The sequence below is a fragment of the Cannabis sativa genome, chromosome 4 (genome assembly GCF_029168945.1).
Source record: "Cannabis sativa cultivar Pink pepper isolate KNU-18-1 chromosome 4, ASM2916894v1, whole genome shotgun sequence".
Taxonomy (NCBI): domain Eukaryota; kingdom Viridiplantae; phylum Streptophyta; class Magnoliopsida; order Rosales; family Cannabaceae; genus Cannabis; species Cannabis sativa.
This window is the reverse complement of record NC_083604.1, coordinates 4250033-4316794: the sequence shown is the minus strand read 5'-3', so window position 1 is coordinate 4316794 and position 66762 is coordinate 4250033. Positions and strand designations below refer to the sequence as shown.

The 66762-nt window shown below is 36.5% G+C and overlaps 4 protein-coding genes across 6 annotated transcripts; 1 reads left to right on the top strand and 3 right to left on the bottom strand.

Moving 5' to 3' along the window:
- Positions 1-12331: 12331 nt before the first annotated feature.
- On the bottom strand, positions 12332-15926 carry LOC115712747 (ATP-citrate synthase alpha chain protein 1). 2 transcript variants are annotated; one of them, XM_030641099.2, is made up of 13 exons: positions 15783-15925; positions 15520-15626; positions 14963-15139; positions 14683-14844; positions 14460-14540; positions 14207-14258; positions 13945-14059; positions 13783-13864; positions 13386-13481; positions 13191-13292; positions 12944-13060; positions 12731-12847; positions 12332-12625 (listed from the first exon to the last, which is right to left on the bottom strand). In XM_030641099.2, exons 2-13 carry the CDS (start codon positions 15616-15618, stop codon positions 12554-12556), a joined length of 1272 nt encoding a protein of 423 aa, XP_030496959.2. In that variant the 5' UTR covers positions 15619-15626; positions 15783-15925; the 3' UTR covers positions 12332-12553. The 2 variants fall into 2 exon arrangements, with proteins under 2 accessions (XP_030496959.2, XP_060969163.1); XM_061113180.1 differs by having other exon boundaries at positions 12332-12847; positions 15783-15926.
- A 15029-nt stretch (positions 15927-30955) lies between these two features.
- On the top strand, positions 30956-33522 carry LOC115714621 (uncharacterized). The gene is made up of 6 exons (XM_030643367.2): positions 30956-31307; positions 31414-31496; positions 31927-32013; positions 32287-32435; positions 32554-32685; positions 33064-33522. Exons 1-6 carry the CDS (start codon positions 31145-31147, stop codon positions 33251-33253), a joined length of 804 nt encoding a protein of 267 aa, XP_030499227.1. The 5' UTR covers positions 30956-31144; the 3' UTR covers positions 33254-33522.
- A 1135-nt stretch (positions 33523-34657) lies between these two features.
- On the bottom strand, positions 34658-37934 carry LOC115714392 (uncharacterized). Of its 2 annotated transcripts, none has more exons than XM_061113178.1 (9): positions 37722-37934; positions 36793-37135; positions 36370-36403; positions 36014-36232; positions 35764-35853; positions 35547-35612; positions 35373-35464; positions 35233-35280; positions 34658-35096 (listed from the first exon to the last, which is right to left on the bottom strand). In XM_061113178.1, the coding sequence occupies exons 2-9, from the start codon at positions 37113-37115 to the stop codon at positions 34979-34981; spliced, it is 990 nt and encodes a 329-aa protein (XP_060969161.1). In that variant the 5' UTR covers positions 37116-37135; positions 37722-37934; the 3' UTR covers positions 34658-34978. The 2 variants fall into 2 exon arrangements, with proteins under 2 accessions (XP_060969161.1, XP_060969162.1); XM_061113179.1 differs by having other exon boundaries at positions 36793-37144; positions 37722-37800.
- A 14689-nt stretch (positions 37935-52623) lies between these two features.
- LOC115714924 (CRS2-associated factor 2, chloroplastic) lies at positions 52624-56127 on the bottom strand. Its single transcript, XM_030643682.2, has 6 exons — positions 55300-56127; positions 54622-54749; positions 54279-54504; positions 53958-54085; positions 53581-53722; positions 52624-53214 (listed from the first exon to the last, which is right to left on the bottom strand). Exons 1-6 carry the CDS (start codon positions 55985-55987, stop codon positions 52775-52777), a joined length of 1752 nt encoding a protein of 583 aa, XP_030499542.2. The 5' UTR covers positions 55988-56127; the 3' UTR covers positions 52624-52774.
- Positions 56128-66762: the final 10635 nt, after the last annotated feature.

Below are 66762 nucleotides of genomic sequence, written 5' to 3'. Positions count from 1 at the left end.
GCTTAATAAATAATGTTTTTCAACATGTAGAGAAGCAATTCATTAAGCTACACAAAATACATTATAACTCAACTTTAGCTTATTTAATAGAAGAGTTTTTTTTACTTATAATAGCTCAAATTTAATGAGGGCTCGTTTTCAATTTTGGAAGCGGTTGGTGAGAGGTGACTGGAACACTAATTAGTAATTAGTCTATTGATTGATGTTGTTGTGGATAAGTTGCCTATTTATTACTATGTTTATCTTTTTCTTTTTCTTTTTCTTTTTTTTTTAATTTCAAAAGAAAAAAAAAAATCAATTGAATTATGGTAACCACAAAAGTCACCTTTCATAATGAAATATTAATGTAGGGTACACATTATATTAGGCATGCAGAACATATGCCTATTTTGCCAAGTATGAGCTGAAGAAATATTGAGCAACAATAACACAACCTATGTTTGGTAGGGTAAAAAAAATGAAAGAAGAGAAAACTTAAAGAGAAAATTGAGGAGAGAAGGAGAAAATAAAAAATGAGTGTGATTGGTGTGAAAGAAAAATGGGTAGAAGAGAAATAGGAATGAGACCCACCCACCAAAATTAATATCTAAAAGTGGAGAAAATATAAAAGTGAACAAAAGTATCTATCTAAATTACTCAATTATCTTCACTAATAATTATTAAAATTAATATTATATAAACAAATAGTAATTTCTTTTTTTTTTAACAAAAGTGATAGAAATTATTAACTCCATTTTTAGCCAACGACAATAAGTCAATTAAAGCAATTAAAAATAATTAAATAATAATAATAATAAAGATAAAGCAAAGAGAACACCAAGGTTGTTATAGAGGTTCGGCCCCGTGATAATGACAATAGTCTACTCTTTTTTTTACTTGTATTGACTTGTGAGAAGAGATTCAAGAAGTTCTTGATCTCTCTCGAAAGCTCTTACAATAAATTCTGAGTATTTCTCTCTTTCTAATTTTGTGTCTCTAAATAGTGAAATGGTTCAACTATTTATAGGGAAGAATTACATCGAATTAATTTTCCAAAAATAATAAGAATTAAAATAAGAAACTTGTGTACTTTCCTTAAATAAATAAAATTAAATGGGAAACCAGACAATGTTTACTCTTATTTCTTGTCAATGTGAATCTATTCCCCAAAATTAGGGATATAATCGTGGCTTGCAAGTTTGAGGATTCATGAAACATATCTGTGAAGATATTTAACTCGCATTCTCTGGTCAAATGTATGCGAGCTGACTGCACAATGGATGCTGGTCGGATGTTGTAGCATACTCTGCCTAGGCATTCTTAGCTCCTTCTGTAGATTGATTACTTACTAGTGATAAATCACCTTGGACGACACATCATAAGAGGAATTGCCCGTCTAGGCCATTGAATCTCACCTTATGAAATTTGAACATCAACAACCAAAGGATCATTGTGTGGACAGATAACATGGTCAGATTCTTCCTCACTAAAGGATATGACTGGCTCTGATATGCGCAGTTGTTTAGGCTTTCTTTCTTCCACAACTATCACTTTATCTTTTTATTCATGTTGTAGGGTCCAAGCATACCTCTCTCTAGCTTCGTTCAAGTCTCTAACGACGTGAGGGCCTCCAATAATCACTCGTAAGTGTCTGTCCACAGGTGTAGGCATTAATCAATTGTGATTGTTGGTTAGGCGGCCCTCTGATCTTGATCGTTCTTGACATACTTTTACAAGTGCGAGTTATTTTTCCTGATGAGATATTCAATTTCTCATTTCAGATTATTGCACTTGCTAGTGTCATGACTGTAGTTCGCATGAAAATAATAGAATTTGGTGGTATCCCTTTTGCTCATGTCTTACTTCATGGGAGGAGGTTTTGTATGGCACCATGGACTGGGTCGTTGTGAAAATAGTTTCTATATCTTTGGTAAGAAGAGTGAAAGTAGTAAACTTTGAGGAATTCTCTCGAGGATGTTGTTCGATGTTATTATTGAACCTGCTTTTCTTCCTATTACCTTGCTGGTTACCATTGTTCGACCTTTTACCAATTTGACTCGAACTACTGTGATTTTGTGAGGTTTGATTTTGTGGGATGGACGTATTGGCGGCAACGATTTACGTATGGCTTTTCTTCTGACCAACTTTATCCACACGTCGAACTGCTTCTTCAAGCTTTATAAATCCATCAGCTCGGTCTAAGAATTTTGCTATTGACCCTACAGTGAGTTGTTTAATGTCTTTCCATAATTCTCCCAAAGGTTCGATTCCTTTGAGGATGGCAGCCAATCTCCCTTCTTCATTTAGTCCTTTCACCTTTGTGGCCTAGGTCATAAACCTATTATTGTAAGGCCTTAAAGGCTCTCCTGGCACTTGTTTTACCTAAACCAGGTCTTCCAAATGAGATGGGAATTTCCTAAAGGAGGAGCACTGTGCGTGAAACTCTGCCATGAAAGAATTCCATGAGCTGGATTTTCTCAGAGCTAACTTAAGGTACCACTATTGGGCGGCCTCCGCCAAGGTAGTTGGGAAAATTCTGCACCGGACATCACCTTTTACCGCTTGTAAGTCCATTTGCATCTCAAAGTATTTGATGTGAGATAGAGGATCTTTTTTGCCCGTGTACATTTCCATGTTAGCATTTTGAACTTGGGTGGTAGATCAAGAGCATTGATTTTTGGTGAAAAAGGTGATCCCCTTGTCCCGTCAAGTTCTAAGTTCGCGAGTTTTGGGTCAGTCAGGCTTTGTACAAGGTTCTTAAGTTGATCTATTTAGGCTTGCAGCAATGGATCAACTTGACCTACCAGTGGACTGACTTGTGTCACTTAGAACATTATCGGGCACATAATTGTTTAAATTGGTCGGTTGAACATTGGGAGGGATGTATTGTTCGTTGCTCCCCTTCTGCGATTAAGGTCATCCCTTAAATCATGTACGAGACCAAATCGATTAAAGACTGATTCACTTGGGGGCCTTCTTGTCTAGTTGTTATCAACAATTGGTTGGTTTAGTATATCTGATTGAGGACAGATGTTAAACTGATCATTCCATCCCAAGTAATGAATTGGCAAAACTTTCTCGTCTATCGTGTGGCCCATAGTTTGACTCTGTGACCTTGGATTATACTACTTGTTTCCTTAAGTTTGCTGAGTGTTTTCAGCTGGATGTTCTTCTGGCCCATACTGTGATCTAGTGGGGATGTAGACGTTTATCCTTTGGCTCGGATCTTGTGTAATCAGAGTATTTGTCACTGATTGCTTCTTGGTTATTTGATAGGTTCTCCTAATCAGTACGATAGCATGCCTGGAATGTTTGTCAATTGTCTCTTGCTGGGCTCTCATAATTTCCATCTATTGATCCATCCATTCTTGGAATTAGCATTTCTGCTCCTCGAAAGCCAAATTTACAACTGCTCGATCTTGCTAATCGTGGTGAAGAGTGTTGGTATGCTCTTGCATTTTCTCTAGAGTGACTCGCAAATTCTACAGTTTGGTGTCATCACCAAATGTCCTTTGTGATTTCCAATAGATGGATTTTCAATACTAGGAGCAGTTTGCTCGGCATGAGTATTGGTGTTCCCAGTTTCTTACACGCCTGGAGTGAACCAAGCCAGAGGGGTTGTTACTCCTAGCCCTATTGATTGAGGACCTGTTGGAGGTCGTGGGATAGTAGGGTCGGGATCCGTCCTGACTGTATCTCTTTAATATACAGGAGTTTGCACATTAGCATCTGTGACCATCAAATCAGTCGTATCGTTTTGATTTCCTCTCGTCGTAGTTACAACCATTTTCGTGTGTTCTGAAAAGACTCAAAGAAAGATTGTGTCTCTCTACTCTCAATGAAAGTACCAAAATATTAATCTCACTTTTAGCCAACGACAATGAGTCAATTAAAGTTATTAGAAATAATTAAATCACAATAATGATAATAATGATAAAGATAAAGCAAAGAGAACATCAAGATTGTTATAGATGTTCGGCCCCGTGATGATGGTAATATCTCTCTCGAAAGCTCTTACAATGATTTTTGAGTATTTCAGTCAAGCAATTTAGAGGGAAAATGGAGTACGACTTTCAGAGACCAAAGTCAATACTGGAGGCATTCAATAGAGGGTTTTCAGTATTATTTTATTCTCTATCTTCTTCTCTTTCTTAAAGTTAATATGTGTGATTTTGCTTCCATGAACATGTGTAGCTAAACACTTGATTAGGGTTAGATGGATGTTGTTTGATATTGCTTTATGGTTTTAATATGATTTATTTTCTCCCTAATTTCTATATATTCTATTTCATTCGTGCTTAATTACTTTTAATTGTCTGGCCATCAATTAACTGTTTTATGATTTCGATGCGAGATCTGAGAAGTGAGTGTCGATTATGCTATAGTGAAAATAGAACTGAATTTTAATATAGGACGAGAGTACCTGTATGGTTTAGATAGCTTATAAGATTTCTGTGTTTAATGCCTATTGCGTGTTAAATTTATCACGAGAGTAGAAAGTTTACATGTGATTGAGGTTTATATATCTGAGAAGACTATAAATTACATTAGTAAACCTGCTATTGCATAGAAATTGATAATAGGAAGATAATCATATTAAGCCATATTCAATAGATACAATTAAAATCAAAGTCCTAATTTTTATTAACTGTCAATTTCTTTATTAGTTTAATTGCTTATTATTTCATTGTTTTTATTTTCTCGTTTTAATCTTCTCTTAATTTTCATTCAACCAAATAGAATTAGAAGTTTAATTTTAAAATACTAAACTACAATCCTTGTGGGATCGACCTCACTCTTGGTGAGTTTACTACTTGTCACGATACGTGCACTTGCGCGTTGAAATTACCACAACACAAATAAGACACAATAAATGATGTTTGAAAGTGGTTGTCACATCTGATAATTTTTTTAATAAAAATTAAAATTTTTAAAAAAGTGATAAATAAAACTCCTTTAACGTTATTATTGTTCCATTCTTCTTCTTCATCTTTTTTTTTTTCTTCCATTTTTGTTCTAGTTTCTTCTTCTTCTTACTTTTTTTTCTCTTGCTTTTGTTAGTAAATTAAAAAAGGGTAAGAAATATTTTTTTAAAAAAATCTAATAGCCCTACATCTTTTATAGTTTCGAACCAAAAGGAAATCAATTATTCACTTTGAAAAAGAGAAAATCAAAACGTTTCAAACTGATCATTGAAGGTTCAGATTCTGATTTTGAACTTGATGATGAAGATTTTTGAGATACCCAAAGTGCTGAAGGTATTTATGTTGTTTTTCAGTTGTTTTAGCATTTTTTTTCTTTTTTCTTGTATATGTTCTCGGTTTTTTTTTTCTCATATCTATGTCTTCTGCTCATTATAATTTATTTGGTGTTGTTGTGGTAGTTCTGTCCGTGGGTGTGGAAGATGAGGGTTATAAATTCATTTTTTCTTCGTTCTCTTTGGCTATTTTTATAGTTTTTTTTTTCTGGTTCTCCTATAAATACATTTGACGAGCTCATTGACAAAAGAGTTTTGAGGTGTGTTGTTCTTTTATGTTTTTCTAAGCGGTTATGTCTGCTTCATTTGTTTTATATTTGTTTTTGTGTTGTTTTAGGTTTGTTTTAGTAGTTTTTTTTATTCTGAGTTTTTAGGAATGAACTTGCAAATATAGTTGATTTTGCATCTAGTGAAGCTGTGCAGCAGATTGTTTGTTTTTTTTAATCATTTTTTTCTTTTGTTTTGTTTGATTTGTTTTAGTGTTGTTTTACAGTTGTTTTGCCATGATTATTTATTTGACGTCAATTTAACTGCTTTTGCTCAATCTTGTCGAAATTAATGATTGTTTTCCGGCTGTTCTGGTGTTGATGTGGTGGTTCTGTCTAGGATGTGGAAGATGGAGGCCTCATACTTTTTTTTTTGGGAAATTTACATCTCAACACGTTTACGTTAAATTAATGTCAATATTAATGTCAATTTTTAAATTATTGATATTAATGTATTGTATTACCCTTTTTTTATATATAATTAATATATTGGCACATGCTTAACATAATCAATTTTCACATGTCTAACATGTTTTGGGATGCGTGCACCCTTTTTTCAATTTTTTTGTCTTTTTGGTTTGAATCCTAAATAGAATAAGAGAGTTTATTTGTACACTTTCTATTTTTTTTTTTTTATGTAAAAACCAATTAGAATAGGTAGTATTCATTTTTTTCTATTTTCTTCACTATGTGAATTGGTTATTTATGGTGAACATATATTTTTTTTTCCTTATTTCAAAAATAAAATAAACTATTGAGGTACGTATGATACCAATTATATACTGATTGGTTACCGTTAAATTATATTAAAATTTTAAAGAAAACTTAATTTGTAATTAGTTTCTACCCTTTCTACAATACAATAAACTTAGAGGTTACTCAAATGTATTTTAAATAATAGGATATTATAATATAACATAAAAATAAATAATTTATTATTAAGATGTATACAATTAAATTTTGAAAGAAACCAAAAAATGTATCTCAAATTATATACTGATTAGTTACCATTCTGCAACTTTTATTTAGTTAACAAATCAAATTTATTTTTAAAAATAAAATGCTTATACTAAATAAAACTATTTCATATGTATACTTACTTGTGTTAGAGATTTTATAACAATGGAAGAAAATCAAGATTTATTACAACTCTATTGTAAAATAATACAAGGACTAAAATAAGAGATTGATTAAATATATACTAGCTACAATACATATATATATACACTATATATTATATATATATATGAAAGGTAGAAGAGAAGATTACAACACATGTAATATAATATATGTATATATATAACAAGAGAATAATATATATAAACACTCACTCACAACCTTGAGTGGAGATTAGTGGGGATCACCATGACTTGAACAAGGTATTACACCTTTGTGCAAAAGCTTGTTTCCCCCTATCTCTAAGCACTAAGGGAACTCTCTAGGAAATAGCTTTGGGAATTATCAAGCCTTAGGGTTTTCTAGCAAAGTACTTTTTTTTAATAGAAAACTTCTTATCTCTTACAAATGAGCACATTAGACTCCTTTATATAGTGTTTAGGTGATCACACTTAGAATTTAAACTCACCATCTCATTTCTCTCATATAATGAGCATTAATATAGTTTGTAACAACTATATTTTAAACCATTTGAATCCTATCATCAAATTGTGTAACATCTCTTTTATTACACAATATTATGATCAACCAAAAAAAGTTACAAAAGCAATTAACTTTGTAACTCCTCTCCATGTTATAAAGTGTAGGTTACAATTTTAAGTTAAATAAATCATATTTTACACAATTTATTTACCAAACACTCAATATATATTATTCACATAATAACATATATTACCACATTTTAATTTACATATTATTATATTAAATAATATAACAATCCCCCACTAGATTAAAATGTGTGACACACATGTAACATTTATTTAATCAATCAAAATATAACATTCCCCCACTTTGATTGAATAAATACACACTTTCAAAGAAGTCTTGCTTAGGTGCATTAGGTAAAATGTCTTTCGACTTGAATTTTACCTTAGTGTAGTTACCACAAAGTTTGATGAAATTTTGGTTGCCGTAGCATTGAACCACTATTCCTTTAGTACAAACCGGTGATAACACACACACCCTTGCTAATGCTCACTTGAGACCGTATGTCTCGCTCTTGCACCGTTAATGGCCATGTGCAAAATTCCAATTCATGGACTCTCTAGAGAATAACTCCCAATTCTCATAAGAGGCGGCACCACCTCTAGTCCATATAGGTGGAGTTTTAGTGTCTCACCACTCTTTAGACACTTCTTAAGCTTAAGTGAGTTTTCTTAAGCTTAAGGTCCATTAAAAAACCTTTCGATTTTAACCCTCAATTTTCAGAACATGTACTCATTCATAGATGGGACAATTGAGTACCACATTCACTCTATTGACTTGTTATTACCTATTGAAATTAAGACTAGATTTTTACTAGTGTTAAGATAGGTTACCATCAATGAGCAAAACACTAAGTGAGTTTAGGTCCCATCTCTCGAAAAGTCATGCTTTAATCTTGTACGGAGATTAAGCGATTTGTTATAACCTCTCACTATTGATTCCATGTGAATCATGCATGCCAAAATATAGTGTTCACTTTGTGACCACTTTTCTCCTTAAGTACTTAAGCTTGGAAAATTTAATCATAAATGATAAATTTTCACACAACTCAAATTCTCAATAATTTTGATACCAAGCATATCAAAATTAAACATTAATTTAGACACTAAATATGTCTAAATTTTCTCATATTAGAGTATCCACCCCCACACTTTCACATTTCATTATCAAGACAATATATTGATTTTAAAATATAGAAGACCACTTTGTCTCTATAATTTTTCTTAATTTAATTTCCTTCTTGAAATTATTTTTACCAAAAATTTGACACAAAATATGTCAATATTTTCACTTATGCACATAGCCAAACTTGATTTAGAATTTGAATTCAAAATCAAATAAATTAATCAACAATGTCTCAACACATTTTAATTAAATTTGTGGCTCACCCCCACATTTCTAGCATAAAGTGTATATAAAATATCACTTTTGTGTATTTTCCTCTTCAAATGACTCTTTAAGGCCACTTTAAAAATACCATTTGACAATTTTTAGTTTTCTCAACAAAACTAAAATATCAAACTCACATTACTACTCATAAAATAATGTGATTATTTTTACTCATAATTTTAAGGTTATCTCCTTATTGAGATTAGCCCAAAATTATACCAAAGTTAACAAAATTCTCATCAATTTTGTTCACAACTTCGATCATTTAAGATTCAAAATTGCTTCTCCAATTTTGTTATCTTTTCACTATTTTTGAATCCACATTGATTCATTTACTTTTGAGTCCAAAATTACTCTTCCAATTTATGGCTCATTTCACAAATTTGGATCCACTTTTAATTCATTTGTTCTTGCTATGACAAGACAATTCTCATAAGTGTAACTCTCATATAGTTCACTTTTCTTATCTCATAATATGAGATGATTATCTCTTATAATCCAATAAAAGATGCAACTTCTCAAAAGCCATCTTTTATTATCTCATAAAGTGAGATGTTCACCACCAAATTGAAAAAGAATTTAAAATATTCTTTATTCACAAAATAGATGATAATAATTCTCACAATAATAATAAACACTATTTTATTACTATCAACATTATTATCATGCTATGTAACTCATATATTAATATAATATGTATGTTACTAATCAACATCTCATATGTAACATACACATAATATCAATATTAAATTCACAATATATATGTTACATATCTCATATATATATAACATATATACTATAATATACATATATATCATATACACATAATATATACATTAATTACACAACTATATATGTTACATACATCACACATATATAACATATATATACATTAATATACATGATATATATTATATACACATATATAACATATATTATATATGCATGTCTCATATAAATACATAAAATAATTATTTCTACATATTTAATCTCACTAATATATTATATCACATGCTCTAGATATATATAATATATATTACTCATATATACATATAATAACATGATATAAAATTCAAATATCATATATATAATATGATATAAACACATGATCACATATCTATAACTCATATATATCATATATATTACTATCATATAAAATAGTAAATCACATAATATACACCACCATGCTCACCCATGAATGGTTTTCACATAAAATCTCTTATCCTTATATTCTCACAGTCTTAATTTATCTCCTCTTCCATTGAAAAGGGATAAGCTTTTGATTGTTAGAGATTTTATAACAATGGAAGAAAATCAAGATTTATTACAACTCTATTGTAAAATAATACAAGGACTAAAATAAGAGATTGATTAAATATATGCTAGCTACAATACATATATATACACTATATATATTATATATATATATGAAAGGTAGAAGAGAAGATTACAACACATGTAATATAATATATGTATATATATAACAAGAGAATAATATATATATAAACACTCACTCACAACCTTGAGTGTAGATTAGTGGGGATCACCATGACTTGAACAAGGTATTACACCTTTGTCCAAAAGCTTATTTCCCCCTATCTCTAAGCACTAAGGGAACTCTCTAGGAAATAGCTTTGGGAATTATCAAGCCTTAGGGTTTTCTAGCAAAGTACTTTTTTTTAATAGAAAACTTCCTATCTCTTACAAATGAGCACATTAGACTCCTTTATATAGTGTTTAGGTGATCACACTTAAAATTCAAACTCACCATCTCATTTCTCTCATATAATGAGCATTAATATAGTTTGTAACAACTATATTTTAAACCATTTGAATCCTATCATCAAATTGTGTAACATCTCTTTTATTACACAATATTATGATCAACCAAAAGAAGTTACAAAAGCAATTAACTTTGTAACTCCTCTCCATGTTATAAAGTGTAGGTTACAATTTTAAGTTAAATAAATCATATTTTACACAATTTATTTACCAAACACTCAATATATATTATTCACATAATAACATATATTACCACATTTTAATTTATATATTATTATATTAAATAATATAACAATCCCCCACTAGATTAAAATGTGTGACACACATGTAACATTTATTTAATCAATCAAAATATAACAACTTGTTATATTATATGAAATCTAATTAGTTTCTACGATAAACTTAAAAGGTAATTAAAAATGTAATTTCAAACGATTTAGCAATTTAAATATTTAAATATTTTACTAGTATTTTTTTTTTTTTGAAAAGATTTTACTAGTAAGTTATGTGAGTTTTTTTTTTTTTTTCTACTTTATTGTGACTTATTAGTTTATTAAATAGACTTGAATGTAACATAAATATTGTTATAAAAGAAAAATAAAAAAAGTAATGTAAAAGTATTTAAACAACAAATCAATGTAATATAATCTAAAAATAAACACACAGATTTCAAAGTAACAAAAATGTATATAAAGTAAATGGTAGCTTATTATATTACATGATAACTCATTAGTTTCAAAAATAAATTTTAAGGTTACTCAAATGTATTTTACATAATAATATACCATAATACAACTTAAAATAAATATTTGATTATTAAGATGTTTACAAATAAGTTTTAGAGGTAACTAAATTGTATCTCAAACTATATGATATAAAAATAAAGTTTTTTTTTTTTTTTAAAATGTAAAAGTAACTAATTAGTTTCTTATCGGCATTATAGGTAACCAAAAGGTTACTTTTGAAAACACAGGAAAATTAAAAAAAAAAAAACGGAATTTGAAATTATTTTTCGTTTCAGGCATATTAGTTTGGAATTGAGGTATTTTTTGATGATGTGTCAAGGTATTATTGTAATTGAGATTTATTAAGGGATTTTCGTGATTAATTTGTATTTTAAGTATATAATTGAAAAAATCCCTTTTTTTTTTTGGTGTTTACAGTATAAAAGAAAAAAAAAAGACAGTATTAATTTAATTTCTACCGTATGGCAGGAAAATTAAAAAATATTACCCCAAATCTAGTATTTTTGTAAAAACCCTTAAATAAAAGGGATAATTTCACAAATGCACAAAAACAACAAAAATACGGTTTCACAAAATTTTAAACATTTTTACGATTTTTTTGATTTTATTTACATAAAATACGGTCTTTTTATGTTGAAATTTTGTTCATTTGTTGTACATTTTTTGTTATCTGTATGTTATTTTTTGTTGTTTTTTTTGTTTTTATTTTCATGTTACTTTTATGTTGTTTTCTTGTTGATTTTATGTTGTTTTCGTGTTATTTTTTGGAAAACCGTAAAAATGTAAAAAAACATTCTTTAAACGTAAAATGTAAATATTTTACATAAAATCAACAAGAAAACAACATAAAAGTAACATGAAAATAACATCAAAATAACAACAAAAAATAACATACAGATAACAAAAAATTAACAACAAATGAACAAAATTTTAACATAAAAAGATCGTATTTTATGTAAATAAAATTAAAAAAATCGTAAAAATGTTTAAAATTCTGTGAAACCGTATTTTTGTTATTTTTTTGTTGTTTTTGTGTATTTGTGAAATTATCCCACCTAAATAAAAAGGTATATGGGCCTTTGTATTAAGGGTTGGGTTAGTGAGGGATACTAAAGAGAATTGAAGGGTATAGAAGAGTTAAGAGGCTTTAGTATCAATACATACACAAGTTCCCTCTATTTTCTTGCTATTGTTCTTGTTTTAGCTACTGGTATTGTACCAGCTTAATCAAGACTTATCAGAACAGTCAATAACATTAACCAATTCCCACTTAAAAATCTTTATTATCGTGAAACAGATACATCGATTCCAGGGGTCTCCATTAATGGTGACTCATGGATATAATAAAAACTACATTTTGATTCTTCTGAGGTTTTCAGTACAACGAAAGTTAAAACGACACAAAAATTTAAGAAATAAAAAACGTAGTGGAAAGAATACAGAGGGAAGAAGACATCCTAAGAATTAGAAGCTTATGCAGCAGCAGTGATGCACTGAATTGCTTCTTTGCATATGCCAGTCATCGTTGCTTCGGGCCCGTAAACCTATAACACAACACAAAAAGAATAACAAATTTCAGAGTTCTTGTGCATGTTCACTTTATAAAATGTTTCAGAATGCAGATTAGATAGTAATAATATAAGTAGTACCTCAATAGGAATGCCAATTTCGTCTCCGAGTGCCCGCATTTTCGCAAGACCTCTCTGGTAGTTGGGGCCTCCTCTTCTCACATAAATGTGCATTCTTGCTGCTTTAAGTTTTGATTCCTAAGTAATTGCAGCAGCAACAATACCACATTAATCAAAATTACAAATTGAGGAAATGAGGAGACTGAATTTAAGATTGAACACGAATAAGCTCACCTTCTCTTTGAAGGCTCTGATTATGCCATTAAATGTGGCAGCAACATCAGTAAAGTTAGCTATTCCACCTCCAACGACCAGGGCTCTCTTGCGGCCATCAGGGTCAGCAGTGGCACACTGTGGACAAGGAATTGAATCATTAGTAAGACAATGTGTGTGCAAGAGTCTTACAAGGGTAGTATTGAAGAAACTTGGTTATTCTGGTTAAGTACATAATGAGAATGACAATGAGGGAGAAAGATCTTACATCAATGACAACCCTTGCGTACTGCAGTACCTCCTCCTCGTTGGGTGCACCGCTGTATTCAGCATAGTTTCCGAGTTCATTAGCATAGCCAAGATCTCCAACCTGAACAAAGAATGATAATTAATTCATCACATGGTAATGGGAGGGAGCCATGCTAATTTAATTAGGTAAACTTCTTAGACCCAGAAGTGATACCGTGTCTGCATATATGACACTTGCACCTCCTCCAGCTACCATAGTCCAGATTCTTCCCTTAGGATTCAGAACTGTGAATTTCAATGATGCGCTAGTCTGAAATTCAAAGTAAAAGAAAAACTTAATAATTCGTCCCTTGCTGGTTGGTTAGCTAGAGAATTAAGGACTAGAGCGAGTTTATATCATTAACGCCAGATCTTACTACAATTTCGAATTTCTGTTTGTTGGAGCACTTGAATTTTTGAGCCAGATATCAAAGATAGATTTGGAAAAGCAATATTATATAGGTTTCTTCCTTGAGAGTAAACCAAATGAAAATTGAAATCTAACAGCTAAATTCTCTTGTAATAGGTCCTTATTCAATAGAATCGTAATCAGATTAAGGCATCCGGCTGACCTTTTCATCTAACCCATGAATAAAGCTTTCAGTAGGACTCATGACTCTTCCAAATGGCATCGGAAATTCAATGTTGCCCCACCTGCAATAATGGAATCGTTTCAGGTAGACTGCATTGAATCATTTTATTTAAGCACAACATAATAAAGAAATGAGGTGTACTTCTTGAAATTCTTGAAAGCAGCAGTGTCATCCAGCTCGCCTCTCATATCCAAAGGATATGGCTTTCCATCAACAAGTGCAAAAGGATTCATCTCTAGGAAAGTGAAGTCCAAATCTGGCAGATGAGAATAAAAGAAGTCAACCTCAAATTTAAAAAAGTTGATTGATTTGTATCGAGTAGTAACTAACCACTAGTCTAATGCACCAATGAATTCTCAATGGAATTTTCTTAATTGGAGGATTGTGAAAGACATTTACAAACCTTGAAATAGAGCGAAAACAGATTTAATGAACTCCTCAATTTCTGCTTTGATCTGGATTTAAATAAAAACTCTATGTCAACAAATTTATGAAAAGGAATAGATTACTCCATATAATAATAGTTTTGTAACACATTGGCTAAAATAAGAAGGATGCCTGAACTCTGAAGCTCACATAAAGTTAAATATTTGATTTTCAAAAATCATATATGAAAGAAAAACAGTCTATTACATAATCATGTGTGAAGGAATTACCTCCAATGGAAGGGTTGCAACTAGTGGAGCACATACTTCTGACGTAAAAGTTGCTCCAGTTGGAACAAATATAGTTTTGACCTGTTTATACAAAAGAGCTTGTAAACTTGAAGTTCCAAAGGAACAATAGCTTAAGAAGACCTAAGCAAATGCATCTCATAACAAACTGTATAGGAAAAGCTTCTTCATAAAAACAAGTAAAAAAATTCATTCCCAAACTTACCTTATCCCAGTTCTCCTCAATATCAATTCCTCCACACTCGGAAAAGCTAAGGCTAGATCCAAGTCTTTCGGAGACAATATTAAGGTAAAACTCCTCATTGTGAGGGATGAAAGGTTCAACAATGAATGTCGTAATGGGTCCTTTGCATCCACCCATCTCGACCTGCAACAAGAAAACGGAACAAGCAATTAAAAAAATTAGGCAGCTGAATGGATCCAAAACTTTGTAGTACAAAGGAAGCTTATCTACCAGTGAAGCGAAATAGAAGAAAAATATTTACCTCTTTGCCAAGTCTCTCCTTGACAAAAGTAGCAACTTGAGCATAATCGAGATTCAAAGCAACCAAACCACTTTTCCCACGCTTTCCAAATAACATGTCAGGCTTTACAACCAGTTTGGAAGATGAAAGCCAAGTCTCCTTGTTTGCTAACTCATTGAAGTCAGTTGATTCATTAATCTGTACCATTACACAAAACAAACTAACCTTTTATTGACCTGGAAATATATCTTGCCTAACCAAGAGCAGCCTATATCCTAATCACAGAAGCTAGCTAGCTATGCATGAAAGATCAATCCGAAATATTCTCATTTTCACAATTTAAAACAACTAAATCGTAAATTTACACTCTAATATTGTCATGGCAGAGCAAGTTAATCTCAAATCACAACAAAGGATCACATGATAATGATAAGCTCAAATTCTACTATCAAAACATAGATCAGAAACCATCTAAATTGCACTAAAAAGAAAAGGTGCGTTTAGCAGTGTCTTAATGTTGAAGATCTGGAGCAAAATTGTGGAACAATTCATAAGAAAACGAGAGATAAAATACAAACCTGAGCTGATTTGATCGGCAAATCACGGCCAGAGATCCTCTTGAAATGTTCTTTCAACAATCTCTTGGAATCGTACTCTCTGATCTTCTTGCGAGCCATTTATAAACCTGAAAACAATCACACCAAACCGAAAATATAAATCTCATTTCAGATCCAAACCATTACTAATATCAACAATAAGAAACTCAAACCAGCCGAAATCTAATCCAGAAAAATACGTAAACGAAAACAAAACAAAATTACAGATTGAAAATGTAATTTACCAGATGGAGAGAGAGAGAGAAATTCTCCGAAGATTTGGTTTAGTTTTCTTGAGAGGAGGTAGATAGACAAAAACACCACAACTGAATCTCTGAAACCGTTGTTTGTTCACTCTGTATTTATAGGAAAAAATAATTTTTTTTTAAATAATTACTAATTTGAATTTTTGCACTTGTATTAAATTATATTTTTAAATTTTTGAGAAATTACTTCATATATTAATTTTTTTAATTTTTTTTTTAAATTTACGGTTTGGGTTATTTTGGTAGTTTCTATGTGAGTTGCTATACAAATTTTAATTGCGATTTAGATTGCTCCATTAGTTGCTATAGAAGTTTCTGTGTAAAATTTCGTAAAAATACAAAAGTAAAACTATTTTGAAGTATAAAAAATAAAATAATTTCTAAATTTTAAAAAAAAAATTAAAAATTAATATATGAAGTAATTCCCTTAAATGTTTTTGGTCATCAAAATTTTTCCCAAACTATTAAGGTTGTTAGATTTAAGAGCTTTTGTCAAATTTTACTAAAAAAAATATGATGTAAATGAAAATTTAAAGAACATAATTTGATGCATGTTAAAATTCAAGGAGATAATATTGTAAATATCAAAATTTAAGGTCACGATTTAGTATATAAACAATCGTCATATTAATACAATTGAATGAAATTAGACAAAAAAAAAAATTAAATCCAACTATCTAAATAATTTTCGAAGAATTGAGCAAAAATCTTAACTATTCTAAAATAAAACTATAAAAATAATTTTATAATTTGTGTGGGAAAAATGGACAAGTATGAAATATATTGTTAAACGGGACATAAATGCATTTAGCTGACTGGACACATGCGGTAGTACCTACCTAACCACCACCATCTTGGACCAAACGCTTCAACTACAACGCTTTCTTTTCTTTAGCTAAGCTTGTTTGGTGTGATCGATTCTCTACTTCGCGCTCTATACTATTTCCGTGCGCCAGCGGTTCCGTCACCATTTATCTGTCTTACTTTGACTTTGATCTTAAACTTTTATTTTTCTTTTATTGTAGTTTAGTTCTTGTTGCTTGTCTTACAAAATTGAATGAAAATTAATAACATATTTGTTAAGAATTTTTTTATTTGGTGTTGGTGGTGTGTCTAAGTATTGAGAACTGTCAGATTTGGGGTTTAAAAAAGAAATGAGATGCAATTTTTTGATTGGAGTGAGTTTTAGGATTTAGGTGAAGTTGTTATATGGCCTAACTTTTTTGTTGACTAATTATGTTTTATACGGTCATAACAAAACTTTCTATACAATAAATCAAATTAAATTACTTGTCTTACTATTCAAGAATAACAAATTCACCCATGGGGTTAAATATTGTAAAATAACTTGTGATACAACTTTAATTTAAATTTGACTTTCTTTACTAACTAATTTGGTCGTTCAAAAATATAAATATTGTAAGGAAAAAAAATACTAATGCAAAAGTTATTTATATTAACATTGTAAAATAGAAGAATTTCTTTTTCACAAAATCACTCGACAGTTATAAATATAGTGTATTGTTATTTTTTAAAATATTTTATTAAAATTTAACTTCAAAGTATTTATTATACTACATTTAATATTTGTAGGTCTATATACATTTGATTTAATTATATATTGAAGAAGGTAATGACCATGAAGAGTGGTAAAGACCAGTGAGAGAGAAAAGCTATGAGCTGTAAAAAGAGAGAGCCAGTAGAATGAAAAATATCTGTAATGGCTTACCCGAAAACAGGGCACCAATGTTTTATTTATAGACCAATGAAACAGTACAAAAAAGGGAAAAAGTTGTTACACAGTAAAACAAACTTTACAACCAATTAACAGAAAATACAAGAAACTAATTAACAGAAAAAGACAACTGCTAAGAAATTATTAATTGGTTAACATCCCCCCTCAAACGAAAAGGAGTGTCACACATCTTGAGTTTGGACCGAAGATAGAGAAACCGATCTGTTGACAGTGGCTTTGTTAAGGCATCTGCAACTTGGTCTATAGCTGGGACATACCGAACGGATAGCTGTTTAGAGAGTATGAGGTCTCTAACAAAGTGTAAGTCTATCTCAATGTGTTTGGAACGTGCATGGAAAACAGGATTTGCTACAATAGCGGCTGCACTCTGGTTGTCAACCCATAATATCAGACATTGAGAAGAAGTAATGTGTAACTCTGAAAGAAGTGAAACTAACCACTTGATTTCAGCAGCGGCATTGGCTAAAGCTCTAAACTCACTTTCACTACTGGACCGAGCCACAACCTGTTGTTTCTTGGCAGACCAAGACACAAGATTACCCCCAAAAAACATCACATAACCCTCAGTACTTCTTCTGTCATCAATACATGATGCCCAATCAGCATCCGAATATCCTTCCAGAGTTAAGGAGGGGGCTGGTGTGAGATGCAGACCATGATGAATGGTGCCTTTGAGATATCGCATAAGCCGCTTGCAGGCTTCCCAATGGAGAGTTGTAAGAGCATGAATAAACTGGCTAAGTTTATTAATGATGAATGCTACATCAGGTCTTGTGAGAGTGAGGTATTGTAAGGCACCCAATGTACTTCTGTAAAGTGTATGATCACTAAAAGGTTCTCCTTCAGTAAGAGAGAGCTTTAGAGATGAACTTGTAGGGTTAGAGCAAGGTTTAGCTCCTTCCATGTTGAGACGAACAAGTAAATCCGTGATGTACTTTGTTTGTGACAAATACATTCCTGGATGGTCTCGATGAATCTCTACACCAAGGAAATAATGAACCGGTCCTAAGTCCTTTAAAGAGAAGGACTTGTTGAGATCAGAAATTAGCTTGGAGATGAGAGAAACATTAGGGCCAGTCACTAAAAAGTCATCAACATAGACAAGGAGAATGATAGTGGTGTTACCCGAACCATAGATGAACAAGGAGGTGTCGGATTTGGATGCACTAAAACCCCATTCCAGAAGCTTATCTCGAAGTGTTTGATTCCATGCACGAGGTGCTTGCTTTAATCCATAGAGTGCCTTGTGAAGTTGACACACATGAGTAGGTTTGTTAGGATCAACAAAGCCTTCAGGTTGACTCATATAAACAACCTCATGAAGTTCACCATTTAAAAATGCATTGGAGACATCCAATTGCTTGACATGCCAATGAAGAGACACAGCTAGAGTGAGAATAATTCTCACAGTGGCTGGTTTGACAACCGGAGAGAATGTGTCCTCATAATCTATCCCTTGAGTTTGCAAATATCCCTTAGCAACAAGCCTTGATTTTAGTCTATCAAGGTTTCCATATGCATCAAGTTTCACTTTGTGAATCCATTTGTTCCCAATCACTGTCATATGTGGTGAATAAGGAACCAAAGACCATGTACCTGCCTTTTTGAGAGCATCAAACTCTTGATTCATAGCTTTAAACCACTTTGGATTGTTGATAGCAGCTGTAGTGTTCTTTGGCTCAGATGGAATGAGGGACTCGGGTAGAGGGTATTTGGTAGCATTGAAAGCTTTGGGTTTTCTTATGCCACTTAGAGATCTTGTTTGCATAGGGTGAGTCCTTAAAGTTGTGGTCTCAGTGAGAGGGGTATCAGTATGGACAATATGAGGCATGTTGGGTAATGGGGCTGATGTGTGTTATGTTTCCTGCAATGGAACAGTACTAGCTGTTGGAGAGGAGTGTTGAATTGGGTTAAGGGTACTGTGTGCAGGAAATGAGGACAAAGGGGCCGGGTTTATGGAATTATTTAATGGATTGATAGATGTATGGGATAAAAGTATAACATTGGGAGTAGTGTCTAGGTTGGCATTTTGTGGGACAGTAGGTGTTATAGGCCGTGGGGTAAGGTGTATGGGAGGGGCAGGTGGAATAGTGGTAATAGTTGGTCCTTGTGGTATGGTGTTGTCATTTCCCTCATTTGCCGTGTGTTGATGAGATGAGAGAGAGGAAACAATACCATTATTAGCATATGAACCAATATTAGTTGTTTGAAAAGTAAAAGTAGGATGTGGAGTCAAAGGACATACCTGATTGGATGTTGCCTTTGGTGAGTGGGATAAAGCTGGGAAATGGCCTTCATTGAAGGTGACATTTCGTGAGATATATACCCTGCCAGATGGGTGTTCACATAAATACCCTTTGTGATGAGATGAATAACCCAAAAAGATGCACTCCTGAGACCTCAATTCAAGCTTGTGAGTATTATATGGTCTTAAGTGAGGAAAGCAGCTGCACTCAAAAGACTTTAAAATAGTGTAATCTGGTTTAGCACCAAAAAGACAATCATAAGGACTTATATTACCAATAACTGGTGTGGGAAGTCTATTAATGGTGAAAACCGCACATGCCATGGCAAACCACCAATATTCCATACTCAACCCTGCATGAGCTAACAATGTAAGCCCGGTTTCAGTGATGTGTCTGTGTTTACGCTCGGCACGGCCATTTTGTTCACTTGTTCTAGGACAAGGATGTTGAAAATGGATCCTTTGGTCAGATAGGAAACGAGCAAATGGTCTATATTCACCACCCCAGTCAGCTTGGACACTTTTAATAGGTAGATTAAATTGTTTTTCCACAAGACTTTTAAACTTGATAAAGACATCAAAGGCATGATTTTTTTGAGTTAAGGGAAAAATCCAACAGTATCTACTATAATCATCAAGAAAATAAACATAGTATTTGAAACCATCTTTGGACACAACATGGGAAGGACCCCACAAATCAGTGTGTATAAGAGCTAGAGGTTGGGTGACCCTACTGGTGGATAAAGAAAAAGGCAATTTATGGCTCTTGCCTTGATGACAAGCATTGCAAAATTGTAATGCTTTAATAGACCCTGTATGAGAAATGTGAGGTAAAAGTTTGGCCAAGGTATTATCAGCAGGGTGTCCCAATTTTAAATGCCAACTATTAACATCATTAAATTTGGACACAGAATAAGCTTGAGGAGAAACATCAAAAATATCTTGTGTACTTTTATTAATTTCTTGAGAGTTACAAGAATTATTTTGTACATTTGAATGACACATACAAGAACAAGTACAACAAGAAGTATCTAACCTAGAGCTTGTAGCAAGATGACATTGAATGGCCGAGTTTGATGACTCTCCAAGTTGGTATAAACCATCTTTAGCCCTTCCTTTAAGAAGCACTGTCCCTGTTAGCTTGTCATTAACAAAACAACAAGATTTATGGAATTCAAGAAAGACATCATTGTCAGTGGTGAGTTGAGAAACACTAACTAGGTTCTTCTTAATAGCAGGGACATGTAAAATATTTTGCAAATGTAAGGAAGAGGAAGGACTAGAGGGGATAGATAACTGACCAATATGGGATATGAGTAATTGCTTACCATTGCCCACGGCTAGGGTCTCAGTGCCCTAGTATGGAATAGCAGTGTCAAGATGAACATTGCCATGGCTGACATGATTAGTGGCACCAGTATCCACATACCAAAGGTCATCGTCTCCCATGTCAGGAAGCATAGTTGTGGTTAAAGCCTGTGGATCATAGGTAGAGTCAATTTCAGTTAAAAAAGCTTGGGAAGAAGAGGAACTACCATACTTGGGGGTGATGAAATTCTTATCAAAGCGGTAGTGACAAACAGCCGCTGTATGACCAATGCGAAGGCACACTTGACACAGCAGTTTGGAGCCATTTCCACGTCCATAGAAGCGCCCTTGAGAACGACCAGTTTCATTGTTGTGAGGACGAAAAGAAGAGGCACCAGAACTGTGATTCCCACCATTTCTTGACTGGTTTACACTCAGATTGGCCTGCATCTTGAGTGAAAAATCTGTGAAAGTGCTATGATGTTCTAACCTTGTTTCATGAGAAAGTAACAAGGCTTGGACTTCCTCAAATGAAAGATTGTCACTTCGAGAAGTGATGCCCGAAACCACTGGGTCAAAATTAGGTCCAAGACCATTCAAGAGTTGGAGAACCAAATCTTGAGTAGAAACGGGTGAGCCAGCGATTGCTAGTGCATCGGCAGTAGCTTGAGCCTTTTTCACATATTCAGCAATAGGTAAATTTCCTTTTTGAAGTCTTGAGAAATTACCTTTGAGTTGTAGGAGTCGAGCCTTGGTTTGGCTTGAAAATCTTTTTTCAAGAGCCCTCCAAACCGAAGATGAAGTGGTGAATGTGGCTACAGAAGCGAGGATCGGTTCAGACATAGAGGATCGAATCCAAGAAAGGAGGAGGTGGTCCTTCTTTTTCCAGTGCAGGTACTCGGGATTGGGAGCTCCATTGATGAGAGTTGGGGTTGGTGTTACATCTGAGAACAAGATCTGATCAAGATCATGTCCTATAACAGTGGGGACAACTTGTGATTTCCATGAGAGATAGTTGATTCGGTCAAGTTTGATGGTGAGGGAAGACGTCAACGAATTAGAGAACGGATTCCAGTGAACGGCGAAAGCAGGAGGAGCAGCGGGAGCCATTGTTGCCCGAGGATCGGAGGTGGAAGATTCCATTGACGCTAGTCAAAGACGATGATACCATGAAGAAGGTAATGACCATGAAGAGTGGTAAAGACCAGTGAGAGAGAAAAGCTATGAGCTGTAAAAAGAGAGAGCCAGCAGAATGAAAAATATCTGTAATGGCTTACCCGAAAACAGGGCACCAATGTTTTATTTATATACCAATGAAACAGTACAAAAAAGAGAAAAAGTTGTTACACATTAAAACAAACTTTACAACTAATTAACAGAAAATACAAGAAACTAATTAACAGAAAAAGACAACTGCTAAGAAATTATTAATTGGTTAACATATATATATATTAGATATTATATTAACTATCAGATTCGATCCAATTAATTTCAGTCATCCAATCGACAACATTTAATAGATGTTAGATTAGATCAGTTCTATCTAATGGATATATTTTATGTATATCTATTGGTTTAATTTGTGTTTATCCAATATTTTAGACCATATATTTTTGGATCGGATAAGAACCATCCAATATTTTAGATTCAATATCTATTGAATTGAATTGGATCCATCCAATCTCCAAAAAATAAAATTTTAATGTTAATTTTCATATATACATATATTTTTTTTTACGATAATAACATAAAATCTAATTACCCATTCAAACTAAATAAAAATATTAATTAGTTTAATTGGATGTTAGATGTATTGAATTTTTGGATACCACATCTAACATTTGATCCGATCCAATTGAATATTCAAAAATAACATCAAATTCGATCGAATCACAATTGGATATCTAATATTTGACGGTAGGTTGTTAGTAGATTAGATCAATTTATGGACACTCTTAATTCTAATGGTGGTGTAAAATGTGTGTTAAATTTTGCACAAAATATAACATGGACAAAATTTTAGCCTAAAATAAATAGGGACTTTTTTTTTTTTTTTTGAATAAAAGATGAATTTTATTAAACCATTTCAAGCACGATTACATCAAGAATGTTACTCGGGATAGAACTACCCGAATAACTACGATCAGCATATAACCATGATTCTCGAGCGAGAGCATGAGCAACACGGTTAGCAGATCGTTTAACAAAACGAAAATTAATATTGTTCAAACTAGAAAGAAGACCTTTGCACTCCTCAATGCAATTACCAAACGGAGAGGCCATAATCACTGAACTCCGAAGAGCTTGGACCGTGACAAGGTTGTCCGTCTCCACCGTAACATTAGAGAAGTTTGAGGTCTTTATCCAACTAAGAACCTCCTTCAATCCAAGAGCCTCGGCGAAACCCGGCTCCACATCCCCATGCCTTGAACCCGATCTAGCTTGAATGACATAGCCTTTAGCATCACGAAGAACCCAACCAAAGCCAAATCTGTGTTTGTCACTAAAGGTTGCAGCATCAACATTAATCTTATAATAATCAACATGAGGGGCACACCATTGCTCATCCCCTTCATCATTCCCAACCGAGAAAGACAAGGGCGAAAAGTTTTTCTCTTGAGCAAATAGCCACTGTTCAAGATTAGTTCTTGCTAAAGCCACAACATTTTTGACCGACCCAGACTTATCATTCCAAACTTTATTATTTCTGTCTTGCCAAATAGCCCAACAAAGCATGGCACCCATTTGCCTATCTCCATTGTTCCATCGTTGGAACTGTTGTTGAAACCAATCACCAAAGGATGAGTTGCCAATGCTGTCATGTGACAGACCAGAAAACCGCCAGCAGGCAGAGGTAAAATTGCAACCTACAATGCAATGGGCAATTGATTCTGCTTCTCGATTACACCGGGGACAAGATGAATCAATGGGGACATGTCTATGAATTAGTTGTGCTCGAGTAGGAAGACAATTGGACAATGTTCTCCATAACATTTCCTTCACTCTCGGGGGAATCTTTAAGCTCCAAACATCACGCCAAAGACCCAAACTATTAGAAGAAGTAGGAGAAACCTTTAAATCTTGGATTAAGCTGTATGCCGACTTCACTGAATAGTCACCCGAAACTTCCTTACTCCAATACCAAGTATCCACCGAGTTAGAAGGAGAGATAGGAATGGTGAGTATCAAGTCCTTGTCTCTATCATTGAACAAGTCATTGATAATCTCATAATCCCAATTCTTACCATCCATAGTCAATAAACACTTAACATCTTTGTCACAAAAGGAAGGATGGAAAGAAGTGATGAAAGGATTCTCCATATCTGGCAACCACGGGTCTCTAGTAATAGAGATAGTCTCACCTGAACCTACCAGTATTCTCCCACCTTTGATAATTAAATCCTTAGCTTCCAGAATACTCCTCCAAAAAAAGCTAGGATTATTACCCAAAGTCGCATTCACAAAGGAGCCCCATGGGAAATATTTAGCTTTGAAGAGCTTGCCAACAAGAGAGTTTGTTCGAGTATGAAGCCTCCAAGCTTGCTTTCCAAGAAGAGCAATATTAAAGTCATGCAAATGCCGAAACCCCATACCTCCCTGATCCCTAGATGCGCACATTCGGTCCCAATTCATCCAATGAATACCAGATTTCTGTTTAGAAGAAGCTTTCCACCAGAATTTACACATCATTTGTTCCAAATCCTCACAAATGCCTTTAGGAATTAAGAACACACTCATAGCATAGTTAGGGAGAGATTGAGCAACAGATTTGATAAGGATCTCTTTCCCTGCACGAGACAGAAATTTGCTATCCCAACTCTCAACTCTCTTCCGCATTTTATCCTTGAGAAAGCCCAACACAGCATTTTTATTATGTTTCATAATATTAGGCAGTCCCAAATAAAAACCATCATCACCAGCTTCAGACATTCCCATTAAAGAACAAATACTCACTCGAATGTCAGGGGAAGTGTTTTTGCTGAAAAAGATGGATGACTTCTAGCGATTCACCTTTTGACCCGATGCTAGTTCAAATCTCTCAAGAAGAGACATGATCCTTTCTGCTTCATTCACAAGGGCCCTACAATAAAGGTAGCTGTCGTCGGCAAAAAACATATGAGTAACTTGAGGAGCACCCCGAGCCACTTGACAACCCTTAATCCACCCTCTACTCTCATAGCTCCGAATTAGAGATGAAAGTCCCTCAACACAAATAATGAATAGATACGGGGATAAAGGATCACCTTGTCGGATTCCACGAGATAGTGATATAGGTCCCAACGAATGACCTCCCGATGTGATCCAGTAACGGACCGAGACAACTAAGGCCATAATCAATTGTACCCATCTAGTATGAAAGCCCATTTTCAAAAGGAGCGTCTCCAAGAAAGGCCATTCAACGCGGTCATACGCTTTGCTCATGTCGAGCTTTAATGCCATTTGCCCAACCTTTCCTTTACTTTTCCTTTTGAGATAATGCATTATTTCAAAAGACACCAAAATATTGTCTGTTATTAGTCTACCAGGGACAAAAGCACTTTGGGTCTCAGAGACAATGTCTTCCAGAAATAACTTGAGTCTGTTGGCCATAACTTTCGAAATGATCTTGTACACAACATTACAAAGAGCAATAGGTCGAAGATCGCCCATATTTTATGGATTTTTCTTTTTTGGGATGAGCACCAGGTTTGTATTGTTTAAGTCCTCGGGAATAGTGGCCGAAGCAAAAAAATCTTGAACAAGTTTAACCACATCAGAACCCACCACTCCCCAACACTTCTGAAAGAAACCCGGAGTCATACCATCAGCATAACCTTGAAAAATAACTTTTATAAAATGTAAATAGTATAACCCTGAAATGAATATAACATAATATCAAAATGGAAACAACTTTTATAAAAATGAAAAAAGATATAAAAAATAAATAAAAGTGAAAAAAAATACAGATAATTCTTTTAATAAATATCATATTTTTTATTATTTTTTGCCATTTATTAATATTATTCATTAATAAAAATTGTTTTTACTATTAATTATTTTATATATTTTTAATTAACATTAATAAGGATTTCAAAAAAAAAAAATTAACATTAATAATAATACTAACTTTTATAATTAATTTACATCTTATGTATTAGATTAGAGCACAAACAATAAAATTAAGTTAAATATAAACTAAATTTAACTCAAAGTACGCCATTCATGGGTGTAATAGCAAAAAAAGTAGGGAGTTTGATAATTGAAAATGTTTTCACTTTGTTTTTAGTTACCATAATGACAAGTTACAATCTATCATAACATACTCACTTTTCCTTATAAATACATTTTGCTAATAACCGGCTTAATAAAAGGTGGCACTATGACAATTATAGCATTTATCTTTGGTTTTTTATTGTAGAAAATCAAAAAAAAAAAAAAATCGAAGATACAAATTTTAAATATCTTATTTCATCACTTTTAATTTTGCAATTAATAAAAATTTTATTTTATTTTAAGTTTTATTAAAAATCAAAGACAAAAATTGTGAGGTTGATTATCGAAGTTCTCAAGGAAATATTTGTTTTTTACAAAGTGATTAGAATTATTTATGAATTTACGATGCACTCATCCGTCACCGGCGCTGGAACCTCCTCGAACCTGGATAGCTCATCGTCTAACTGCAGAGCATGCTTTGCCAAATCGTGAGCCGTTAAATTCTCAGAACGAGTCACATGAGACAAAACTGTCTCTGAAAATTTAGACAATAAAACTATAATATCTTTAAACAATTTGAGGTGATTTATATATAAATATATAAACATGTATCAACGTTGGAGGCTGCTTTGAATATATATGTGAAAAATGTGTCAAGGTCAAGAAAATTACATAAACATTTTCGTGTGTCACACTTGCCCAATCCACTTCACTCTACCACAAATGGACGAGATCAAGTCACTTTTCAAAGTATAAAACCAAACAAACTGACAAGTGTACATAAAAAAATATATGAAAACTAGTAATTATGAATTTGTATTTGTTTAATTATTTTTGGTGGGAATAGCCATAAGCCTATATTCTGAATTAATTGTTAATTACCAGAATTAATTAGGATAAGTAACAACTCCAGTCTGAGTAGGGAGTTGACATATTCATAAGCCAAATATTTAGTCAACACAGTACAGCAGCTACCTCTCACTGACTTCTTTGTTATTTAATATTTTCTATTTAAAATCAATTTTAATTCTGGTTTGTTGTTTAATTTTGATTGACATAAAACGTTCCAGCAAAATCTTATTATATATAAGAAGTTTTAATATATTCTAGTGTATTCTACAAATCATGAGAAAACCCAAGTTACAAGCAGCTAAATATTTTACATAAAATAAATAAAAGTCACAAGATTGGATTTGCAGTACTTGTGAGTCAACATAAAGATTGGAATCTCATTGATTAAAGAAAGAGTATAACTGTGGCAATTATTTACTTAAAACATGGTTTGAAATGTCCAATGAAAAAGCCACTCTTTTTGGTTGCCATTTGAATCAAAAAATTGCTTACTTGAGCAGTTATATATTGACTTAGTCCTTTCTTATGAATTTTATTGCTTGAAAATTTGATTATATTTATTTTTATATATATATATACTTTGTTTTTTTATGTGGAATTTGTGAATAGAGTAATGGAATATGAACGTTTTCTGATATAGAGAAAAACCAATTAAACTTTTTATTTTTCTGAAATGGTATGAGAAAGAAGACCATCTTGTTGTCGTTCTTTTAATAATTGTTGTCGTTTCTATTTTGGTATTTGATCAAAAAATCACAAGGTCGGCCCTTGACTGAAGAGGAGCCCAATAAAATATTGTCAATTTGTCATAACAAATATTTCATGAAAATAATAGAGGAAATTATATAGGTGCCGTTTGGTAACACTTTTATTTTCTAATTTTTTAATCATAAAATGAAAGTAAAATTTTTGTTTTTAAAAATTTTGCTTTTGAAAAATAAAAATGTGTTTTGTAACCACTTTTATTTTTCAATTTTAAAAACAGAAAACAAAAGTGTGTTCTGTAATAGTTATTTTCATTTTAATTTTTTGATTTTATTTACGTCGGGTCTAGGTCCGGAGTTGGATTTGGGTTCAAGTTAGAGGTCGGGTTTAGCGCCAGGGCCGTGGGGGGATTTGGGATTGAAGTCCAAGATATTGATTAAGAAAAAAAAAACTTTAAAAAAATATTGAAAGTGATTTTTTTTTTGTTTTAAAATTTTGATTCTCAATTAAAAAATTGAAAAGTAAAAACAGTTTTATAGAACATGTTTTTGAAAAATATTTTCACTTTTTCAATTTTAAAAACAAAAAACTGATTAAAAAAGTGTTACCAAACGACACCATAGTATATTCACTTTACTTTTTTTGTTTTAATTTTTATCTCTATTTTTATATTCTTTAAAATATATCCGATTATATCCCCGTTAGACCCCTTAAGTTAATGTAAATTATAGGTAAAACTTAAGTAGAGAGTGAAGGTATATTGAACAATCCACTCAAAAAAGTGAGTATATTTCAATAAAATATAATATAAGGATATTTTTGATTAATGGATACAAAAAAGATATTTTTCAATTTATCCCAAAATAATATTTTTAAATGAGATTTTTCGAGTATAGAAAAGTTGGTATTTTAAAAAAATAATGGTCCATTTTCATTTGGGCCTAAGGCGTTGGTCTTGGGCCTGATTGGCCCTCTCCTGACCTTCATATTTGTGAAATATCGAAGAGTTTAAGCAGTGACGATGTCCAATAAACGGTAATAACTGTAAGTTTGTAGCCATATGCTTTTAAGTTAATGATTGCAATAATTGTTAAATGAGTTTTCTATTGAGATGAATGCACAACTTTTTTTTCTGAAAGGGATGAATGCACAACTTTTTTTTCTGAAAGGGATGAATGCACACATCTTTATTATAAGTGTAGTGAGTGTAACTCATCATACTGATTAATATAGGGGTGTTCATCAAACCGCTCAAATTGTCCGCACCGTAAAAAAAAATGCGATTTGAAATTCTTTACGATGCAGTTTGGTTTGAATTTTTCCTAAATCGCGCGGTGCGGTGCAGTTCGTGGTTTTGAATTGGTTTAAATTGTACCGTACCGCATATTATAAAAATACCAATATTTATAGGAATAATTACATAAGGTACTATTTTTTATAAAATTTTTACATTTTTACGTTCAAAGAATGTTTTTTTACATTTTTACGGTTTTCCAAAAAATAACACGAAAACAACATATAATCAACAAGAAAACAACATAAAAGTAACATGAAAATAACATCAAAATAACAACAAAAAATAACATACATATAACAAAAAATTAACAACAAATGAACAAAATTTCAACATAAAAAGATCGTATTTTATGTAAATAAAATCGAAAAAATCGTAAAAATGTTTAAAATTCCGTAAAACCGTATTTTTGTTGTTTTTGTGCATTTGTGAAATTAACCCATATTTATATTTATTTAGGTCCAATATGTGAATGTCCAACCCAAAGCCCACCAATTATTGTATTATTGAAACTAGGGTTGTACATCGGTCGGTTTGGGCGGTTTATTCTATATATTTTCTAACCCTATCTAAAGTTCGGGTTGCTAAAATTTAAGTGCAACCCGTCCAATTAAAAAAAAAAAATCTATAAACCGACCAACGGTTTGGGCAGTTTGGTCGGGTTAACCCGCCCAAACCGGCCAAACTTTTTTTTTTTAGTTTCAAATTCAAAATCAATAAAAATTAAAAAGATAAATTAAAAATATCACATTCTACTAAAGTACAACACCATATATATGTCTTTAAAACTAATAATTAAGAATATAACTTTATATTATTATATATTTAATCATTTATGTTATATATAATAAAAACTAAAAAGTTTAAAAAAAAATTAAAGGTGCAAAATCGGGTTGGTCAGTTTACTTGAGCGAGTTGGACCTATTTTCAATCCGCCCAATTAACAGATTGAGCGGTTTGTAATTTTTTCGAGTTATTTCGGTTTATAATTTTTATCAGTTTTTTCAGTTTGGTTTGGGCGGGTTATTTGGTTTGGGCGGTTTATGAATTTTTTTGTACAACCCTAACTGAAACTTAATTTTTTTACATATTTATTTTCAAGCCTTATGGTATTTTTGACAAGTGTTGCTCAAGCTTTGTTAGATTTGTGATAATTTAATTATTGGTGATAGTCCAAAATGCAGAAATTGCAAAAATCGTACCGCACCGCACTATTTTTTGTAGTGCGGTTTCTGTAATTTTTAGTTTCGCGGTGCGAGTACAGTTTAGAAAATTGGGAAACCGCATGTGCGGATTGGTTTAAAAAAATAGTCAAAAATCGCACAATCCGTACCGCGAATACCCCTAGTGATTAATATAGGGTGTTAGAAATATTTTTTTAATCAGTTTTTTGCTTTTTTAATTAAGAAAGTGAAAATATTTTCTAAAAATATATTCTATAAAACTATTTTTATTTTTTAAATTTTTAATTAAAAAATATCACTTTCACAATATTTTAAAAAGTTTTTTTTCCTTAATTAAAATTTTGAACTCCGACTACAACTTAGATTTTGGGATTCGGACTCCAGCCCTAGCCCCGATCTGAACACGGACCACGGTCTCGGTCCCAAATCTGGACCTGGACCCGACTTAAATAAAATCAAAAAATAAAAATAAAAGTTATAAAACACACTTTTGTTTTTTATTTTTAAAATCAAAAAATAAAAATAGTTTTAAAACACTTTTTTATTTTTTAAAAATAAAATTTTAAAAACATCCTTTAAAGTTTTACCTTTAAAAATGCTCTAAAAGTTTCAAAGAAAAATGACTTGGCACACTGTGATAGGCTAGGCCTGGTTTTTACCAAATCAGTCTAGGGCTTAAAGAAAGATTGATTGACTCGATTCCCTGCTCTTTTTTCATTTCTCGAACTAGTCGATTCCTTTCTTAACTTCCCCCAAAGGGTCTCTCTTTAATCGAGAAGCCGAAGACGATTTCATTTTGGGGTAATGGAAGATTTGAAATTGAGAACAATGGAGGGTTTTCAAGAATTGAAGACTCGGTTTGAGCCATGGTGGAATCAAGCTATACAGTACATTAATCAGATACCCGAAGAACAGCTCTATGTAGCTCTTGGTGTTCTTATCTTCACAATCCTTTTCTTCATTCTCAGTATGTTTTGCTACTCCATTCATCCTCAATTTTATGTTACATTATTTATTTTTCCCCCATTTTTCGAATTGTTTGTTTCAATTTTTTTTCGCGGTGCTTGTTCCAGTTCGGTTGTTCAAACGCACCAAATCTAACACCATTGTACTCACTGGGCTTAGTGGAAGTGGCAAGACTGTTCTTTTCTATCAGGTAAGGTCGTCATTGCTGGTTTTCTGGGCTTTTCATGGTTTATTGTATTTGGGTTTGTGGTACAGTGGTAGTGTAGAATTTGATGCTGTTGAAGAACGGTTCTTCTACTTTCATTTTAGATCTGTTGAAGATTAGTACTGGAGCTAGTATTGTAAATAACTGAATTTCACCTATGGGTATATCATAACATGGTCTTCATAAGTCAAGATTTTGAGGTGGTGCTAGTTAATTGGATTGTTGCTCGTTGTTGAAATTTGCATAATAATGTAATTTTTCCATTCGTGTTATGCTTTTTCTTAATGAAAAATGAGCTTGGGGCATCTGCATTGTTCTTCTGGTTGCAATATTTGTCAACTTATGAACAAGGATTTATTACAATCCACTAGTTTAGTTTCATTTCTCATACGCATGAATTGTTGCTTATGGCCAGCTGCGGGATGGCTCATCGCATCAGGGCACTGTTACATCTATGGAACCAAACGAGGGCACCTTTGTGCTGCATTCTGAGAAAACAAAGGTAGCATATTTTAGCTCATTTTCACATATTTTAGCTCATTTTCACTATGTACTGCATATGTACACAACTGACACAAGGAAATATAGTGTATTCTGTTAAGACATCTTTGCCCCGAATGTTGTCTTTTGTAATAGACGGATGCTTAGTTTATGATATATTGATATGCATCTTCTCTTGTACATGTAAATGTATGCAATGAACTGCAATTTCTTTATTTCTAGAAGGGTGATGTCCATAATAATCTATTCCCCTCCTCCATATTATGAATAACAGAATGGAAAAACGAAGCCGGTTCATCTTGTTGATGTTCCTGGGCATTCTCGTCTTCGACCTAAGCTAGATGACTTTTTGCCTCAAGCAGCCGGTCTAGTTTTTGTGGTGGATGCTTTGGAATTTTTACCAAATTGTCGTGCTGCATCAGAGTAAGATATTATCACTTGTTTCCTTTTATTTCTGTTCATTTTTTTTCTTCCTCCTTTTCTGTCCCATTCAAACACCTTTGGCCATGAGTTTCTAACTTATGTATTTTTTCTGCAAAAGGTACCTTTATGATGTTCTAACCAAGGCTAGTGTTGTGACGAAGAAGATTCCAGTGCTTATTCTCTGCAACAAAACAGATAAAGTGACAGCACATACTAAGGAGTTTATCAGGAAACAAATGGAGAAGGAAATGTAAGACTTCAATTTGTTTCTAAGTGACTGTGTTTTCGCTAATTACTTAATTTTAGTATTAATTGTATAATGCTCTGTAATAGTAAATGAGTTTATCTTGTATACCGGTTTATCTTATCTTCATTACACAGACAATTAAGGTTTGTTTTCAATAACATAACATTTGTCATGTGTTTTGTGCAACTTATTGAGAGGTTTATATTTCTGGTTATGCCCACTTGATCTCTACTTCTATATTGTCCATTGCAATTGCAGAAGAGTACAATTGTTCTTTTAGACAAAAATCATTAGCTTACTGCGTGTAGCAGTGATTTTCACGCTAGGTTAAAGATACTATTCGTATTATTGTACTTTCTAACGTGTCTTTGTTTTGATCAGTGACAAATTGCGAGCATCAAGAAGTGCAGTATCAGAAGCTGATATTGCAAATGAGTTCACTCTTGGCGTACCAGGAGAAGTGTTTTCGTTCTCTCAGTGCCATAACAAAGTTACAGTTGCTGAGGCATCCGGATTAAAGGGTGAAATATCTCAAGTAGAGCAGTTCATTAGGGAGCATGTAAAGCCCTAGTTTCATGAAATGAAAGAAATTATGGCTTAAGAGCTTTCTCAAGAGTGCCTCCTGATGTTCAGAATCAACAAGGCTGCTAATAGCTTAAAGGCAGGTAAAGTAGAGTTTGTAGAGCTTAGCAAAGTAAATGTAAACGAAGAGAAAACAAGAGAGAGGTCGTTAATCATGGTTTGGCGAGAGCCCTTTTGAGAGTTGAACTTGAAAGATTGATGTACTATGACAACTGTTTATGGATGTTTCCTTTACCAATTTGAAACATTTTCAACTGACTTAACATTCTTTGATGACGCGTTTTGAGTGTTTATTAGCTTTTATCTATAAAGGATTGAAAAGAAACTGAAAATTAGGGAACTAAATATAGTAATGCTATGAAAAAATAAAACCAACAAAGTTTTGAACACTAGATCTAATTTATACTTCATATTCAATAAATTGTAAAAGAAAAATAAGCTAAAAACATAATCAACTACATATATTGATGCTAAATAAACAAGATATTGAAAATAGAAATTAATGTGTAGAACACTATATTAAAAAACATTTATCATGACAGTAATAAAAAAATCAATAATCACCTTTGTAACCAATAACTCAAATTCAATTATACAAATAAATATTAAAAAATAATATAGAAACTAGTTATTGGGGTCGGATATGGAAGGGGTAATATTACCCCTAATACCATTCTGAACCCGCTTTGGGTAAATAAAATTGTCCCTCATAACCCACCAAAACAGGTATTTTCCGCCCCATTCGAGGTGGGTACTCACAGGTATTCATCATTGCGGGTCAAATTTCTATTTCTAGTTGTATAGACGACCAGAGAAAATATAAATTCTTTAACCAACCCAAAAAGAGTGGTTAAATGAAAATCTCAAGTACATGGTTAATTTGTTTTGCATTAACCGAAAACTATAGGTGTGGTGCAAAATGATGTGGTTAACCATGATAGAAAATTAACTAATATATTAGAAAAAGAGTAACTTTCCACATAACAAAATCTAAATAGAATCTTAGTACTTCAACAAGCAAAACAAAATACAATTCTCTAAGTCTCAAACAAATAAAAAGGAAAAAATACAAATAAGAACTAGTTATAAATTATGATATATTTTTAATTTATATTCATTGTTGTACTTGTACTTGTAGATTTAGGAGTATCTGATTCGCTTTAAATTCCAATTTTTTCTACAATTAATAATAAAGAAAAAAGATATTAGCAAATGACTAAACAAATGACACCGTATTGCGATGATAGTAAAAAAATTAACTATAACTACACACCACGAATAAAATTAACTACACCACACCATGCAATACAGTACGAATTTTGTGGTTAAGCGGATATTCTACTCACAAAGTTCAGAAAAGAAAGAATAATAATTAAAACACACTCACAAGAGATTAGTAATCTAATTAAGTGTATATTTTATTGGTAAGATATGCTTGTGTAATTGTATTCATAATCACCTACAGTTGAGTACAGATTCTAATTCAAGAATTGATAAATGAATTTTTCTATAAGCAAAATATGTAATGCTTTCCTTTCTCTTTTTTCTTTTTCTTCTTTTTCTGCTGGAATGTTTTGGGTGAAGGTGAACCATAGAGTATAGCCATAAGAGTGATAGGAAAACTTGCAGAGATACAAATTTTCTTCTCCTATTAGTTATATATATAATTATGACAAAAGCTATGGTGACATAACAAGCTTCTCCTCCTAAGTCCTCACCTCACACACTGATAAGACTCCGGGAATGATCTCAACAGCAAGAGCTTTTTAATCCTAACAATCAAAACAAAAATGCCATAGCATGGAACATGCATCAATCCAACTCCGATGTACCTGTAAAATTTGCATCGACGAGACACATGAACAAAACGAATACTGTTAAAAGTTTCTAGAACAGATTTCTCAGTAATGTGATTGTTGGTTTTGAGAACATTTTCTTTCTAAATCAGATTAAAAGCCAAGAGCATACCATAAAGGAGCATATGGGGATGATAAGTCAAGAAATGGATAGGGCCACCTGTTGTTGCAACAAAGGGTGTTAGCATTGTGAGCCATAAAATTTGAATGTGTTCATTCAAGGCATGAAGTGAAAAAGTCAATTATTTTTACCAGGTTGATACACAAGCATGGACAATCCACTGAAAGATCACAAATATTCCTGTCCATAACACAAAATATGCAGCTCGAAACAAAGGAAATCTCTGCGAAAAGAAGATTGTTTGCATAATTAGGAAGAAGAAGATGAAAATGTCTATAACACCAACAAGCAATGTATTTACGTACCAAACAATTCAATATTGTGTCACCAATGAGGAAAAAAGCATTGATTGAGTGCATAGAAACAATCATCTGCAATAATACACAAACAAGTTGGTTAAATGAAACTACTCAGAAATAGCAAACAATCAAATCAACCAATACATCCCCTATGAGATTTGAGAAGTTGAATCAATTTGTTAAAATGAGATAGAGATTCAGCACAATGTTGCTTTTTACTTACAAAATTCAGGCTGTAATCTTTGGCTGTCAAAAATGGATAAATAATGAGCCAAAATACACTGTCGGTTAGCACCACAGCACCAGCAGAAACCTGTTCATAGGGGAGCAAAGGGATTTTATGACTCTTTGAAATGCTAATATAAGTAAAACATAGCAATTGAAAACAGAGAGGCACTGCAATTTCCAAAACAAAAAATCATTTCCAAGTTACTTGGGTGATTAAAGGAGGATTCGGGTATACAAAAATCTACCTGATAAATGATTTGGAAGATGTAACCCCATGCACCTGCAGTTTTATGAGCATCATTTCCTTCACGGGTATCGAGATTTTTATACAAATTTGATGCCTCTGAACTCTCTCCAAGGCTAGGAGCTACATAAGTGCCTCGCTCTGCGTCGAAATTATTTGCATTCCCACCAACTTTAGTTTGATACTTTCGACATCCATAAATAGAAAGGGAACTTCCCAGCTGCAAAATGTATGCACTGTATAAGAAACTTAATGACAGCAACATCAAAAGCATTGAAATCTAATGCTTAAAGGGAATCAGAAAGTTGAAGTTGAACAATGTTTCAGATGAAAAGAGCCTTAGTTTGAAGTTCATACCGCAAAGTACAGTGTGACCAAAGTAAATGTCCATCTGTTCAGCACATTATAAGAAAAACAAATTAGTACATAACATTAGCTTTCCCAGCCCTTGTGAGATAACTTGAAAAAACAAATTTGTTGGTGCATCATCTTAAAATATAACATTATGATCTTTGGTGTTTTCTACTAACTCTCAGGGAGTGGACCTGAGAGAATTCCACAGAACTATTTTCAAAATGAATAGGTTTGTATATCAGTTTCTAGCACCCTCAAATACTGCCAAAGGGAAGAAAGGTTTAAGAAACTCCAAGCTGCATTGCGTGCATTACTCGGTTGGATACATCAAAATTCCATAGATGTTATGGGAGATTTCACACCAAATCTCTTGACATTAAAGTATAGTGCAGAAAAGATAAAAGTTTTTAAGGACAGAATGCTTACTGAGTATAAAAGTTGAAGATTACACCTCCATCGAGTACAACATTGGCGAAAAGCAATGCGAAAAGAGTGACAAAAGCTACAATCCTGTAAGCTAGTAGCCATACAGGATGGATTCCCTTAAGACAAGTCTGCCAAGATTCATACTCATACAAAGAACCTGATGTTTCTACCTCATGCTCTCTTCTCCTAGAGCTTGATTTGTTAAACCCTTCATATTTCCATATCAATATGGATGAAGCTACCATAGTTGAACACAGCCATAAAGCACAAAAGAAGAACCTCCAGTTCAACCAATAACTCGGTTCTGTAGTGTCGGCAGTCATGACTGGCTGCCAAGTATGTTCTGGAGATCCTGTTAAGAAACCCATCACTTAATTGAATTTTTTCCTCCCAGAATTATGTTTTATATAGATTCAATTTCCAAATATTACTCAATGGTCAAACACATGAATTTCACCAAACACTTCCTCAACACCTTCTTTTTCAGAACCACAGATAGAGAATTCTCATAAACTTAAACACACTACTAAAATAAAAACTCCCCATTTAATCATTAAGAAATTATAGCATAAAAAGTTTGAAACTTCATTGGTTCAATAAAAGCAACAAAACTACTAATAATTCCACACAACACTAAAAAACCCAATTACGAACATCTTGTGCAGATTAAGAAAGAAGAATTATTTTCTGATAATTGAATTTGAAATACTATGTGTGTAAAAAAGTGATTAAGGAAGCAAGCAAGGAACAAATACCATAACAGTAGTAAGGGACCCAAATGAGATTCGTATGAATTCATGCAATGAAACAGAGATTCCTTTCTTATATACCGGTTTTAGCCCAAGAGGGTGTAATTCAATTGTAACAAAATCACAAAAGTCGGTACCTTTGAAAAAACAAAAAACAAAAAACAATTCTTTGGCACTTACGCTTCTGTAATGGGAAAAGATTAAAGAGGAGAGGCGTCAACGCACAAGATTCTTTGCTTGTTGCCTTGTTCGTGCACAAGATTTAAAGCTAGTGTACTATATTGTCCTATGTATTTTTGATTTCTCAGTTGTGAAATCCGAGAAGAAGAAGAAGAAGAAGAGAAGAATCAGTGGAGAAGACAGAATAAACTTTTTTTTTTTTGGTCGTTTCTTTAATATTTATTATTTATTTAGAGAATTGGTTGGTAATGGTTGAAGTTGAGCCACTGAAATGATGCCACGTCATCCATGTCCAGCCGTACGAGTTTACTTGGAATAGGAAAGAACTATCCCTTTTTGTTCCTACGTCAACCAAATTTCTAGTTTATGAAAAAAAAAATTAAGAAAAACAAAAAACCAATCCTTTAACTGAATCTGAAAACAAAAGGAGGGCCTTGTTTTTCTTATTAGAGAGGAAAAACAAAAAAAATTATACACATAACTAAGGTGTCGTTTGGTAATACTTTTGCTTTTTAATTTTTAAATCACAAAATGAAAGTAAAATTTTTGTTTTTAAAAAATTTATTTTTTTTTAAAAAAAATGCGTTCTCTAACCATTTTTGTTTTTTAATTTTAAAAACAGAAACAAAAGTGTGTTCTGTAAAGTTTATTTTCATTTTTCTTTTTTGATTTTATTAAGTCGGGTCAAGATTCGGGGTTGGATTTGGGTTCGGGTCAGAAGCCGGGTTCAGCGCCAAGGTCGTGAGGAGGGGATTCGGGTCCGGGTCTGGTTGTAATCCAAAAGATTGATTAAAAAAAAAACTGTTTAAAAAAATATTGAAAGTGATTTTTTTTTGTTTTTAAAATTTTGATTTCTAATTATAAAATTGAAAAGTAAAAACAGTTTTATAGAACATGTTTTTGAAAAATATTTTTACTTTTCCACTTTTAAAAACAGAATACTGATTAAAAAAGTGTTACCAAACGCCACCTAAATAAATAAAATCTTATATCACAAATGGTTTTTTTTTTATGAAAGTGAGAACAATTTTATTGATTTATTGATGAAGTGCTTATATCTTACATACTCAAATGGTCAAATATACATGCGACAGTTTAGTAGTATAGGCACCCTCAATTTTGTAGTATAATTTTTTTTTTTAGGATTTTTTTATTTTTATTCTTCAAAACATTTTTTTATTGCATTTTTACAGAATTCTACATATAAATTTTTATTGCAACTAGCGCTGCAATCTAAATTGCAATAAAAAAATCGTATAAAAATCTTTATTGCAATTAGCGCTACAACCACCTTAAAAAAAACAGTATATGAGATAAAGATACCACTAAATCAGTGACATAAATTAATTGTGACAAAGAGACCAACATCATACTATCAACACAACCTAACCCGAGAAAAGCCTATACAAGAGCCTACTCTGAATCCAAATAGAGTTACACCATAGTTGACCTTACAAGAATTCACACCCACACGGCACACCCACTACCCTGCATCAGACAATGCCACCCTAGAAGCACAGATTCTCATAGAAGTCGTTAAATCTTTGATAGAATAATACAACTCTTCGAAGATAATTTACAAACAGTTGAAAAAAAAAGAGAAAAAGTCAATGGCAATCTAAAAAAGAACCAAGAGACTCTTGTGTGCACAAATACAAACAAATCACACACATCTAACCAGAGCCACGCCCAAGGCAAAGGAAAGCCGGCGGAGCTTGGTCGAAAAAAATATCACAACAAATGGTTTTACATATATATAATAGCACAATTGGCATTCAATTATTTTTTTTAATCAAAATGAAGATAAGAGGATATTTTCATAAATTTTAAATAATTACGAAAATATTTAATATAGGCTAATTAGGATTTTTGCTTCCTCAACTTTGACATGTACCAAATCATGCCCCTGAAATTTTAAGGCCATTGATAATGCCCCTGAACTATTGAGATTGTTGGATTTAAGGACTTTTGTCTAATTTTATTCAATTTTACTATTTCAATGATTGTTTATGTACTAAACCATGTTCTCCAGACTTTGATATCTACCAAATCATGCCCTTTGAACTTTGACATGTACTAAATTATGCCTACTTTTATCCATGTTAGACTTTTTTACTAAAATTAGAAAAAAGTCCTTAAATCCAACAATCTCAGTAGTTCAGGGGGCATTTTCAATGACCTTAAAAGTTCAATGGGCATGATTTAGTACATGTGTGTTGCCCCTGATTTCGCCCAATATACGTGGACCAATCAAACAGGGACACGTGGATCAGATAACTTGTAAATATTTGCTAAGTCTTTGTATGCCACAAGGAAGCACCCTGGGCATAGGTCCCGGAGGAGGCACCCGGAGTACAAGGTGCTCCCGGAAGCTCGCATAGCATAAAGCCTCTCCGCGAAGTGTCAGGCTTCTCCTGAGCAATCAAGTCGCATTTAATGTTGCATGGGAGGAAGCGTGTTGGAGGCCTAACAACACGCAATAAAGTCTGACGGCACAACCTCCAAACAGCAGCGCCACAGTAATGATCATTTAAGTCTAGCGACGGCTACTCTGCGAAGAGTCACATCAATCACAAGGCAAAAAGGACATTCCTCATAAAAATCCTACAGCACCTAGGGATTTGACCATGCATTACCCATGGTATATTCATTGGGAATACCCAACTTTATGGATACTTACAGATACGTTTGTAAGAACAATTCTAGGGATTACCCCACCAAAACACTATAAATACCCCTTCAAAGCTCATTTAATGGGATCGAAAATCTTGGGTTGCATATGAGCAAGAAGAGTAAATACTCACCAAGAACATTCTCTGTATTTATAAGGGTAACATTCCCTCGAGTGTGGAATCTGTATTAAAGACATCCATCAATAACAAAGACTCGTGGACTAAGGCTCATTAACGCCCCAACCACGTAAAAATCCTTATCTCGCTTTCTTACAGCTCAATATTATACTCATATTTTAATAGTTGCCGAAAATCTCGGTCAACATTTTGGTGCTTTCATTGAGAGCTGAAGAAAGCTGCTACACAACAAGCAGTTGGCTTCACAAAGATGGTGGAGACAAGAAGTACACGTCAGCCTCGCCCTCTGGAAGATGCTCAAGACCCGAATGAGGAAGATGTAGCCTCAAGAGCAGCAGAGGAGTCCGAGGAAGAAGAAATAGTCCCCGACGAGGACTACGAGGGGAACCTCGACGAGTATGCCTATGACGAAGGAAGTTACTCAGAGCTGGTGCTTCTCAGACAAAAAGCTATCGATCACGAAGCCGAGATCGAAGCTCAGAAAGCGCAAAACCAGAAAATGCAGGAAGTGATGCTAGCCATGCAGAAAGCCATGGAAGCAGCTGGCATTCACGTGCACCCCAAGGCAATGACCGCTGGACTCCATAGGGAGCCAGCGACATCTTCGCCTAATTCCCAGCAGCAGAAATCTAGGGAACCTAGCCCTATAAGATATCCTGCTGAGGGAAATCAGACAAAAAACCCTACTTCTACCCCTAAAGGGAAAGGTCCGCAGAGGGGCAAGCCCCAAAAAGGGAGTCTTGGCCCTCAAGATCGAGGGGACCGAAAAAGCGTTTCTGTGCACCAGGAACTAGGGGGTAGAGGGAGAAGAGGACAGAGATGTCCTCCCATTGATCTGAGAAATCAAATCAATGGGAATCAAGGTGACCTCCGGGCTCACCTTGACCAAAAAAGATACGGGCCCGTGGTTTCCTCGGGTACGTTAAATGAAGGAATTATGGCGGAACTCGCCATACTCCGAAAAGACATTGCTCGAGTCTCCCGGAGGCAGAAGGGAGACGACTCCGATTCAGACAGCGAGGATCGGGAGCCGTGTGCCAAGCACATCCTGGAGGCGGAGCTCCCTAAAAACTTCAAGATGCCCGAAATGGCGATATATACCGGGAACTCCGATCCCAGTGACCACCTGTCGCGGTTCAACCGTGTCATGACGGTCATGCGGGTCAGCAATGATGCCAAATGTCTGTGCTTCCCACTCACTCTGAGTGGGTCCGCGGAGGAATGGTTCAAAAAGCTGGAACCAGGATCCGTGGGCTGTTGGAACAAGCTCCAGACCAACTTCCGGAGACAGTTTGTCGCCGCCAAAAAGGTCAACTTGGAGGTTAGTGCCTTGACCAATATCAAGCAACTGCCCACTGAGACCTTGAAGAATTACATCAAGAGGTTCCGAGAGGAAGCCTCGAAGACCAAGAAGGTTGATGACGGACAACAGCTTGCACTTCTCCAAGCAGGAATCCGTACTGGGACTCCCTTCTGGAATGAGTTGCAGCAAGAAGGGGCTGCTAGCCTCCAGGACTTCCAGAAAAGAGTCCAAAAGTATATCAACCTCGAAGAAGCCCAAATCGTGGCCTATGGAGGCTATTATCCCACCGGGATAGCAGGGTACATGCCCAGAGTATCACCCTCGGGTACTGCCCCGACTGCAACTCCACAGGTGGGTGGCATACAGTATCTTCTCATTTTGGCAACCCGTCCGGGGTGAATGGGCAAGCTCCTTCACAGGCTGCCCCGACTGCTAGCCTAACAGGCCCTACCCAGGGATCGAGGAGTAAAAGGTCCTCCAAAGGCAGCACCCGAACGGGAGAGAAGCACCAGAAAAAGGGGTACACCCCCCAATATACTCAATACACGGAGTTATCGGACTCTCAGGAACGTGTGTACTTCGCCACTAGGCAAAATACGCACTACCGGAGACCACAGCCGTTGTACAAAGACAGCTCCCGGAGAGATCCGAGCAAAAGATGCGAGTACCACAACGACATTGGTCATAGCACCAATGAGTGTAAGAATCTCAAGGACGAGATCGAAAATCTAATCCGTTTGGGCCACCTCTATGAGTGGATCAAGAATAGGTTGCCCCACCTTAATCCGGGACAGGTGGCTGGGGGTATGCCTCCGGGAACACCAGGGGGTACAGCAGGAGTATTGGCTCCAGCTGCTCCCGCAGGTGACGCCCAGCATATTCCCGGGCTACCGCCCCGGCCTAACGGGCGGGTGGCCATGATCTCCGGAGGTCCCCATATCGGAGGGAACACTCGCAAGGAGCGAAAGCGATACGCCGAGGCCGCGAAACACAAAGAGATATGGGAAGTTACTCAACTCCCAGCTCAAAGGCCTCGGCTGATGGACCAACCCATAACGTTCACGGAAGAAGACGCCAAGACGGTGCGTTTTCCTCATCACGACCCGTTGGTCATAGAGACCCCCATCGCGAATAAAGTGGTGGCCAGAGTCTTAATTGACAATGGAAGTTCCGTGAACCTGCTCTTCAAAGAAGCCTTCACCGCGATAGGGTTGACCGACCGTGACCTCTCGCCTAGTGGGTCGCAGCTCACGGGGTTTAACGGGGCGACGCTTATCCCGATGGGAAAAGTAAGGCTCCCGGTTACTCTGTGCCCGGATACTCCCCAAAGCACATTTAAATATTGCACCTTCGTGGTGGTAGACTGTCCGACAGCCTACAACGCGATCCTCGGCCGGCCGGCTCTAGTGGACTTTGGTGTAATCACTTCGATCCGACATCTGTGCCTAAAATTCCCTACCCAGGAAGCCGGAGTCAGAACTGTGAGGGGAAATCAGGGGGAAGCAAGGCAATGTTATAATGTTGCCACCCACCTACCCGTACTTATGGTCCGGGAGTCCCCTGAGATAGAGAAAGCTGAAGAGGATGAGTTGGATCCTCGTGTAGGATCCGAAAGGGTCGTGGAACCAATGGAGGACGTCGAAGAAATACCAGTGTGCGACGTCGACTCCACCAAAGTACTCCGGATAGGGAAGAACCTGGACCCGAAGGAAAAGGACAAAATAATAAAAACACTGAAGGGCGCCATCGACATCTTTGCATGGCGCCAAGAAGACATGACCGGTATAAGCCCTCACGTCATCACCCATGTACTCAATGTCAACCCGGACATGCCTCCTGTACAGCAAAAGAGACGCCCGCTCGACTCGGTGAAAGCCGAGGCTCTAGAGAAAGAGGTGGACAAACTTTTGACCAGCGGCATGATCCGCGACGTGTACTATCCGGAATGGCTGGCCAATCCGGTCCTGGTGCCCAAGCCGAACGGGACTTGGCGAGTTTGTATAGACTTCACTGATCTAAACAAAGCTTGTCCAAAGGACTGCTTCCCGCTGCCCAGGATCGACCAAATGGTAGACGCCACTTCCGGATTTAAACTGTTATCTTTCATGGATGCCTATGCTGGGTACAATCAAATAAAAATGCATACGGCGGACCAGGAATGCACTAGCTTCAGGACCGATAAGGGGGTATACTACTACCTAGTCATGCCTTTCGGACTGAAAAACGCCGGAGCAACCTATCAAAGAATGGTTAACCGGATGTTTAAAGGCCTCCTGGGACGAAACATGGAGGTGTACGTGGACGACATGCTCGTCAAATCCAAAGCATGCAACAGCCATGCAAGCGACTTAGAAGAATGTTTCGAAGTTGTCCGGAGATACGGTATGAAACTCAACCCAAAGAAGTGCACCTTCGGGGTCAAATCAGGAAAATTCCTGGGTTTCATAGTCAGCCAAAGGGGGATTGAAGCAAACCCGGAAAAAATCCAGGCTCTCCTGGATATGCCATCCCCCAAGAAGCATAAAGACGTGCAGAGCCTGACCGGAAAGGTAGCCGCATTAAGTCGTTTTATCTCACGATCCACGGACGAGTGCATACCCTTCTTCAACGTGCTGAAGAAATGCCAAAAGTTTGAATGGTCGGACGAATGCGAGGAGGCATTCAAAAGGCTAAAAGATCACATGGCCAAGCCTCCTATCCTATCGAAACCCGTCCTTGGAGAAGACTTGTTTCTTTACTTGGCCGTCTCCGAGCACGCGATCAGCGCTGCCCTGGTCCGGGAGGAAGAGAAAACTCAGCATCCCGTGTACTATGTCAGTAAGCGCATGATAGGGGCCGAGACAAGGTACCCGGTCATTGAAAAATTAGTATTTTGCCTCCTGATGGCGTCAAGGAAGTTAAGGCCATACTTCCAAGCCCATCCGATCAAGATCCTAACAATCATCCGCTCCGAGAAGTTCTCCAAAAGCCTGAAGCGTGCGGAAGACTCCTCAAGTGGGCAATGGAGCTAAGTCAATTCGACTTGCACTACGTCCCCCGGATTTCCATAAAAGGCCAAGCCTTGGCAGACTTCATTACCGAATGCAACGAAGCCGAGGCAACAGCGAATACGCCAGCACCACCGATCCCCACCTGGAGGGTATTTGTAGACGGAGCTTCTAACGAGAACGGATCAGGAGCCGGAGTGGCTATGATATCACCAACTGGACTGCGGCTCCAAGCGGCTCTCCGATTTGACTTCACAGCTTCAAACAATGAGGCCGAATATGAAGCCCTGATAGCGGGGCTGAAGTTGGCAAAAGCTGTAGGAGCCAAAAGAGTGGAAGTCTACAGTGACTCTCAACTGGTCGTAAACCAGGTATCCGGAGAATACCAAACTCGCGGCGAGCGGATGGCCGCGTACGTAACAATAGTCCGAGAACTGCTCCACGAGTTCGCGGACTATAAAATAGAAAGAATCCCCCGAGAAAAGAACGCTCATGCGGACTGTCTGGCTAAGTTAGCCTCGGACAGCGAAATCGAAGAGCTGGGGGTAGTACCAGTAGAACGCTTGGCAGAACCAAGCATCAAAATAAAAGAGACCACACTAACGGTTGGGCAAGAACCCAGCTGGATGGTCCTCATCATAAAATACATAACAACAGGTGAGTTGCCCCAAGAGAGGGCACTGTCTCGAAAGATTCAGTATCAGGCTCATCGATATGTAATGATGGACCAAATTCTCTACCGGAGAGGACTCAGCATGCCTTATTTAAGGTGTGTATCGGACCCTGAAGCTAGACAAATCATGTTAGAGGTCCACGAAGGGTTCTGTGGAGATCATACGGGAGGACCCAGTCTCTCAAAGAAAATATTGAGGCAAGGGTACTTCTGGCCAACAATGAAAAAAGATTGTATAGACTATGTCTAAAAGTGTGACTCGTGCCAAAGGTACCCGAACATACCGAGAGCCCCTCCAAACGAGATCACCCTGATGACCAGTCCCTGGCCCTTCGCGGTCTGGGGAATAGATCTCATCGGGTCTCTGCCAACAGGAAAAGGAGGGGTAAAGTATGCAATAGTAGCAGTAGACTACTTCACCAAATGGACAGAGGCTGAGCCTATGAAGACAATAACTGCCAAGAAGGCATTGGACTTTGTTATCAAAAACATAGTGTGTCGATACGGCTTGCCTCACAAAATAGTCTCCGACAATGGAAAGCAATTTGATTGCGAGGAATTTACTGACTTCTGCAACCAACATGGAGTAGTGAAGAGCTTCTCCGCGGTCGCCAGGCCTCAAACAAACGGCCAGGCGGAAGCGGTCAATAAAATCCTAAAGGTCACCTTGAAGAAGAAGCTATTGGCCTGCAAAAACAACTGGCCTGAAGAATTGCCAAGGGTATTATGGGCCTACCGGACGACCCCCAGAACCACAACCGGTCACTCGCCTTTTTCAATGGCGTACGGTTGTGAAGCAATGGTCCCGGTAGAAACATTATTCCCATCCCACAGGAGGACGACTTATGATCCTGCCACAAATCAGGCACTGCTTCAAGAAGCTTTGGATCAAGTCGAAGAACTTCGGGATGAGTCTCAAATACGGATGGCTGCTTACCAAAAGAAGGTGACCAAGTATTTTAACTCTAAGGTTAAAAACAGAAAATTCGCTATTGGGGATATGGTCCTAAGAAGGGTTTTCCCAGCCACCCAAGAACCCGGAGTAGGGGTACTTGGGCCAAATTAGGAAGGACCATATGAGATCGAGGACGAGATCGGTTCCGGCACTTACAAACTAAAAAGAATGGACGGAACCACCGTGCCAAGAGCTTGGAATGCCGATCACCTCAGAAGATATTACCAGTAGCGAAATAAAACTTAGACTTTGTTCAAAGGGTTTGTACCGTCCAAATGTATACCTCCTCTACGTGTTAAATAAAACTGAGTGCCTTAAAAACAAAGTTTCTATGCCACTCAGGGGGTACTAGGGTATACCGCACGGACAAACAGAAAAACAAACTAAGTAAAATATCCTGACCCAAAGGGCAGGTCAAAAAGTATGCACAAAAATAAAAAGCATAAGCATAAAAATCCTGATCCAAAGGACAGGTTAAAAAACATAAGTATGTGGCAAAAGAAAGATCACATATAAAATATCCTGGCCCAAAGGGCAGGTCATATACATATAAATGGCCCGGGGATAGGCCTTAAAAAAAATAATAATATTGTCTCCCCTTCGAATAAAAACTGCTACCTATATGTATTGTTCCAAGGCAGCAACAAATATGTACAAAAAAAAAAGAAAAGAGAATAATAAAAGAAGCGGGTGGAATCTTGGTTATACTGGGTCAATCATACAGCAGCTCAGTCAATGCGCGGAGGAAGGCGAGGTCCGATACATGCCTCTACCATGGCATCAAGCTTCTTCTTCTTTTCCCGGAATTTGGCAATCATGTCCTCGGGTTTGGGATAAAAAGTAAGCTTGATATTTTGGTCGTTGGTGGACCAAGCCATGTAGACCCCATCATCGAAGCGCTTCGGACACCGGGCACAGGAAACAGGAGAAAGGAGCTCGACTCTTTTTGCCTTCTTGATGGATTGCTCCTTGTAGTCCCTGAGCTCCTTCAGCTCCGCAGCTAGAGCGGCCTTCGACTCGATGTCCGCCTGGTGAGTTTCCTCTAAGGATCTCACCTTGGCAACCATCTCGTCCAAAGCCTCCCTGGCCTCCCGGAGGTCTCGCCTGGCCTTATCAGCAGCCTCGCTTTGAGCCCTCAGCTCCTCCTGGTGTTGGGCCTCCAACCTGTCCCTCCGCTGGGCCTCGTCCCGGATCATGGCTTCCGCCTGAGCCTCCCTCCGTTTGGCCTCCTCCTCCTTGGCCTTGGCAGCCGCCTCCTGGCGCTCGGCAGCCTCCTGGTAGATCTGCCTCTCCGCTGTAAGGTCCTGAAGGACCTTCCTGACATCGTTCATGTCCCCAAAGTCGGACAGAACGAAGCCATGGTTTATGATGTTCTTGGAGAGGCGGCCAGCCTCAGCAGCAAGCTGAACAATAACACAAGTGTAAGAAGGAAAAATTTCCCAAGAAGAAAAATAAAGGGAAAAGCAAAATTGCGAAGTACTTACTACGGTGAGGGAATGGTTGAGGTCCTGGACCTGGAAGATGGAGTTCAGGGAGGCACAAGTGGCGAACCGCTTAGGCGCGCATCGGGTAAGCTGAGAAGCGAACTCGCCGGTCATCTCCGCGGCAAAGGGAGCCAAGGTGGGCCCAAGGAAGCGACGGAACCAGTCCGATAGGGGGTCCAGGTTAAGGTCCCACGGATCCTGGTACTCCGGGTTGTTGATACTCGCCTCTACCTCAACCCGCAAAACCCTCCTAAGGGCTTCCACCTCGGCATACCCCCGGGAGTACTCGTCCATGGCATAGTTATGCTTGGCTATCCGAAGCTCTTGCCTCACCTCATCCCCTGGGACCGGAGTAAGCACGATGTTGGGAGGAGCAGGATTTTCTTCCATGGGGGAAACCCCGCCGTCAAGACCATGGGCAGGAGTGTCGGCTCTCCGAGGCTTCTTGGGCTCGTCCTGGGCAATCATCTTGCCCTTGCGCTTACGAATCAGAGCCACCTCAGGCTCCTCTTCGCCTTCTTCAGCCTCCTCCGGAAGGGCTCGGAGCTCTCCCACACCCTCGGCGACTTCCTCAGAGAAGTCCCACTGCTTTCCTTGGCCTTCTCCCGGAAGCACCTCCTCGTCGTCCACTAAATCAATAGTGTCAGGGGGAGCGCTAGAAGAGACCTTCAGGGAAGGGGCTATGGGGGAAGAGGTAAAGGCCGGAGGAGCCAAGGAAGTGTGAACTCCGGCAAGCTGTTCCAAGATGGCATCCATGGAGACACCTGTTTCACAAAAATAAGCAAGTGTTAGATATCCGTGGGGAACCACTTATACAAGATACAGCAAATAAGCTACTCCTACCCGAACTTCCTAATTCGGCCCTAGCAAAGTCCTGAACTTTAATGCTGGCAGCATCATCTCCGAGATAGCTGTCCGAAGGCCGGAACCAGCTGGACGTAATGTAAGCTGAAGGACCTAAGGGAATAGGTTCCGGAGGGCCAGAGCCCATCCGGGACCGACCTAGAAAATCTCCTAAGTTTGAAAAATAAAATTCCTTCAAACGATCCCCCCACCGGGTCGATGGCATCCTAAACCTATGAAGACGCTCGTCGAACCCTACAGGCCTATGACTGGCGTATTCACCAACGGAAGGAACATAACGAATTATCAAAGGAGACTTACCGCCGGCACCGGAGGTGCTAGCACCAGGAGCTCCCGAGTTTGGCTCTGGGACCGAAGGCTGTGGCCTGGCAGGACAATCCCCAATCTCTTCTTGAAGAATCTTGTCAAAAAATTTAGCCTCGGACTTCCCGGCAATCGCCTGGCTCCTTCGCACCACCGGGCTCCCCACGCGAAGTCCCCTCCCAGAGGCAGCCTGGGCCTGAGAGTATGCCTTCTCCTGGGCCTTCCGGTAGAGATAGTCTTGGTATTTTTTCTCTGCCGTGGCGATAAGCTCATCCCGGAAGGCCTTCTCCGCGACCGGCGCCCTTACATTGGGACAGATGACCCGTGAGAGGTTAGAGTCCTCCACGGATTGATGCGGAAGGATAAGTTTGGCCTTCCTGCAGTTTTCCGTGGTGACCAAACCCCCGACATCGAGATCGGCGCGGTCGTAGGAGGCAAAGGCTTGGGCCCTCCGGAGGAAGGTCTGAGTAGGGGCCGTCCGCTGATAGGGTGGGATCCTCACCCACTCAGTAAGGAGCTCCGGGTGATCCACTGCCCTGAACCCGGAGGAAAAGAAAAAGTGATGGCGATACTCCTTGACGTGAGTCTGCCTATTATACGGAACCACCCCCTCGTTAGCGGGATGGATCCGATACCCATAGAAATCGTCCTTAAGTTTATCCCCTTTCTTGGGGACGGATACAAGTTCATAAAAATACAAAATTTCTGCCGGGCGGGGAGATCCCCATCCGCGGGCGGCATAAAAAATAAATAAGCCTGAAAGCAGGCGATAAGCTTGAGGAATGAGTTGGTATGGCGCAAGGCCGACAAAAACGAGGAAATTAACAAAATAGTCCTGAAGTGGGAGCATGGCACCGGCCATTAGGTGTGTCTGGCTCCAGGCTCCGAAGCCGCCGTAATTGTGGTTAGGCGTCTCCGAGTCGCGAGGTGGCCGGTGATAGGTCCCCGAAGTGGAAGGTTTGATCCCGGCAACGTCCATAATATTCTCCAGTTGATGGGGACAGGTTAAGGTGGAATGAAGCTCAGCCGCTTCCCACCCGGTTGCTCGGGACTTATACCCCTCCTGGGCAACGGGTCCTAGGGAAACCTCTTCCAGAGTGGCCATGCGTTTCCCGCTCTTCTTCGAAGACTTCGAACCAGAGGCGGACATTTTGTATTCTGTGAAAAACAAAAAAAGAAGAGAAAATTCCAGCAGTTAGGTCCCATACCAAACCCTAAGTCAAGAAAAAGGGAATGGGGGTCCCCTAACCGCTGGAAAGAGGCCCCCTCCGGACACGTGTCACATAGGAAACCCTAGAAAGATTCCCTGAACAAGTGTCGGGTGCAGTAAAATCGCAGAAGGTGGTTTTACACAGTAAGGGAAACAGAAAGAAAAAGACCCCATTCTATGCCCTAAGCAACCGTTGAACGAAGAACATATGGTTCTCTTCAACGAAAATGCACGATAATAACAGAGGCATAATAATGGCGATCCTACAACTAAAGCAGTAAACACAAAACAGAATACATGAAGAACCTAAACACTTGCATGCCCAGAAATCTCAAAATGCGAACCCAGAAAAAACAAACAAAGCAAGTAAAAGCATGTCATTACCAAAGGATGCAAGAAACTTACAGTGAAGCGTTGAACTGGGGGTCCTGAGTTTAGTCAAGTAAAGACGAGAAGGACTGATAGCAGCAGGCAAGGAAAAACTGGAAAAAAATGGCAAAGTGTTCAGAAGGTTCGTGCTGTTTTTGAAGAATTTTCTCTCTGGGAAATTCGAGCAAAAATGGCAAGGAATGAAAAGTAACCGAAATGAAGGAAAGATGGTGGCTTTTATAGGCAAAAATGCATGAGGAACAGGCGTCACCACCTACCAATCGTACGGTGGGGGAAATGCACGACTCAAAAACCCAAAGATCAACGGGCCAGATTGAGTTGCCATAAAGGCGGTGGAAACGTTTGAGTATCCGTCTGACACCATTAATGCGCCGCATCAATCAAGGTGCGTGAAACGAATCGACCTCTGCAAAAAAGCGAATCGCTGCATTTAATGCCATCATTAGATGCACCCTCACGCGCCCCAAGCTCGTGCCGGGAAACCGAGGAGTCGGCCGGAGACACCTCTGCAAAAAGCGAATCGCTGCATTAAATGTCATCATTAAATATGCCCCCACGCGCTCTGAGCTTGAGCCAGGGAACCGAGGAGTCAACCGGAGGCACCTAAGCAAGCCTTGGTTTATTTTCCAAGTAAACAAGGCTTGGGGGGTAAATGTTGCCCCTGATTTCGCCCAATATACATGGACCAATCAAACAGGGACACGTGGATCAGATAACTTGTAAATATTTGCTAAGTCTTTGTATGCCACAAGGAAGCACCCTGAGCATAGGTCCCGGAGGAGGCACCCGGAGTACAAGGTGCTCCCGGAAGCTCGCATAGCATAAAGCCTCTCCGCGAAGTGTCAGGCTTCTCCTGAGCAATCAAGTCGCATTTAATGCTGCATGGGAGGAAGCGTGTTGGGACTGCAACACGCAATAAAGTCTGACGGCACAACCTCCAAACAGCAGCGCCACAGTAATGATCATTTAAGTCTAGCGACGGCTACTCTGCAAAGAGTCACATCAATCACAAGGCAAAAAGGACATTCCTCATAAAAACCCTACAGCACCTAGGGATTTGACCATGCATTACCCATGGTATATTCATTGGGAATACCCAACTTTATGGATACTTACAGATACGTTTGTAAGAACAATTCTAGGGATTACCCCACCAAAACACTATAAATACCCCTTCAAAGCTCATTTAATGGGATCGAAAATCTTGGGTTGCATATGAGCAAGAAGAGTAAATACTCACCAAGAACATTCTCTGTATTTATAAGGGTAACATTCCCTCGAGTGTGGAATCTGTATTAAAGACATCCATCAATAACAAAGACTCGTGGACTAAGGCTCATTAACGCCCCAACCACGTAAAAATCCTTATCTCACTTTCTTACAGCTCAATATTATACTCATATTTTAATAGTTGCCGAAAATCTCGGTCAACAATGTCAAAGTTCAAGGGGCAAAAATCCTAATTAGTCTTTAATATAACATCATTTTGGAAGTCAAAGTTGCACTTAATAAATTAATAAATATGTCTCTGCATGTAACATTATTGTTTTAGTAGAAACTATATAGTAGAAAAAGAAAGTATAAAGTAAGATATGTTTTTTTTCTTAATTTCTTTTATCAATTTAAAAAATCTATGTATGTTTTATGAGTTTTTATTTAAAAAGAAAGCTAGAATGGAAGGGTTGGAGTGGTGATATTACATTATTACATTATTACGTTACTAACACAATTTAGCCTAAAATATTTTTCAAAAAAAAACCTAAAATATGGTATTAACTAAGATTTGATTAAAAGAAAAAACTAGGATTTGATTACATCATCCACGCCTTATCACAAATATCATTTCTAATTGTTTTTTTTTTATTATTATTATTATTATTATTATTTTCTTACTGGAAAGGCAAATCATTGGTATAACGAATATTTTATTTTTCCTTGAAGATAATCTCATCTTTATAGTGAAGATTGGTAAATACCATAACTGTTTTACAGAGTATCCATTTTGCTGATATGGTATATATGCATATTTACTATCCCCGGAAGGGCAACTAATACACAATACACATTACTGTTATTAAATATTATCCTGACTCAGCTTTTTTGCAATTTCATCAATGCCTAATGACCCCATGGGAAGTGAGGAATCAGTGTCATAAAAATCATCATCATCATCATCACTATCATCTTCATAATCATCATATTCGTCGTTGTTGGTAAAGATATCTGTCTCACCGGAACTATCAGTCTGAGTAAAATCCTGCGACTCAGCTCTTGAGCTGCTGGTGCCATCTTCACTTGACACAATTAAAGCCGGATAGGAGTGCTCTGTGGCCTGTGCAATGCCCTCAAATTCCTCCACTATCTTCAAAAGAGCATCAGGACCAATATCAACTTGATCCAACAACATTGCTTTGTTCGATTCAAGCGCACGCTTCCACAGTGACAGCATTTTAGAGCTTGTCCTAACCGTTTTGGTGTCAGAACTGTCGCTATCACTACCGGTATCAGCTTTGCCTAACCATTAAACATCATGCAAACCAAAATGAGTTTAAGGCACAGCTTATGAAAATGAATTTTACAGGAATCTTGTTTTACAGCAGATGATATGGAATTGAAGGAACCTCATTAACTTGGTTACTCTCTAATTGAATAAACAATGTGTATTTTACAGACTCCATCTAGTGGAGGCTGGCCCAAGAACTATTTAGAGAAAAAAGAGAAGTTTTTCGCCTAATGCTCATTCTTAATGATGATCTTATCTACTAAACAGCTATGATGGAAACTGTTGTAGGATGTAATCTCTCATTTGATACTATGTGTAATCTCAATTTAGATTCCGGCAATGTATTGAATGTATTCTAGCTTCCCTCTAATGCATACCTGAATTATCGAAATCTGTCACAGTTTGATTCACTGGATTGAGAGGGAGAGAATAATTGTGGTACTTCGGTTTCCAATCTGATCCCCTCCACATCAATATCTGTTCATCATCAAAGGATAGCAGCACACAAGGAACCAACTCCTGGCACAAAAAAGGGTTTGGAAATGATTTTAGGAAACTCTACTCAGATAAAATTAGCTTGTGACTTGATTTTAAAAACATTAGGAAGAAATTAGTCATTTGATAATTAATCAAATGGATGCTCTTTTGAACATTCTATTACATGTCCAATACTACAATTTAAAACATAAATAGTTTATGTAGATTTGTCAAGTTCCAAATGTGAATAATTGGCTAGCAATAGAAATCTACAAACCTTAAGCTTGGCACCTAACTTCTTATAGTCACTTGTATGCATGCCTCTGCAGTCAATCTTCACCAGTGGGCTTCCTTCGAAAGCATGCCGAACATCTCTCACTAGAGAGATGTAGACTCCATTCTTGGCTGTAATGTGAAAGAAGAATATATCAAAATATTTTAGTACTGTACAAATTTGGATCCAGGTTATGAGTAATGACATCTTCTGAATGTAGTTATACCAAACATCAACAGAGTCATGATTTAAACATATCATACAAATCATGATGGATTTTCACCATACAACACAAGAGTATGCCCAAAAGAGTTGTTTTTTTACCTAATTTACAAATTGGCAAAAGCCTCTTCCCCTTCATCCGCAACTCATCAGCTTCGGCTTTTGTCAATCCTTCTGGAGCCTCTTGGATAAGTTTGGGGTAAACAGGTGCAGCTGGTTTCCAAATCATCACAGGGTACTGGGGACGAGTAGCGTAATTATAATTCCTGCCACGATAAAGATAAACTACTCCACCAACCCTATGAATGATTTTCCCACCAGTTTTTTCCTGACATTACAAACCAATTTTGTACTTTCTTAATCTCACAAGTCACAACTCAATAAAATACATAAGCACTAGAATTACCAAACGGTGATTTAAAGTTTCAGAGCCAAAAACGCAAACCTCAATATGGTGGCAAACATTGTCCATGTCCACAGTTGGAACACCTTTACATTTAATTTTACAAACTTCACTTCTCTTCCAATGGGAATGAACTAGTTCCAACATGTTATGAGTTAGCCCATCTCTTCCTAAACCAGAAAAACCAATTACTCAACATAAGGTACCTTAGGTTGGAAGTAACCAAAACATAAGAATAAAAAGGGGAGTGAGAACTAAATTTGATATGCACAAAAAACATAGATATTTTTTCATCTTAATTGGAATGACCTTTCCCGTTTCCACCCATTTTGAAATGGAATGGTCATTCAACAATAAAGTCATACCATGGGAATAACTTTCCAACACTTTAAAATGCATGAAATTTGATTCTTTTCTATTCCATTCAATTCCATTATCCCCAACCAAACACACCCTAAGTCTCCATACATAAAGCACAAAAGGGAAGAAATTTATCAAACTAATAATGTGAAATCCTAAAATTTATAAAATAATCTCAGTTAGTTTACTCTATGCGACCATAATAGTAGTACGGGATAATTTATGGTCACTTTGGTAGTCTATGGTCGCTCAGTGTAATTCATTCAAGTTATTTTGGTACTAAAGAATTTCATAAAGCTATTTTTACAAAAGGGTCAGCTGCAAAAACATGAGTAAACAAACCACTGAGCAAGGGCATACCGAGATTAACCTGGCGATTATCTGATATACGAGGCTTTACAAACATTCGAATCTCCCATTTCTTCAACGGTTCTCCCAGAATCTCTTCTCTGCTCTTTCTCACTTTTGGATATTTCCCAAACGGAAAAGGACCCGGCATTTGAAGATGCTTAACCCCTTTGGTGTCGGGAGGCAGCGGATTAAACGATTCAAAGAGCGGAGTTTTTCGATTCTTCTTCTTCTCCTTGGCGCTCTTCAATGGCGCCTTCCCAGTCCACGGCCTAGGCATAGTCGGCGGCGCAAAGGGCAAGAACGCCGGTTCTCGAATTGCGATTGGCTTCGCCTTTGGGGTTTCGGAGTAACTGAACTGAAACTCGAACGGGGCACCAGGAAGCTGGTACGAAACACCGGACTCTCCTATTACGACGGAACGGTCGCCGTCAGACGTGAGAATACCTTCTTTGACCGGCTTGTAGTAGTTGGAGCGGCGGTGAACCGTTTTGAGGGCTGGGTTGGAATGGGGTTTAGGGGAATTTTGAGTGGGGTTATGGGGTTTTCTCTGACGAGAAGGAGGAGGAGGGTATTTGGGAATTGGGATTGGAGGTGAAGGAGGAGAAGAGTTGGATGGAATTTCATTTGGGGGTGGTGTTGAAGGGAGTGAGGAGAAGAGGTTGTGACCACCGCCTTGTAGTGAAGCTAGAATCGCCATTAAAACCAGTGTAGAGCTTTGTTTAACATGGAATAGTTTGAATGTAGAGAGAGTAATAGGACAGAAAAGGATAAGAAGAAAGATTTCTGGTTTTTCTGTTGTTGTGGTTGGGTTGGGAGGGAGAGGCAAAATTCTTTTGAGCACTAATTTTTTTTTTTAATTAATAATTAATATAATACATATTTCGAAACGATAGTGACGACGACGACGATGTGCAATATAAACGACAACATCATATCTGTTTCAAGAAATAAAAAAGGCTTTTTTTTTTTTTTTGAGAAAAAGCGTTTATATTATAAAATGAAATAGTTAGACCTCATGGTCGTTACACAATATATTGTTTGGTAGATCCGACACCGGGATAGACCCATAAACCTGATGAGCGAACGCCCATCTAGCCACATTGTGAGCGGCGAAGTTACAAGTTCTATTCACATAAACAAAATTACAACTAATAAAAAAGGGAGAATTCTTAGTACAAAATGAGATGTAATTATCAAGAGCCCAGCGAGAAACCTTCCCATTTAGAGCATTGATCACCACACTCGAGTCGTTCTCCACAATCACAAATTTCGAGCCAATCTCTAAGGCTACGGAGACCGCCAAGCAACAGGCCGCAGCTTCTCCACAAAGAACATCTGAAAAGTCTTTCCGAGCCGTTTGAACTCTAATGACCCTGCCAACATGATCCCTTGCGACCACAGCAATGCACATACTATTATATCCCACCTTGACATCACAATTCAGCTTAATCCAATCCGGGGGAGGAGGGGACCAAGCTTCCTTTAGGCCAGGAGTGGGAATAGGAAGCAAAGTAACATGAAAATCTGCATAAGAAGTACAAATATTATCAATACATTTTTTCAAATCAAGAGAGCAATTATTGTGTACTTTCTCATTGCGCGCCCTCCAAATAGTATCCACAACAATCGAGGCATATAAAAAAACATCATCAGCTCGAACCCCTCTATTGTTTAGATCCCAAATAAACTTGACCCAATCCCAGACTCGGATACCAGTGTCACAAATTGGATAGATGCCCCAGGGAGAGGAGCGCCATAAGTGAAGCGCCACATCACAGGACAAGAATAGGTGTTCAACCGTTTCCTCCCCCAAACCACGTAAGGGGCAGGTTGTGTCATCAATATGGAATCTTTTTCCAATCACCGCTCTAACCGGGAGGGCATTCGAGAGGATACACCACCACAGAACTTTGTGACGTTCCAAGATTTTGCTATTCCATAATTTATTCCAGAGTTTCGGAGCTACATCACAGGGAGGAGCTCTTTCCTGAGCCTGAGACAGATACGCCGACTTGGACGAGAATCGTCCATTGCTTTCAAGTGCCCAAACCCATCTATCAGGGCCCGTTCCAGCAGGGTGGCCTCCTTTAAGAATGTCCGAGACTGTTTCATGGTCGAAATAGCCTCGCAGTTTTGGAACATCCCACTGCCCATTATCTAACAATAAATCAGCGACACAGTTTACATTGGGGGAGGGACCCCCGATTGGTTTCGGTCGGAACCCTTTACGATGCGGGATCCAGGGATCCTCCCAAATCTTAGTACTCTCACCATTGGTAACCAACTTGCAGGCACCTTTCCTTAAGATAGCGTTTGCTTTGACAACACTTTTCCAAAACCAAGAATCTGCATCTTTATAGCTGCAATTAAGGAAGTCTTTCCCTCTTAGATATTTGGCTCTTAAAACTCTACAGCATAAAGATTGGCTTCCAGTAAGGATATTCCATCCCCATTTGGCCAGAAAAGCCTGATTCATCTCTTTAGTTTTACGGAAGCCAAGACCACCAAGCGACTTAGGAAGACACAGTTTATCCCAGGCCTTGAGATGGATTCCATGATTTCCCTTCTCAAAACCCCACCAAAAATCCCTAACCATGCCATCAATCTTGTTAACCATTCGAGAAGAAAGTTTGGTTGTTTGCATAGCATACATAGGCATAGACAAGCCCACAGATTTGATAAGAGTAGCACGCCCTGCTTTGGATAGAGTTTTAGCCTTCCAACCCTGCAGTTTCGACGTTAGATTATCCAGAATAAAATTGAAATCAGCATCTTTCTGTCTAGATCGAAACAGGGGCAACCCCAAGTATTTGATACAACCTTCAGGGGAATCGATTCCCAACACTTCCTTTATTTCCCCTCTTAAGCTCACCGGGGTATTTCTACTAAAGAAAATGGTAGTCTTGAGCTTGTTGACCTGTTGGCCCGACCACAAGCAGAAATTCTCTAAACATCTCCAATATCTGTCCACCTCAACTAAATTTGCTCGACCTACTAGAATTAGGTCATCCGCAAAGAAAATGTGAGAAAGGGTCGGACCACCTCGACTTAGCTTTATACCTTGAATAGAACCCTGATCAAGGGCCACCTGAACTAGCCTTGATAACACTTCTGCTGCCCATATGAACAAGTAAGGTGAGAGGGGGTCATTTTGTCGAAGCCCACAGGAAGGGCTCAGACTTCCCACCTTACCCCCATTTAGACAAATGTTTAGCGAAGTAGTAGATATACACTGCGAAATCCACAAACGAAATCTCTGGGGAATTCCAAAGCACTCCAACACATGGTCAATAAACTTCCAACACAACTTATCATAGGCTTTGACCAGATCAATTTTTATAGCAAAGAAACCCTCTTTACCTTTCTTCCGGTTAAAGGAATGAATAATTTCTTGGACAATAACATTGTTATCATGGATATTCCTTCCCGGAACAAAAGCAGCTTGAGTCGGACAGATGAATGAGGGAAGCAAAGGCTTAATCCTGTTAGCTAAAATTTTGGAGATGACTTTGTAAACCACATTGCACAAAGAAATAGGTCTAAAATGGTTCGTTTGGGTCGGATTTTGGATCTTTGGGATAAGCACAACATTTGTGGCATTAATTCCTCTATGCATATTGCCCGTGACAAAGAAGTCTAAAACCGCATCACAGAAGTCAGCTCCCACTGAATCCCAATAGTGTTTGTAGAACAGAACTGACATCCCATCAGGACCAGGGGCTTTATGGTTACTCATGGCGAAGAGAACTTTCTTGATTTCATCAGGGCTAGGGCCACTCACCAGGGCCATCGCATCTTCGGGAGAGATTCTTTCAGAAATTAACTGCGCGCAATTGTACTCAACAATATTGTCAGATCCCGCAAAAATACCCTTAAAATACTCAATGAATTCACGCCCAATAGGTCCTCGACCAGTAAGCCAGACTTTATCTTTATTCAAAATACTCTCAATGGCATTTCTTCTGCCTTTAATGGCAGCTGAGAGGAAGAAGAACTTAGAGCATTTATCTCCATCCTTTAGCCAAGACACTCTGGCTCTCTGCTTCCAATAGATCGCCTTTCTTTCCAAGGATTCATTCAAAGCTCGGCGAATGTCGCGTTCCTGATTCCAATCCCGGGACCCAGCCGGGAGGCTTTGAAGAGAGTTAAGTTTTTGCTCAAGCTCTTTTATGGTTACGTCCAATTTTCCAAATTGGGAACGGTTCCAGTTCAGGAGGGCCACCCTGGTGGCACCAACCTTCTTAAAAAGGCGAGATGGAGCCCAACTGTGATTGACGGAATTCCAAGCATGTGCTACTACAAGCTTGCTTCGAACGTCACGCGTCCAACCTTCCTCAAACTTGAAACATCTCTTGAATTTGGGCTCCAAGTCCGAAGTGAAAAGACAAAAAGGTCTATGGTCTGAATTACTCGTATGGGCAGAGTAAAGTTTAGCCTTTGGAAATAACTTAATCCAAGCCCCATTCACAAGGCCCTTATCCAGAGCAGATTTCACGTGGTGTCTCCCAGACCGATGGTTATCCCAAGTCAAAAAGTCCCCTTGGATGGGCAAGTTGATAAGACCTCTACCATCGATGAGAGTAGAAATGAAAGGGATAAAAGGATCACGGCCAGATGAGCCTTCTCTTTCAGATCCGCTAAGAACAAAATTAGTATCTCCCAGAATTAACCAAGGCCCACCAAACCTATCCCCTAGTTTCAAGAACTCAGACCAAAATTTCTTCTTGGCATTCATGTAAGGAGGGCCATACACACACGAAAGAAGCCACGGGAAGGATGGGGGGTCCGAGTACACGAGACCCGAGATGTGATTACTCGAGCAAGAGATACATTCAAAACTAAAACCCGACTTCCAAGCCAAAATGATTCCTCCCGCATTACCAATAGACGGGACACAAATATTAAAGTAAAAGTGTAAAGACTTTAAGATACGTACCAGAGGATTGGCATCCACTTTGAGCTCAGAGAGAAACACAAAATCCGGAGAGCGAGACTGGATCAGGGACTTCAGCTCCCGAACTGTAGAGGTCTGCCCTAACCCTCTACAGTTCCAAGCGATACCTCTCATGTCTCCTGTGGAGGAGATTCGACATTCTCCTCCACAGGGTTGTGGGAGTTAGCAGACCCACTCGAAACAGATTCATCAATGACAAAGGAACCCACAAGCGGATTCTTCAAAATTCCCAAGCAACTCGGGGAGCTTGAGCTGTCTTCCGAAGGCTCTTCAATTTCCAACTCAGGGTAAGAGCCATTATTCCTTGTGTCCCACGGAAAGTCACGAACCACGTCAGGATACTTGCGAGGCACTTTATGGGGCCTCGAGCAGAGAGAAGCAGACGCCTCAAATTTTCTTTTCTTGAAAGGAGTTGTTCGCTCATTAACTTCAGAGGAAGCCGGGACCCCGATATCACCTCCAATGCTTCGGATCTCATACAAGTCAAGTTTCCCAAAGTGCTTGAGGTCATGCAATAAGCTCTCTTGAGCATTAAAAAATTGAGCCAAAGCAATTTCTTCATTTAAGTGCTCCTGGGCTTCATGGAGATTAGTAGACAAGTTAGCATTCACAAGCCCAATTTGGTCTTGGGCAAGAGAAACCGGCCTATTAGAAATAGAGCCAATATCCAAATTACACGGTCCCACCAAGCCATTTTTTGAGATATCCTCGGCCAAATTTCCCTCCAGAACAGGCCCACCCGAATTCTTTTTACTAGAAACAACTTGAGGCCCATTATCAGCATCTCCTTTATTATTACTAACTAAATTAGTGGGCCCATAACCAGAATCCTCATAAACCCCAGCCTTTTTCATTAACGCACCACACGGCCCAACAACCCCAGGCCCACCTTCCACTTGTTTCTCTGTAACGGTCGTAAAATTCCAATGACCATCGTTTAAACCAATGACTCGGCTATTTGAAGTCAAAACAGGTAATAACTCTGCTTCCTTTCTCACACCCAGGTCTTCTTTCTCTCCTCCAAAGCCAGAAATGGCAACTGTGTTCTCTGCACCGATAGGACTCCTCTTAGGGAACCACACAGCACGGTGGGACTTCCCAGGACCCTCAGCCGTATGAGCAGTCCTTTTCACGGGTTGGCTTTGACGTCGAGGCAGGTTGGACAGTCTTCCAGTGGATCCATTTTCTCCCTCGCCCGTAGTCGCCGGCGTTAACATTACAGCACCACTAAACTTTCTCCCAGTCGCCGACGAGGAACTACGGGACGTACCAGGTACAGGGCCAGAAAACACACTCTGGTATGCAGACAAAACCGAGAGCCAGGGGCCATACATGGGGAACGGAATATCATCAAGGTTCGTCACCGTCACCGGCGTCGATAGTGAACAGCCCCTGCGTTGATGTCCCAAGCATCCACAGAAATAGCAAAATATTCCAATTTTTTCATATTTCATTTGAACCCATTTCTTTACACCTGATGCTAAGTCGAAAAAACATCCTGAAAATAGAGGTTTATCAACCTCAATATCCACTTGAACTCTGAGAAATTTTCTCCATGAAGCAGGCTTTCCTTCATCAATCTCCACTTGCACAACTTTTCCAGCCAACCCCCCCAGCATACAGCCATTAGACTTTGAAAAGTACTCATGGGGAAGGTGATGGATTTGAATCCAAATACGCAGAAGCTTGAAAGTTGTCGGACCATCGAAGGTCGGGGACCAGGCTTGAAGGACCAGGGTATACCCACGAATACACCACGGACCATTAAGAAGAGCCCAGTCCCTATGATCGGCGCACTCGAATCCAAACTTGAAAACGTTAGTTTGCTTCTCTTCATCCTCCAAAGTCACAACCGAAACTGGTATCTTCCAGTTTTTAGCCACAAACTCAGTCATAGTCATATCATCCACCACCATAGGCGCTATGATTTTCCCAAACAAACAGCAAGAGGCCAGGGCCTTTAGAGAAGTGTCACAAGGTGATAGTTTGACAGAGGTTTCAAAGCATGAAAAGCATTTGCCTTTAAGAGTGGATTTGGAAACAATGATTGACTCCATAAATACCCAACAAAGAAGACCAAACAAAGCTTTTAAGAGACAAACCAACCTCACCAACCGAATCTTACCAACCTCTCCTAAAACTGACAATACTACCTCAGAGAAAAAGATGGTGAAAAAGGTCCACGAGCCACCAACAGAGAAGAAAACAAAAGCAACAGACCAAATGAACAAAACTGAAAGAAAAGATGAAAACACTAACAATCAGCAAAGCGCACCACTACAAGACTAACCTAACACACACTGAGAGGGGGAGTCGAAAATATTATAGAGCAAATAAAGACAGACACTAGACACACACGAAATGAGGGCAGACTCACACTAGAGAGATAGTAGAAGACCATCTCTCTCTTCCACTATTTCTCCCACTCCTAACAAACATAATACAAATACTTTTCTTTCTGCTGAACCAAAACTATTGGTACTTAAGTACTGAAGAAATAAAAAAGGCTTAAAGGTTACTATTTTACAAATCTAACATTCTTGTGTGTAATATCATTGATGGAATTTAATATTGAGTAAAAAGATTATAAATTAAGAATTTTACTCTCAGAGTATTAAATTATGTTTTTTAAACTTTTCGTTAATTTTTTTTTAAAAATTATTAAGATTTATGAATTCAAACACTTTTTTTTTTTTAAGGAAACGTAATAAATTAAAAGCCAATTTGATTCAAGAGCTCAGCTCTTGATCATTACACTAACAATCTTTAGGGATAAAAGTTAGTTCAATAGACCCAGTCAACTCATTTGTGAGAGCACCAAGAGCTATTACAATTTTTAGATTCAAAGACTTTTATTTAGTTGCGTTTAATTTTATTAATACAACGATCGTCCATATATTAAATCATGCTCTCTGAATTTTAATGTCTATTCAATCTTGTCTCACGAACTTTAACGTGTACCAAATCGTGTCATTTGAAGTTTTATCCACATTAGAATTCAATTTGTAAAATTAGACAAAAGTTATTGAATCTAACAAATTTAATAGTTCGGAAAATTTTTTACAGTCTAAAAAATTCAGAAAGTAAAATTTAGTACATGTTAAAAATTAAAAGACAAAAATTCTAATTAATCAAAATAAAATAAAAAATAAATAGTACCTTAACTTATATCAATTTTTTTTAAGCACCTTGAATTTTATCATTGTTGAAATATAATTTAGTAAAATCATTTTGAGAAAATATTTATTTTTGTACTTTATTTTTATGTCAAATACACATCTGTTATTACAAATATACAGGAAATTTTATTAATAATAATATATATATCTTTACAAAGAAATTACAAATTAAATTTTATATATGATAGATTGAAGGTGTACACTATAATTATAGTAAGAATTTTGTTTATTTTTGAAAAATTATAAATAATCTATGATATCAAAAATATGATTCAAATAGGCACGTGTGCTAGTTTTGTTTTATACGCACTATTTTGAATATTCTTTTAGATACTAATTTTTTTTTGAATTTTCTAAAAATAGATATGATGCATACTATAATTATACTAGCAAAAACTACGTGCGAGGCACGTATACTAAATTTTATGCTAGTCTTTTTCTATGTTATTTGAAAGTGATACAATAAAAAATTAAAGAAAAAACATTATTAGTTATTAGGTGAGATTATTTGAATAAAGAACAATAAATAATCACGTAAAAATTAAAAATAATTATTTGAATAAAGAATTCAATATACACATTTATATATATGAATCTCATTAATCAAAAAGAATTATTAAATATATGAATAATAATTTGTCACGCTATATGTTTCCCAATAAAGAAATCCACATCCTCATAGTCAAAAATAAACAATATATGTAATACAGATCTTTGTAATGAAGTACCTAAAAGAAACAAAACTTCAGTTAGCATAATCGGAAAAGGTTTAAGTGAACTAAATAATGACTAAGAAAATCTAAATTACAAAATGAAAATAACATGTCTATATGAGTATGATTCTATTGCTATATGAGCATATAAATATAAATATACTTAATATAAATATACTTAATATTAATTTTGACAAAGAAACAATTCAATTATAAACAATTCTAAATATCAGCTTGACAATTTCAACACACTAATTACTCATTAAATAACCATAATGTATACATCATGATAATTTTATTTTATTTGATATCAAATGATAGAGATTATTGAGGTTTTCAGCCATGGAAAACACACTATGATCAAAAAGTAATGCTCATTAATTGTATATTTCAAAGAAACCCTAATTTCCATGAATGTCCCTAATAATATATAAACAATAAAGTTGTAAATTAAAAAAAAAAAAGTAGCAAAATTTCATTTAATATAAGAAATAGAACAAATTGAAGATTTATACAATACTGGAATTTGAACTCTTAGAAGCCATTAGCAAAGGGGCGAAACTCGTTAGATCTCCTAATTGAACACTACCTTAAAAAAAATTAAATGATGTGGAGGTTTTTTTATGTGTTTCTGTTTCGATATGTTCTTTTAAAACACCATAAATTGTAAAACAAGCCTAACAGTTGCTTAATGTTTCCTTAGCTTTAACGTGGTACCAACTTCTTAGATTGGCTTTTTTATCTTGTATATTTATGTATCTTTGAGATTTAACGGAAAAGGCTCTATTGCCTTGAGATTTAAACCACGTTTGATTTTCTTATTATTTACAGGGCCGGCATGCTTTGGTCTATGATATAAATACAACAAATGAGACTTGGGAGTGGGTTGACCTTAAGGAGGTAACAATTGTGTTTTAAAATCTTGGTTCCTGAAGAATGTTTCAAGATACAAGTATGATGTGTTTTTTATATTAAAGACGATTTGTTCCAAAACATAATAGAACTAACCAATTTAGGTTAATGATTTGGCTTCTGATACGTCCATATTAAAGATGATTGGGGGTGTGCGGTTCTGTAAATGCTATGAAATAATTTTGTAGTTAGTTTGTGAATATTGCAATGAAAGTGTTGGTTTGACCTGGCAATTTTGTGGTTACAACTTACAAGAATTCTTGACAAGGTTGTTGAATAGTAAACCAATATAAAACTTGTTTTACTCTGTTGAATAATATGAAAGATAATTCATTTTTTCACCATGTTTAAAAATAAATACAAATTTGATGAGCATATTACTTTTTTTTTCTTTTTTCAATTGAGAGTCTCAGAGTATCAAATCCCGGGTTGTTTTTTTTTTTAAATGTGTTGTGATTCTCGAATATTTAGCATCAAATATCAGTTCAAATATTAATGGAATTTGTTTTATTATTATTTTATTATATATAAATAATATTTTATTATTTTATTAAATAAAAATTAAAAGTCACCCAAATATCAGTTCAAATATTAATGGGATTTGTTTTATTATTATTTTATTATATATAAATAATATTTTATTATTTTATTAAATAAAAATTAAAAGTCACCCAAATATCAGTTCAAATATTAATGTAACTTGTTTTATTATTATTTTATTATATATAAATAATATTTTATTATTTTATGAAATAAAAATTAAAAGTCACCCAAATATCAGTTCAAATATTAATGGGATTTGTTTTATTATTATTTTATTATATATAAATAATATTTTATTATTTTATTAAATAAAAATTAAAAGTCACCCAAATATCAGTTCAAATATTAATGGGATTTGTTTTATTATTATTTTATTATATATAAATAATATTTTATTATTTTATTAAATAAAAATTAAAAGTCACCCAAATATCAGTTCAAATATTAATGGAATTTGTTTTATTATTATTTTATTAAATAAAAATTAAAAGTCACCCAAATATCAGTTAAAATATTAATGAGATTTGTTTTATTATTATTTTATTATATATAAATAATATTTTATTATTTTATTAAATAAAAATTAAAAGTCACCCATAAATTTCTCAAAAACCAAGAATTTTAGTTATATAGACACACTTTATATAGAATAGACATATAAAAACAATTAAAATATATTTTTTGTAGATGTTGAAAACAGAAAACAATTCTACAATAGAAACAAAAGCGATGCATACTAAGAAGCTCCTTATCTATATATCACTCTAAAAAACTTAACAAAGAAACATTAACCATTTTTTTTATATTTTGAGAAAATTTTGAAAGGATAAAAAGATCTAGGAGAATTCTACTTGACTTGGTAATAATAATAATTCCAAGGCAAAAATCTAATTTCAAACATAACAATTAGAATTAAATGTAAACCTATTTTTCACTTTAAAAAGGGATTTATAATGCTATTTTGATCAATTTTAAAGCTCAAGGTTAGAAATATATTCTAGTAATTATACAGAACTAAAGTTAAAATGGTATTTATCAAATCAAAAGTAAACAAAATGACTAATGATAAATGAGAACTACATACTTTTTTTTTTTTTTTTTTTTGAGATAAGAGAACTACATACTTATAATTACATAAAACATAAAATTTTATAAAATTTTTATATTTTTA

What these genes read in the sequence shown, in the direction of transcription:
- LOC115714392 (XM_061113178.1), bottom strand. Translation starts at nt 37,115, where the DNA reads ATGACTGCCGACACTACAGAACCGAGTTATTGGTTGAACTGGAGGTTC. An exon ending in TGGTCACACTGTACTTTGCG is followed by an intron (nt 36,233 to 36,369) that starts GTATGAACTTCA and finishes TACATTTTGCAG; the next exon opens with CTGGGAAGTTCCCTTTCTAT. An exon ending in CATGCTTGTGTATCAACCTG is followed by an intron (nt 35,281 to 35,372) that starts GTAAAAATAATT and finishes TTGCAACAACAG; the next exon opens with GTGGCCCTATCCATTTCTTG.
- LOC115714924 (XM_030643682.2), bottom strand. Translation starts at nt 55,987, where the DNA reads ATGGCGATTCTAGCTTCACTACAAGGCGGTGGTCACAACCTCTTCTCC. An exon ending in ATGTTTGCCACCATATTGAG is followed by an intron (nt 54,505 to 54,621) that starts GTTTGCGTTTTT and finishes TTGTAATGTCAG; the next exon opens with GAAAAAACTGGTGGGAAAAT. An exon ending in GACAGATTTCGATAATTCAG is followed by an intron (nt 53,215 to 53,580) that starts GTATGCATTAGA and finishes TTTAATGGTTAG; the next exon opens with GCAAAGCTGATACCGGTAGT.
- LOC115712747 (XM_061113180.1), bottom strand. Translation starts at nt 15,618, where the DNA reads ATGGCTCGCAAGAAGATCAGAGAGTACGATTCCAAGAGATTGTTGAAA. An exon ending in AGGAGAGACTTGGCAAAGAG is followed by an intron (nt 14,845 to 14,962) that starts GTAAATATTTTT and finishes TTCTTGTTGCAG; the next exon opens with GTCGAGATGGGTGGATGCAA. An exon ending in TGTTTTCGCTCTATTTCAAG is followed by an intron (nt 14,060 to 14,206) that starts GTTTGTAAATGT and finishes CTCATCTGCCAG; the next exon opens with ATTTGGACTTCACTTTCCTA.
- LOC115714621 (XM_030643367.2), top strand. Translation starts at nt 31,145, where the DNA reads ATGGAAGATTTGAAATTGAGAACAATGGAGGGTTTTCAAGAATTGAAG. An exon ending in TGCATTCTGAGAAAACAAAG is followed by an intron (nt 32,014 to 32,286) that starts GTAGCATATTTT and finishes TATGAATAACAG; the next exon opens with AATGGAAAAACGAAGCCGGT. An exon ending in AAACAAATGGAGAAGGAAAT is followed by an intron (nt 32,686 to 33,063) that starts GTAAGACTTCAA and finishes TGTTTTGATCAG; the next exon opens with TGACAAATTGCGAGCATCAA.